A 60,948-nucleotide genomic window follows, 5' to 3' on the forward strand; every position below is an offset into this window, starting at 1 on the left:
TTTAATCCCTGGCAAAGCGTTGTCTCCTGAGCACCACCAGGAGTGACTCTGAGCACTGAGACAGGAGGAGCATCTGAGCACTGCTGGGTGTGACCCAAAAGCCATATACATATACACCTGCCATTGTAATTTTGATAGGTATTGCATTGAATCTTACATTGGCTTGGGTAGTTACATTTTTTTTTTCTTTTTGGGTGACACCTGGCGATGCACAGGAGTTACTCCTGGCTCTGCACTCAGGAATTACTCCTGGTGGTGCTCAGGGGACCATATGGGATGCTGGGAATTGAACCCAGGTCAGCCGCATACAAGGCAAACGCCCTACCCAAAAACGCTGTTATTGCTCCAGCCCCGGGTAGTTAAATTTTAACAGTGTCAATTCTTCAGATCTGTGAGGATGAATTGTCTGCTCATTTATCTGTGTCTTCTTTCATTTCCCTCACCAAAGTTTTAATGAACTGGTCTTCACCTCCCTGAATAAATGAATTAATGGGTATTTTGTCCCTTTTGAGGCCATTGCGGATGAGCTTATTTTATTGTGGGCAGCTTCCCCAGGTGTGCGGGGGGCCACAGGGTTACACCCAGAGGTGCTTGGGAGCCTTCGACTGCTGGGAACATCCCCGGGGCCCGGTGCATGCCAGACACCCTCCAGGCCTCCCAGCTCTCTCCCCAGCCCCGCGAGATTAGGTAAAACTTTCCTTCTGGGACTGGAGCCCCAGCAGTGGGACCCTGGCCTTGCGTATGCCTGACCCAGATTCAGTTCCCAGCATCCGGTATGGTTCCCCTAGCACTGTTAAGAGTTGGAGTGATATAGTACAGCAGGTAGGGTGTTTGCCTTGCACGCAGCCAACCCAGGTTAGAATCCCAGCATCCCATATGTTCCCCTGAGCACCGCCAGGGGTAACTCCTGAGTGCAGAGACAGGAGTGACCCCTGTGCATCGCCGGTGTGCCCAAAAAGGAAAAAAACAAAAGAGTAATTCCTGAGCGCAGAGCCTGGAATAAGCCCACACCATGGGTGTGGTCCAAAAAAATTTTTTTCCCTGATCATTACTTCATAGCTAATGTATAGAAATGCACTGATTTTAGGGTTGGAGAGATAGTGCAGCAGGTAAGTTGCTTGCCTGGTCAATCCACATGTGATCCCCAAGTCCTGCAGGTGTGAGACAAGCACCCTAGGTGTCCCTCCACCCCCCAGAAAAAAAAGCTCCTGATTTTATTGATTTATGGGTGGATGGGCCACACTCAGTGGTGTTTGGGGGCCACCTCTGTGGTCTCTGTGGTTAGGCGCTGCTCCCAGCTGTGCTGGGGGGGGTGGCCACATGGTACGGGGGTTATCCGAGTGGCAAGGCAAACGCCTTAGCCCTGTGGTCCCCTTCAGCCCCTGCATACCAACTCTCTGCCCTGCCATTTGACTGGATTCATGTGTTCTAGCAGATTCTTCTAGTGGAGTCTTTAGAATCTTGTCTCTTTATAATGCATGCCATCTGCTACTAACGTAAGCTTTGACAATTCCTGCCCTAATTGAAAGACTTTTATTTCTCTTGCCTAATTGCTTTGGCTAGAATGTCCAGTCTACGTTAAATAAAAGTAGTGAGAACAGGCATCCTTATCTTGGTTTCTAATCTTAGAGGAGAAGCTTTTAGCTTTTTTCATCAGGCATGATGTTACTGTGAGCTTGTATGGTATTTTCCCTCTATGACATGTTTTCCTTGAGGATTTTATCATAAAAAGTGTTCAATGGGGGGGGCTGGAGTGAGCACAGTGGGTAGGGTGTTTGTGTTACACATGGCCAACCCGGGTTCCATTCCCAGCATCCCATATGGTCCCCTGAGCACAGCCAGGGGTAATTCCTGAGTGCAGAGCCAGGAGTGACCCATGAGCATCACTGGGTGTGACCCAAAAAGCAAAACAAAAAAAAAAACAAAAAAAAAGTGTTCAATGGGGGCTGGAGCGATAGCACAACAGGTTGGACATTTGCCTTGCACGTGGCCAACCCAGGTTTGATTCCCAGCATCCCATATGTTGCCCTGAGCACTGCCAGGAGTGATTTCTGAGTGCAGAGCCAGGAGTAACCCCTGAGCATCTCTGGGTGTAACCCCCAAAAGAAAAAAAAAGTGTTCAATGTTGTGAAAATCATTTTTTTTTTCTGTTTAAGTCATCTATTGAGGGCTAGAGTGATAGATCATAGAGCAGGTAGGGCACTTGCCTTACACGTAGCTAAACCAGGTTCAATCCCTGGCACCACATAATGGTCCCTTGAGCCCACTAGGAGTGATCCCCGAGCACAGAGCCAGGAGTAAGCTCTGAGCAACAACAGGTGTGGTAAAAAAATAAAACACATAAAGTTGCCTACTGAGATGATTCAGTAATTGGAGCTGAGAGTAGCTGGTAGTGTGTGGAGCTACTCCTGGCTCAGTGCTCAGGAGTCATTCCCAGCTGTGCTTAAGGGACCATGCAGTGGTACCAAGGACAGAACTTGGCTGTCCCCCATGCAAAGCAAGTGTCATCCCACTGAGCTACCTTTCAGCCCTATCAACTTGGTTCGGATGTTAAAAACACCAGTTCTAGGGGTCAGAGAGAGAGTCGGGGGTAAGGCACTTGCCTAGCAAGTGACCAACCCTAGTTCATTCCCTGGCACTGCAATGGTTCTCCAGGCCCAGGAGTGAGCCCAGAGCAAAGCCAGGTGTGACCTAATACCCACCTTAAAAAAAAAAAAATCCAACTCTTACTTCCATTGACCTTTTTATTATCTATTTCCATTTCATTGTGGTTGGAAAAGACTCTTGATTTGATGCCAATCTTCTTAAATGTATTAATGCTTCCTTTTGTGGCTTAACACATGATCTCTCCTGGAGAACTTTCCGTGTGCTCTTAAGAAGAGTGTGGTTGCGCTGCTTCCTGCCCCCTCCTTCCTCTTACCGCCTTGCGATACTCGGCCTCGTGTGGTCGTGGAGCTCACCAGGGGCCCCGCTCCGGGCTGTAGGGAGCACCTGCCATTGCCAGGGAGGGCTGACTTTCTTGGACCACAGGAATTGCTGGCTTCCCTGTGCTCTCACTCAGTGCTCGCCAGGGTCCAACGCCAGGCCCTGCGGCTCGAGGATCTTTCAGTGGTGTGTCCCCCGGTACACACACACACTGGGTGTGCACCGAGACGACGCACGCTGGTGGGGCTGGAGGCCCCAAGCCAAAGAGCTCTGGCGGTGACCACGTTGGGGAAATGTGGCTGGCACCAAAAGTCAGATTCGTGGCCCCAGGCCTGCAAGGCGGGCCCCCTGTGCCACGGAGCCGTCCCCCCGGGCCCTCTAATGTGTTCGGATGGAATGCTCTGTAGGTGTCTGTTAAAAGCAAGGTTTCTGTATTGATTTCCTGTCGGAATGATGTATTCCTTAATGAAAGTGGAGCATCCAAGTCCTGTCCGGTTATTGTATTTTGTCTATTCCTTGCTCTACTGATCTGCCATCTGGGGCCAAAGAAGACCCCAGGGCCAGCGCTGGGGCGGCGGCAGGGAGGGAGGGTTGGCACCCGGAAGTCCGACGGGTTACAGGCACAGGGCAGCTCCCACACGGACCACATTACTCTTCCTGGGACATCCGATGCCTCTTTTCTCCTGTTCTCTGCACAGCGCAAGCGGCCACCTGACATGCCGCCTCCTGGTCTCTCCTGGGCAGGAAACATCAGTGGCACTGGCCGCCAGCAGCAGCAGCAGAAAGCTCAGAGCTCTGCGGTTTCCAGACGCCCGGTTCTCCCTAAAGCTTTTGCTTAAAGCAACAGAAAGGTCTAGGGGCCCGTGAAGTCATCAGCGAGTAGGGCGCTGGCCTTGCACACGGCAGGCCTGGGTTCAATCTCTGGCACCCAGGGTGGTCCCCCAAGTTCTGCCAGGAGAAACCACCTGAGCCCAGAGCCAGGTGAAAGCCCTGAGCACAGCACAGTGTGGCCCCCAAACAAACAAACAAACAAACAAACAAAGCAATTAGGTCCACAACACAAGAACATTCTCAGGTTTCTGGCTGATATTTATTTTGTTCCGGTAGAAAGGGGAGACACTGAGCCAATTTATGGAATTAAAAATATAATGTTCTAAATAAATGTGAATGTGAGATGGTGATAAGCATTGGGGAGGAAAAATATAGCCATATAGCCGAGCAAGAGGGAATGGTGGTGCTGGGTGTGCTACTGTCTCGAGGGTTGTGCAGGAAGTCTTGGGAAGGGAGGATCCATATAGCACAGCAGGTAGGGAGTTTGCCTTGCACGCGGCCGGATCAGGGTTCAATTCCTCCATCCCTCTCGGAGAGCCCGACAAGCTACCGAGAGTATCCTGCCCACACGGCAGAGCCTGGCAAGCTACCCATGGCATATTCAATATGCCAAAAACAGTAATAATAAATCTCACAATGGAGATGTTACTGGTGCCTGCTTGAGCAAATCGATGAGCAACAGGATGACAGTGATACAGTGATACACTGATATATATGGCTCAAAGTATGTTGTCCAGGGCTGGAGCACAGTGGGTAGAGCATTTGCCTTGCATGTGGCTCACCTGGGTTCGATCCCCAGCATCCTATATGGTCCCCCCAGCACTGCCAGGAGTGATTCCTGAGTGCAGAGCCAGGAGAAATCCCTGCGCATTGCTGGGTGTGACCCCCCCAAAAAAACAGTCGAAAAACAAAACAAAACAAAACAATCCATTGCAGTAATGTTGTAGTAGCGAAAGACTGGATGCAGTATATAGATAGACATCTGTAGACCTTTGCAAGGCACTTAGAAGGTATCAGGCACAGTTCAGTACTCCGCGAATATTAACTCTCTGAACCCTCAACCACAGACTGATAAAGTGGCAAATGGCAGGAACTGGGGTCAGCTCTGTGGGAGCACGGCTACCTGCAGACTTGAGACCACCAGTTCCATCCCTGCACCACCCCAGGAGCCGGTGTGGACCAGGCTACATTGCTGCTGGTTAGAATTCTCCAGAAGCCACAAAGCATGCAATCTCCAGTGGGTGAAACTCCGTCACCACAACAAAGGGAAGTGGGAATTAAAACTAAAGGGACTATTGTTACTATACCTCCCTTTTCAGCAGAGCAAACCAAGGCGCAGAAGTGAAGCCATTTGACCAAGTCAACAGAATGCGGAAGAGGAAGTTGGAGTGGAACCCAGACTGCCTGGGTCAGCGCTCCCAGCTCTTGACCTGCATAAAATGTTGCCTCCCTCTCTAAAAGAAATACAATTGTGATTTTAACCCCTCTGGGAAATTCTGTCATTGTTAAAGAGAATGGGGGTGAGCTGATGGATGTTGATATAGAAGTATAAGAAGTTAGAGAGATAATACAGCAAATTGGGCGCTTGCCTTGCATGTGGCCAGCTTAAGTTCAATCCCTGGCATCCCATATGGTCCCCTGAGGACCACCAGGAGTAGATCCTGGGTGCAGATCCAGGAGTAACTCCTGGATCCACACATCACCAGGTGTGGCCCAATGTCCCCAACAAAGGAAGAAAAATTGGAACACATCACAAAATCACGAATCACGAAATCCCGTTGATCGTCGAATTTCTCCAGCGGTCTCAGTAACCTCTCCATTCATCCTATCCCTGAGATTTTAGAAGCTTCTTTCTACTCAGTCCTCCCAACAATGCCGCATTGGAGGCTTTTTCAGGGTCAGGGAAAGACATCCAGCTTGTTACTGGCTTTAGCATATGAATACACCATGGGAAGCTTGCGAGGCTGTCCCATGTGGGCAGGAAACTCTCAGTAGCTTGCTAGTTTTTCCCAGAGGGAGAAGTAGGTTATGATATCGCTTCTGGGAGCTTGCTTTTAAGTATCTGGATGTTGGCCGTTGATGGGATTACATACACCTGGGTTCCTCTGCCGGTACCTTCATGCTTGAGGCTTGTCCAAACGTGTGGAGAGGGGCCTTGAGCATGGCTGTGGCTAGGTTCCGGAGGTCTTAGCCCGCCAGGAGCTCTGCTCGGGGCGGGGAGGGAAGCTGGAGCCCATCCCCTCCGAGGGGCCCCGGGGAAGACAGCCAGGCATGCGGGCAAGAGACTCTCTGCATTGCTCTCTTTTGGGAGTTTGCTCTTAAGTCTCTGGATGTTGGCCGTTGATGGGATTATACACACCTGGGTACATATATATATATATATATATATATATATATATATATACACACCCACACACCTATACATATACATATATATACACCTGTATACATATATATGCACATATATGTACACAAATACATATATGTATTTAATAGGCAAAGGGCATTTCTGGAACTCTATGGGAACTGCAACAGACTAACCTTTGGGGAGAGAACAAAGAAACTTTTCAGGAACTGTCTCTGGCATTGCTCTCACTGTTTACTGTACGTGGGATGAGTGTTTTACTAAACATAACTTTTGGGAGTTTTTTGCTTTGCTTTTTTTTTTTTTTAACTTTTTGACCACACTCAGTGGTGCTCAGGGCTAACTCCTGGTTCTGAGCTCAGGGATCACTCCTAGTGGGCTCAGAGACCATACGGGGGTGTCAAGGCTAGAACCCAAATTTGCCATATTCAAGGCATGAGCTTTACCTACTGCATTATCTCTCTAGCCCCTAAACATAACTTTAAAACTGTATCACTGGGGCTGGAGAGATAGCACAGCGGGTAGGGCGTTTGCCTTACACTTGGCTGACCCGGGTTCAAATCCCAGCATCCCATATGGTCCCCTGAGCATGGCCAGGGGTAATTCCTGAGTGCAGAGCCAGGAGTAACCCCTGTGCATTGCCAGGTGTGACCCAAAAAGCAAAAAAAAAACAAAAACAAAAACAAAAAAACTGTATCACTGTATCACTGTCATCCTGTTGCTCATTGATTTGCTCGAGCAGGCACCAGTAACGTCTCCATTGTGAGACTTGTTGTTACTGTTTTTGGCATATCGAATATGCCACAGGGAGCTTGCCAGGCTTAGCCATGTGGTACTCTCGGTAGCTTGTCAGGCTCTCTGTGAGGGGTGGAGGAATCAAACCTGGGTTGGCTAAGTGCAAGGCAAACTCCCTACCCGCTGTTCTATCATTCCAGCCCAACTTTAAATCATTAAACTTTAAAACAACTTTAAACTTTAAAACATAGAAAGGAAATAAAATTTCTTGTTTTTTTTTTTCTTTTTGAATCACACCTGGTGATGCTCAGGGGCTACTCCTGGCTGTGCACTCAGGAATTATCCCTGGCAGTGCTCAGGGGACCATACCGGATGCTGGGAATTGAACCCGGGTCGGCCGCATGCAAGGCAAACGCCCTACCCGCTGTGCTATCACTCCAGCCCCGGAAATATAATTTCTAACAAGAGCAATGAATAATGTCATCTTCTGAAGTGTCCAGAACTTATTTGGCAATTCAGGCAGAAGAGAGGAGAAAGCATCCGTATCTCTCATCTGGCTTGAAATTGTTATTATTATTTTGGCCTTTTGGGTCACACCCGGTGATGCTCAAGGATTACTCCTGGCTCTGCGCTCAGTAATTGTTCCTGACATTGCCGGGGGTCAAACCTTGGTCGGTGCGTGCAAGGCAAATACCCTATCCACTGTACTATCTCTCTGACCCTTGGCTTGAAATTATTTTGTGTAACTTATTGGGCTAATTTTTCAGATTTCTAAAATCATTGAAGAATTAAGTTACTTTGTGAGTTGGATTTCCTATTTTCCCCTTTTTTTAGGCCCCACCCAGTGGTGCTTAGGGCTGCTCCCCACTCTGTGCTCAGTAAGTCTATATAGTGGCAGGAATTGAACCCAGGACTCCCACACGGGAAACACACTCCAGCCCTTTCCGCCATCCCTGGGTCCCTTGTTTCCTGACTTGCTGTGCTAATCTAGGAGAGAGAAAAGGCACGGAGCCGCAGGACAGGCAGTACAGGTGATACACCAATAGTACAGGTGGGAGGGCACTCGCCTGGCATGGGGCAGACCCAGGTTGGATCCCCAATATCCCATATGGTCCCCCCACACGAACACAACCAGGAATAACCCCTGAGCACCGTCTGGCATGGCCCGAAAACACACAAACAAAAATAAAACAGAGGGGCCGGAGCGAGAGTACGGCAGGTAGGGCGTTTGCTTTGCACGCAGCCGACCCGGGTTCAATCCCCGGCATCCCATATGGTCCCCCAAGCACTGCCAGGAGCAATTCCTGAGTGCAAAGCCAGGAGTAACCCCTGAGCATCGCTGGGTGTGACCCAAAAAGAAAAAAATAAAAATTAAATAAAATAAAACAGAAAAGAAAGGAGGCGTCTACTTCCAACAGCCTTGTGGAATCATTTGTGAAGTCACAATCTCTGCCTGCTCTGCTAATTGTAATAAAAACTTTTGTGGCTTTGAGGTCAGGCGCTTGCCTCCCAGTCTCTGCCATGCTGGTTCAAACAGGGGTCATACTGCGTGTGCTCCCCTGAGCACCACCAGGGGTCACTCCTGAACGCAGAGCCAAGAGTTACTCCTCGGCACAATTTGTTTGGTTCCCCCGCCCCCCTCGCCCTCCCCCCTCGCCCCCCCACACCAGTTTTTTTTTGATGGCCTGGAGCTGCAGAGTAGGGACCTTGGGGTAGAGGTGGAGGGAACCCGGCATCCTGGTGGAGGGACGGTAGCTGCACTGCGAATGCAGAGCTATATTACTGGCGCGGCTGTAAAAAAAAAATACATATACATAACCTATTTTAATGCCCCTTAAAAAAAAAACAAACATGAATTGCATTCATTCCAAAATTTTATTTCTTCCTATTTTACATGAATACTCTGTTAGATAAACTCAAGGAAATATGTTCCTACAAAGGAGAGTGAAATCATATTTTTTCCAACTTTCCCAACATACTAAATGCAAGTGATTGAAGTAGATTCTTTCTTAAAAAAAAAAAAAGTCTGCTCTTCTCGAAGACGGGCAGACAGTGCCGGAAAGAATCAGATCTAGGGCAAGTATGTTCTCATCATTAGAACGCCTATGTAAGATTTGGGAGGATAAAAATACCACTGAAGCAAATACTAGAAACTGCTTGTAATTCCTCACTCTGCAGAGAAAAAAAATAACTCAAGCTAATTCTGTTCATTAAGATAAGAAAATGCTCAATTAAGAGGACCAGAATAGTTCTAATAGAAGATATAAATTTCTTTACTAGGTTAAAATATAAGAATTTCTCATATATAAAAACATATATTATATAACATATATTACACATTATATATGTGTGTGATGTATATATGCACTGTAGCACTGTTGTCCTGTTGCTCATCGATTTGCTCGAGTGGGCACCAGAAACGTCTCCATTGTGAGACTTGTCGTTACTGTTTTTGGCATATCGAATACGCCACGAGTAGCTTGCCAGGCTCTACCGTGTGGGCGGGATACTTGAGGTAGCTTGCCGGGCTCTCTGAGAGGGATAGAAGAATCAAACCTGGGTTGACCTTGTGCAAGGCAAACGCCCTACCCGCACTGCTATCTATCACTCCAGTCCAAGTGAACAGCGTAATATATTCAGAATGTGACATATATATGTGATATATATGCATATATATATATATATCAGAGGGTGAAACCAAAGTACTTTTGGTGCCAGGAACCAAACCCACAGGAGACATGACTGAGCTTCCTCCCCAGCCAAGTAAAATGAACTTTTTTTTCTGCTTTCATTTTTAATTTTTTTACTTTAGGCATGTGACTTACAAATGTATCCATCATTGAGTTTCAGGCATACAATGTTCCAACACCAATTTCTCCACAGTGTCACCTTCCCTCCCTCCACAGTGTCCCCCAGGCTCCCTCCTACCCTCCAGCCTGCCTTGCCTGACTGGCACAGTTTTCAGTTTGGCTGTTGTGGTCTGGACCCCACAGCGTCAGTTTGGCTGGTTCTGTGGTTGAGATCTATGCTTACACGTCCCCTCTTCAGCACCAGCAGCCTCTGCCCGTTACCTCCATCTACCCCTGGCCTCCCCACCCTCGGTTTCTTTCCTTTGGACACCTTATTTTCCCTTGCCCTGTTATTCTCTAGACCATAAATAAGTGAGTCCAGCTGATATTTATCTTTTTTCCTTCTTTTTTTTTTTTTTTAGGCGGGGGGTAGGGGGCACGCCTGCTGGTGCTCTGGACTTACTCCTAGGGCCTTACTCAGAGTGCACTCCTGGAGATGCTCAGGAGACCATATGGGATACTGCAGATTAAACCTGGATTGATGGGGCTGGAGCAATAGCACAGCGTGTAGGGCATTTGCCTTGCACGTGGCCAACCCGGGTTCGATTCCCAGCATCCCATATGGTCCCCTGAGCACCATCAGGAGTAATTCCTGAGCGCATGAGCCAGGAGTAACCCCTGTGCATCGCACAAAAGGAAAAAAAAAAACAAACCTGGATTGACCACAGGCTAGTGCATGCCCTGCCCATCGTACTAGTGCTCCTCTTTCTTCCTCTGACTTACTGCACTCAACATAATATCCTGCAGCTGCATGCCAGCTGCAGCCAGCAGGGCAGTATTCCCGGCACTTCCATTGCTCCCGTTATCCTACTGTAAGGTGCTACAGCAAAGAGTGTCGGGCATATGTCCTTCTGGATGAACTTACTCAAGGAAGAGACAAAAGTGAACTCAAGCCTTGAAATTCTCAAGGCTCATTATCAACAGAAGCAGTAAGCCGACCCTGAGGGACGCAGAGGCTGCCATGGGATGGGAAGAACCAGTTCCCTTAGAAAGGAAACGCAGGGACCAGTGCAATAGAGCAGCGGGGAGGGTGTTTGCCTTGCAGGGAGCCAACTCGAGTTAGATCTCTGGCCCTTATGGTCCCCGTATTCCCACCAGGGGGGAGTGACAACACAGTGGGTAGGGCGTCTGCCTGGCACGCGGCCGACCTGGGTTCGATTCCTCAGCCCCTCTCAGAGAGCACGGTAAGCTACCTAGAGTATTGCACGGCAGAGCCTGGCAAGCTACCCGTGGCATATTGGATATGCCAAAAACAGTAACAACAAGTCTCACAATGGAGACGTTACTGGTGCCTGCTCGAGCAAATCGATGAGCAGCGAGATGACAGTGATACAGTGATTCAGTGATCCCCACCAGGAGCGATCCTTGAGCACAGAGAGCCAGGAGTTACTCCTGGGCACCACTGAATGTGCCCCCACCCAGACAAAAAAAATTTTTTTTTAAAGAGGAAAGGAAACCTCGGACAGAGAGAGCTCGAGGGGCTGAATGCGAGTCTGCGAGCGGGAGGCTGGGCTCCATCCCTGGCACCACTGGGTCACCCCTGAACTGCCTCCTGCTTTCTCCTGCCAATCACTGGTCCTTCAGCAGGTCCCCCGTCAGTTGTTTCCTTGTCGCGCCGCACCTCAGCTACTCCTTCTCTTCCTTCTCCTTCACACCATTCTCCGAAGGTCAGTTTCTCCTCACCAGACTCTCCCCTCCCCCCTCCACCCCAGCCCCTCTCCAATAAACAGGGCTTCAGACCTGATCGCTCCCGGGAAATGGGGACACGAAAGTCACTACAACCCAGGGACGTTTTTTCCATCTCTCTTGTGACTGGATCTAAACCGCATTCCAGGCGCGGCCCCTCCTCCTCCTGGGGCACAGGGCAGGCCCTGCCCTTCCCGGACTTTGCACGCCTCAGGGTTTCACATTCATCTTCCAGTCAGGCCACTAAACACAAGGCTTCACTGAGCCCTCCGCTTCTCAATAAAATCAAGACCTGCTTTTTATTTTTATTTTTTTTGCTTTTTGGGTCACACCTGGCGATGCACAGGGGTTACTCCTGGTTCATGCACTCAGGAATCACTCCTGGCGGTGCTCGGGGGACCCTATGGGACGCTGGGAATCGAACCCGGGTCAGCCGCATGCAAGGCAAACGCCCTACCCGCTGTGCTATTGCTCCAGCCCCAAGACCTGCTTTAAGTATGTGTGTGTGTATATATATGTATATACATATATATACACACACACACATATATATATATTTATAAATTTGTTCACAGTAATTTGTTGAGCTGGAGCAATAGCACAACAGGTAGGGCGTTTGCCTTGCATGCAGCCGACCCGGGTTCGATTCCTCCGCCCCTCTCAGAGAGCCTGGCAAGCTACCCGTGGCATATCCGATATGCCACAGTCACAAGTCTCACAATGGAGACATTACTGGTGTCCGCTCGAGCAAATCAATGAGCAACAGGATGACAGTGATACAGTGACACAGAACTTGTTACATTTAATATTCCAACACCAATCCCACCACCATTACACCTAGCCACCACCATATTTCAAATGTTTCCACCCGACCCCCAAGCCCTGCCCCAGAAGCAGGATCTAAATAATTTATTTTGTATCCACTAAAAATGATCCATAAAAAATTAATTAATTAAAATGATCCATAAAAGTCTCCTTAGAGGAAAGTGTGTGAAGATGGTTGTATCTCACCCTAGAGCCAGTATGGCCTTGTATAAGAGATTTCTAGAGTATGAAAGGGTGCAATCATGGCTGCGTGCTCCAGGAGTCTAAAATTTTAAATATGATTATACTGAGGAGGTTAATTTCATTATTTTTAACTGGATGGTGACTTTGGGGTCCAGAAGCATCTCTGTAGCGTATTGTTCCGTGTTGCTTTCTTCCGAGAGCTTTATTTGTGAGTCTCCGGATCATGGAAGTTAATGAAGAGCTGCTGTTTTCAAAGGCTAACCAGACCCTCAGTGGGGTGCACGGAGAGAAAGAATAGGCAGCAGGGAGGGGGGAGAGAGAGACAGACAGACACAGAGACAGACAGATGTCTCAGAGGACTGGGCACATGCCTGGTACACGGGAGGCCCAGGCTCAGCTCCCTGGCATTCCAAATCCTCTGAGCACTGTAAAGAGTGACCCTCAGCAGAACTTGAGCCCCCCTAAGATGTGCTCCGAGGAGAAAGAAAAAGAGAAGAAAGAAAAAAGAGAAGAGGGGCTGGAGCAGGTAGGGCGTTTGCCTTGCACTCGGCCGACCTGGGTTCGATTCTCAGCATCCCATATGGTCCCCTGAGCACCGCCAGGAGTAATTCCCGAGCACAGAGCCAGGAGTAAACCCTGTCCATTGCCGGGTGTGACCCCCCCAAAAAAAAAAACCGGAAAAAAAAAAAAAGAAAAGAGAAAAGAAAGCCAGAGAGATAGGACAGTGAATAAGGTACTTGCCTTGCATGCGACTGGCACAGATTAGAATCCCTGGCACCTCAGGATTCACTTGAGTCCTGAGCAATCCCAGGAGTGAGCCCTAAACACAGCCAGGAGTAAGCTCTGAGCATTGATGGGTGTGGCCGATTGCTCCCCATTCCCCCCTCCCCCCTCCCCCACTGCCCTGACAAAACCTTACAAATAGGATCTAAATGCAAGAGGAAACATTACAACAGAAACCAAAGTTGAACGAAGATTATAAAAAGAATATTAAAAACAACTTTATGCCTTTAAGTTGAATAATCTAGAAGAAATGGACAAATACTTAAAATCTTACAACTTAAAATCAGATGTAGCTCAATGGGCTGGACTTGGGATCAGAGTGATAGCAGAGCAGGTAGGGCATTTGCCTTGCAGGTGGCTGACCCGGTTCAATCCCCGGCATCCCATATGGTTTCTTAAGCACCACCAGGAGTAATAGTAACCCCTGAGCACTGCTGTGTGTGACCAAAAAAGAAAAAAATAAAGGGGGGGCTGGACTCATGCTTTGTGCATAAAGGTGCTCAGAGGACCATATGGAATGCTGGAAATCGAACCCGGGTTGGCCATGTGCAAGGCAAACGCCCTACCCGCTGTGCTATTGCTCCAGCCCCTGCTTTTTTTTTTCTTTTTTTTTTTTAAGATCAGGTAGAAGGATGTCCTTTCTCACCACTGTTATTTAACACTGTGCTGGTCAGAGCAGTTGGAAGGAAAAGGAAATAAAAGGAGTCCAAATTAGAAAACAAGAAATCACTATCTATGATACCACGTTATACACAGAAAATCCAAAATACTCCACTAAGAAACTATGAGAGGAGAAAAACTACTAGTCAGAGAGAGAGAGAGTATAGCAGGTAGAGTGCTTTGCCTTGCACCCAGATTCAATCCTCGGCACCACATGCACCCCAGCCACTGCCAGGACTGATCCCTGAGCATCACCGGGTGTGGCTCCAAAACAGAAGGAAAAAAATACTATTAAAAATAGACTAATATAGGGGCTAGAGTGATAGCAAGTGGGTAGGGTGTTTGCCTTGCACGCAGACAACGCAGGTTTGATTTTCAGCATCCCATATGGTCCCCTGAGCACCGCCAGGAGTAATTCCTGAGTGCATGAGCCAGGAGTGACCCCTGTGCATTGCCAGGTGTGACCCAAAAAGCAAAAAAAAAAAAAAAAAGACCAAAAACAAAAAGGCAAACAAAAAAACTAATACAGTGAAGCATTAAATAAGTCGCATATCTATATGCAGGCAGTGAACTAGATGAGAAAAAGCTTTAATCCTCTTTACAATCGTATCAAAAATAATTAAGTACCTAGGAACAAACAACAAAGTCAGTAAAACACTTTGTACATCAAAATCCATGAGTCACTGTTAAAAAAAAGAAAGTAGGAAACAGAGGATTTTTTTTTTTTTAATTCTGAGCCAGACATTAAAGAACTGGCACACAAACCTGGCATTCACAGAGCCCTGGGTCAGACACCCAGGTTCTCATGACCCTGAGCACTGATGGGTGGAGCCTGAGTAGCAGCCAGCATGATGGGATTGGCCCCAAACCAAACCAAAACACAACAGAACAAAACGCAAACATTTGGGGGCCAGGGAGATGGTTCAATAGACTGGAGCACATGTGGGAGCCCTAAATTCACCTGCAGCAACTCCTGGTCCCCTGAGCACTGCCAGGAGTGACCCCAACTCAAACCAGGAGTTTGACCCAGGCGGTGCACTCAAACCCCTCCCCTCAAAGACAAAACAAAAAACCCAACTTTGTAACTATGTATTCTCATGGTGATTCCATTTAAAAAAATGAGAGAAGAGAGAGAGAGAGAGAGAGAGAGAGAGAGAGAGAGAGAGAGAGAGAGAGAGAGAGAGAATGAAAAAATACGTACATATAAAAGAAAATGTGAGGCCGACTCGCCTGTGGAGAGCCAGGTCCTGGCACCAGCAGGCGGCTAGTGAGGCGGCGAGGTGGGTGGTCCCAGGCAGCCCCCAGTTGCTGTAGCTTTTTGCCCCCCCCCACCCTGCCCGACAACCTGTATGACCTCTGACTCACCACAACCAAGTGTTTAAGCAGAGTCAACAAAGAAGGTGGGGCTGGAGCGATAGCACAGTGGGTAGGGCATTTTCCTTGCATGCGGCCGACCCGGGTTCAATTCCCAGCATTCCATATGGTCCCCTGAGCACCGCCAGGAGTAATTCCTGAGTGCAGAGACAGGAGTAAGCCCTGTGCCTCGCCGGATGTGACCCAAAAAGCAAGAAAAAAAAAGAAAGAAGGTGGGGGTGTGGTGGGGGGACGCATTACTTTACTCGTTTTGCGGCCACACTGGCAGTGCTCTGGGCACCATATGTGGTGCCCGGACAGAGCCCATTTGGCCGCCTGCACGGCAAGAGCCCTGCGGACTATCTCCCCACCCAGCTCCCCAAGAAGCAGCCCCGAGTTCCTGGCACTTCGAGGGGTGGTTGATCATTTTTAGTGGATTATTCATAGCAAGTAATACAAATTATTTAGGGCCTGCTATTGGGGCAGGCTTGGGTGGTGTCTGGGAAACTTTGAAATAATGGTGGTGGACAGGTGTAATGGTGGTGGGATTGGTGTTGGATTATTGAATGTGATAAATTATTATTATTATTATTATTATTTTTTTTGCTTTTTGGGTCACACCTGGCGATGCACAAGGGTCACTCCTGGCTCTGCACTCAGGAATTACCCCTGGCGGTGCTCAGGGGACCATATGGGATGCTGGGAATCGAACCCGGGTCGGCCACGTGCAAGGCAAACGCCCTACCCGCTGTGCTATCACTCCAGCCCTGAATGTGATAAATTATTGTGATAAAACGAGAGGGGGGGGGCTGCAGTGATAGTACAGCGGGTAGGGCGTTTGCCTTGTACATGGCCGACCCCGGTTCGATTCCCAGCATCCCATATGGTCCCCTGAGCACCACCAGGAGTGACTCCTGAGCGCATGAGCCAGGATATATCTCCTGTGCATTGCCGGGTGTGAGCCCCCCCCCAAAAAAAAAAATCAAACTTGAGAGAGAGAGACGGAGAGGGAGAGGAAGAGAGAGAGAGAGAGAGAGAGAGAGAGAGAGAGAGAGAGAGAGAGAGAGAGAGAGAGAGAGAGAGAGAGAGACTCTTCCAGAAATGCTGCTGGAACCCGGAGAGCTGGGGATAGACCCCAGCTGGGCTCAGGCATTTTAATGACCCCATGTTTCCATCCCACTGTGCCCCTCCCCTCCCCTGACTCCCTCCCCTTTTTGCGGCAGTTGTGGGGTCTCACGCTTGGCTTCTGGGCCTGTGCTTTATTTGTACAGGGCACCCCTGGTGGCAAATGGGTGACATCCCTGGAGGTGACGGGGGCGGGGAGTCCTGTGGGAACTCTGGCCAGGCACTCAGGAACCGCAAAGGGCCGTGCATAAGGCCAGGCCTTCCCCTCCCCCCTCCTCTCTCCCACCCAGCAGAGCTGTACTTTTGGTTTGGGTGACGTTCATCACCACTTAAGGAGATATAAGTCTTCCATCATTTGTATTTTAAAAACACATTAATAAAAGAAGCAACTCGAAAATACGCTCATTCGCCTCCCCTCCCCCATCTGCTCCTCCTTTAGGGTTTCCGGTTGTTGGGGACGGTAACACTTTCCAACTGGTTACGTAAACCAAAATCTCTCTGAGCCGACTCAGGTTCGACCCTGTGCCCAGCGGGATCTAATCTGTTCCTACCTGCTGTTGAGTCCTGTTTCACCCACCTCTCACAGACCAGCCCCGCCTCCTCCATCTCCCGAACTACCCTTACCTGGTCTGCCTGCCTACCTTCCAATCGATCATGTATTGAAATGTCTGACGCAGAACCTGTTTTCTCTCTCTCTTTTTTTTTTTGCTTTTTGGGTCACACCCAGCGATGCACAGGGATCACTCCTGGCTCTGAACTCAGCAATTACCCCTGGAGGTGCTCAGGGGGATCATATGGGATGATGGGAATCGAACCCGGGTCAGCCGTGTGCAAGGCAAACGCCCTACCCGCTGTGCTATCACTCCAGTCCCAGAACTTGTTTTCTTAGCATTTTGAAAACGATTATCCTAAGTTTAAATTCTGATATAAAATTCAAACTTAAAAAGTTAAAAGAGGACCTGGAGTGATAGCTCAGCGGGTAGGGCGTTTGACTTGCACACCAGCCGACCCGAGTTCGATTCCCAGCATCCCATATAGTCCCCTGAGCACTGCCAGGAGTAATTCCTGAGGGCAAAGCCAGGAGTAATCCCTGTGCACTGATGGGAGTGACCCAAAAAGCAAGCAAACAAACAAACAAAAAAGTTAAAAGAATAGTTCACTGAAGTCCTATGCATCCTTTACCCAATTCACTTTCTTTTTGGTTTTGGGAGCATACCTGATTGTGTTCAGGGCTTATTCCTGCCTCTGCACTCAAGGCCTGGGGGAACCATATGGAATGAAAGCTGAACCTGGGTGGTAGCATGCAAGGCAAGAGCTGACCTGCTGCCCTATGGCTCATCTTTTCTTTTAGGTTGTGGGTCACACACAGTGGTGCTCAAGGCTTACTCCTGGCTCTGTGCTCAGGCATCACTCCTGGCGGGGGGGTCTCAGGAAACCCTTTGGAGTGCCGGGGATGTGAGCCGGATTGTCCAAGTACAAGGCAAGCACTCTTCCCATTGTGCAATCTCTCCAAACTTTCACTTTCTAAGTTTACTTTGCATGTTTTACAATTCATCTTTCCTACATAAATATGTAAAAAAAAAAAAATTCCTCAAATAACTTGAGAATCAGAGATGATGGCCCTAAACATTTTACTGTGCAATTCCTAACTAAGAATAGGGACATTCATTTCATAATCACCAAAAGGGATGCCGGGGAACAAACCCAGGTTGGCTGCGTGCAAGGCAACTGCCCTACCTCCTGTGCTACCTGACCACCTACACACTACTCTGACATAATACATCAGTACATTACTGCTAAAGTAAAAAGTCACGTGATAGAACATCCTTTCCAAATTAGAAACAATGTATTCACATGTAGAAGGAGGAATCCTAAATCTAGATGTACATTATATCAATCAGATTTTCCAACTCTAGGGGGCAGAAACTGATGGAAGAGATAAAAACTTTCTTTGGTAACAATCTATTGTGGCACCATAGCTTACTTCAAACAGACTAAATTCTAAGCATTACAATACTTTCGACGGGTATGGAATTTATTTATTTATTTATTTATTTATTTATTTATTTATTTTTTTTGCTTTTTGGGTCACACCTGGCGATGCACAGGGGTTACTCCTGGCTCTGCACTCAGGAATCACCCCTGGCCGTGCTCAGGGGACCATATGGGATGCTGGGATTTGAACCCGGGTCGGCCGCGTGCAAGGCAAACGCCCTACCCGCTGTGCTATCTCTCCAGCCCCGGGTATGGAATTTATAAGTACAAACTTAAATTCACATGGAGGTGAACGGAGCTAATCATCTGGAATTACACAAAACTATAAATCAATGATAAATTGATCAAGTTTTTTCAAACTTTCTTTTTTCTATAGGTATATGAATTAAAAAAGTAAAATTATGAACAATTCCGCGCCAATACACTTTAAGATTTACATGAAATAGGTAGCACTGTAGCATTGTTGTCCCATTGTTCATCGATTTGCTCGAGCGGGCACCAGTAACGTCTCCGTTGTGAGACTCGCTGTTACTGTTTTTGGCATATCAAATACGCCACAGGTAGCTTGCCAGGCTCTGCTGTGCGGGCGAGATACTCTGGGTAGCTTGCCGGGCTCTTCGAGAGGGACAGAGGAATCAAACCGGTTGGCCGAGTGCAAGGCAAACGCCCTACCTGCTGTGCTATCACTCTAGGTAAATCCTACAAATGTAAAGTTTAGTCAAAGTAAAAAGAGTTAAGGAAAATGTTGTGTGTGTGTGTGTGTCCACAACCGTGGCACTCAGGGATTATTCCTGGCTCTGTGCTCAGGGATGGCTCTTGGCAGGCTTGGGGACCATATGTGGTACTGGGAACTGAACCCGGGTCAGCCACATGCAAGTCATGTGCCCTACCCGTGATGTTCCTGCCTGTTACAAAAATTTTAAGGGCAGAATCTGAATAGGCCTACAGAAGTAAAAACGTGTTTTATTCTAAGAAAGAGAATATTGGCCTTATATTAGAAAATATGCTATAATGTGTAAGTGTACATATGGAAAAGGACTGAAATAGAAACCTGTATGGATATTAAAAAAAAAAAACCCACCTGGTCAGATGTGTAATCTTCAACAAAATTAAAATGTTAACTCATGTATGCAACCCCTTAGCAGGAGAAGAGTAAACAAACCTTTTTAAGTCTAGGACGTGGCTCTGCTGGAGTGAGATGCCGGCAACTCCAAATGCAAACAAGACAAAGAAAAGAAGCAAACACCCAAGAACAGGGTTATGTTGGCATTTCGGAAGAAGATTCTGTACGGCACCAAAGTTTTAATTAAAAGCTATTTATTAAAAAATATTTTATCCCAATTCTGATTCCGTATCATGGAGTGATATTCAGAACAATAACTGACCAGCTCAATAGCTGACTTCATGATCTATCTCATTAGCACACGCTGCCAGGTAAGAAAACAGATCCGACTCCTTTCAGTTCTCCACAAAACGCAAACATAATTGGCATATTTCATATGAAAGTATTTTATAAATTTATAAAAGTTTCTCTTCCTAGATAAGTTAAGATTCAGTTGTTACCATTAGGTGATACTGACTTAAAACACCATCAAAGCAATGCTTTGAATTTTCATTGGCAGAATTCAAGGGAAACATGATTTTTGTTTGCTTGCTTTGAAACGATCTGGGGGGGGAGGGCGTGGTGCTGGGTCACACCTGGCAGTGCCTCAGTACCAGGGATGATGGAACTGGGGTCAGGGGCACACGAGGCAAGCACCCCACGCCCCAGATCTCACCAGCCCAGGAAAACAAGACTGCTTCTGAGTTTCTTCAGCGTTCACAAAGAACCACCTAAGAAGCCCCAAGTTTCTGTTCCTGGTGCTTCTGGCTTAATAAAACACGCCAGGAACAGGATTTAAAAAGGACCGGAAGCGCAACTGATTTCAGAGATTAAAGGGGAAGTTCTCACAGACATTGAGAATTTCAATTTAAAGCAGGAACACAGATATTCTAAACTGACACTTAGACACGTGCAGCCAGCCTTGAGGAATCCCTTTCGAGCTCTTTGGCACTGGGCGCGGCGGGTGGGACACGGGCGGTCTCTCCTCCAAAGGCTTAACACTTGAGTCTTTTTTCAACAGTTTCTTGATAAGCAACGAACCTCCTCAAGTTCATCTTCACATTGTCAAGAACACACAATTGCTCTGGGCTGTATTTTTCTCTCCCTTCTTTTCGTATCTGTTCCCCCCGACCAAAAAAAAAAAAAATCACATAGTTACTTGATATACATCATGAATTTCTTTAAATTAAGGGAGCATTTAATCTGGGGCATATTTAACCTTATGGAATGTACATTTGTCTTTGCTTTTTAAAATGCCATCCAATTTGGACACCTATGAGGCAGGGAACAGGTGGATGTAAATTTTTTTTGCTGCTTAAAAAACAACAACAACAAAAGAACAAAAATCTACAGACTTGAACACAGCAAAATTGAGAGTAAATGGTTAAAATCCTCCCTTGCAAGCCCTACCCCCTCAACTATATATCTAATGGTAAATTTTAACTAATAAAGTGCCAGCCTCTGTTACTACTTTTTTGTTGTTTTTTGGGCCACACCTGGCAATGCTCAGGGGTTACTCCTGACTCTGCATTCGGGAATCACTCCTGGTGGTGCTCGGGGGACCACATGGCAGGCAGGGGCTTGAACTTGAGTCAGCAGCATGCAAGGCAGGCACCTTACCAGCTGTACTAGCGCTCTGGCCCTGTATTACTACATTTTAAAATTCAACATTCCAAAACATAACTATGTTAAAAATAAACCAATACTGTAATCTGAGAGATGCACACAACCCACCCATGTCTGATCCCCGGCATCCCATCGGGTCCCCCAAACACCACCAGGAGTGATTCCAGAGAGCAGAACAGAAGTAACCTTGAGCACTGCCAGGTGTGGGCCCAAAAACAAACAAAAAAGTTGTATTTAAATAAACCAGTACTGCGTTCATGTTCCTAATCCAAAGCTGGCTTCAAATGCAGTAAGACTGTGGCAGGTACTCAGGGCTACTGTCCTTGTCCTCTAGAAAACCATCTTATACCATACAAAATTTTTCAAAATACCTAAATTTCTAGATAAAGTGATACTTCACATAAAACTTTTTCAGACAGGCTGGAGCACCAGCAGAGTGGTAAGGGTGCTTGCCTGGCACACGTCTGACCCAAGTTTGATCCCCAGCACCCCACAGGGTCCCCTGAGCCACCGAGGACTGATCCCTGAGTGCAGAGCCAGGAGTAAGCCCTGAGGACTCCAGGTGTGCCGCCGCCCCCGGCACCCTCCCAAAACAGGACAAAAGACTGGTTCAAAGGGCTGGAGCAAATGCTTTGCACGCAGGAGCACTGGGTTAAATGCCAGGCACTGAATGATACCCCACACCTCAAGAAGCACCCCTTCCAGGGCTCTGTGTGTGTGTGTGTGTGTGTGTGTGTGTGTGTGTTTGTGACAACAGAAGTAAACTTATTTTTTTCATCAAAACTTCTATTCTCTTGACAGAGATTTTAAAGCAAATATCTAAAAGCAAATACATATACTTAGGATTATCTTCAATAAGACGCTGGGAATCAGACCCAGGTCAGCCCCATGCGAGGCGAGTACCTGCGGCACTAGTGCTCTAGGGGCAGACAATTATCTTTATTCCTCAAAATAGCAGCTGAAAAATCGAGTTTTAAACAACAGGGTAATATTAAACTTGTAGACTTGTGGTTTAAGACTTTAAGACTCTTTTAAAATTTCTGGTTGTTCTTCCCTGTGCCAGGAAAACATATACTTTTTTTGGGGGGGGGGGTGCCCCAAATCTCAGGGTGCTCAGGGCTCACTCCTGGCGGTGCCGAGGATCACACCAGGGCTGGCTGAGTTCAAGCCTTAATTCAAATTATATGTCCGTCGGGCCCCAAAACAGCTTTGGAAATATCTACCTGTTTTCCGTTTCTGGGTCAGATCTGACCGTGCTCGGGGGACCCCTGCCAGCTTCGTACTTGAAGACATGTCCCAGAAGGACCCGGGGGACCATGTGCTGGTGGGGGCTGAACCCAGGGCTCCTGCAGACAAAAGCCTACAGCGTTCTCCCTCTCCCTGACAATCATCCGACTCAAAAGTTAGCTAGCTCGGGGGTTTCTGAAGCAACAGTCAGCACACGGTGACTGGAGGCAGGCACATTCCCTGCTCTCTGGAGACCGCCCTCAGAACAGTGGAACCAACCTACCAGTGAAGGGTTCTTTTTTTTTTTTTTTTTTTTTAAATTTTCGGTCACACCCAGCAATGCTCAGGGTTACTCCTGGCTCATGCACTCAGAAATGACTCTTGGCGGTGCTCTGGGGACCATATGGGATGCTGAAAATTGAACCCAGGTCGGCCTTGTGCAAGGCAAATGCCCTCCCCGCTGTGCTCTCACTCCAGCCCCACCAGTGAAGTTTCAATGCCTGTGACTGTGCTTTGGCCTCACGGGCTGCCACAGGAAGAGGAACCTCCCCACAGCACTCGGGCCCAGTGATTCAACAGCAGGGGCCACGGGGTCTGACTCAGCCTGTGTGCCACGGGAATCAGGGAGGCCGCCTGCGGGAGCTGCGCACGCACCCCTCCCTCCCGCCGCGGAGACTCGGGCATTACTGAGTACCCTGGCTCTACCTTCGCTTTGAAGACGGGCTGGAATTCTTTCAGTGCAGATAACAACTTAATTTGAACCGAGGCCCTTTCGGCTTCTTTCCCATCCGCAAAAACATCGAAGAGAGCGTCCAAAGCTTCTCCTGCAACCACCAAGGAAGGGTCTTTTGTGGCCACCTCAAGCAGGAAGCATCCGATGGTCTGGAGATGACAAGACAGTGTTCTACCTCAATACCATTCTCGTAGGGGTGCCGGCGGGCACTGGGGCCGCACCCAGCAGTGCTCAGGGCTGACTCCTGCCTCTGTGCTCAGGGACCACTCTAGGTAGGTTCAAGGGGCTAGAGCTGGGGCCGGGGATCCAACCTGGGCTCAGCTGTGGGTTTTTTTTTTTTTTTTTTTTTTTTTTGCTTTTTGGGTCACACCCAGCGATGCTCAGGGGTTACTCCTGGCTTTGCACTCAGGAATTACTCCTGGCAGTGCTCAGGGACCATATGGGATGCCGGGGATCGAACCCGGGTCGGCCACGTGCAAGGCAAACGCCCTACCCGCTGTGCTATCGCTCCGGCCCCCTCAGCTGTGGTTTTTTTTTTTTTTTTGCTTTTTAGGTCACACCCGGCAATGCACAGGGGTCACTCCTGGCTCTGCACTCAGGAATTACCCCTGGCGGTGCTCAGGGGACCATATGGGATGCTGGGAATCAAACCTGGGTTAGCCGCGTGCAAGGCAAACGCCCTACCCGCTGTGCTATCACTCCAGCCCCTCGGCTGTGTTTTGAGTGAGCAAGAGTATAAATGCCTGATCCAATGCACTGTTTTGGTTACTACCTTTCTCTCCAACCCCCAGAAATTTATTTTCTATTTTTTTTCCTTTGGGTTTTTGAGTCACACACAGCAGTGATCAGGGCTGACTCCTAGCTCTGAGCTCAGGGATCACTCCTGGCAGGGCCCATGGTGCTGGGGATTAAATTGGGGTTGGCAGCATACAAGGCAAGCCATCTTATTCCCTATGCTATCTCTCCAGACCCCCGAAATTTATTTCTGACTACATATAACCAGTGAGACTTGTTGTTACTGTTTTTGGCATATCAAATATGCCATGAACAGCTTGCCAGGTTCTGCCTTGTGTTTGGGTTGGATACTCTCGGTAGCTTGCCGGGCTTTCTGAGAGGGATGGAGGAATCAAACCTGGGTTGGCCTCGTGCAAGGCAAATGCCCTATCCGCTGTGCTATCACTCAGGCTGCATGTAAATGTATGCAAGGCTGCATGAATTTACCCCTGCACTCTGGCTCAACACCCCCCAACCCCCGCCTCAGCATATGGTTTTACCTTAAGCGTTTCAAGTGTGCCATCTTCTTTGGCAAGGACACTGCCAGTGATCCCTAAAATGCTGACAACGTTCACCCGAACCCCAACGTTACTACTGTAAATGCCGGCTTTGCATAACGTCATCAGCTGATCAGGAGTCATGCACTGTCGAAAGAGAAGAGAGGAGAGTGCTGAACGCCACCAGTTCCAACAGCAAAGCTAACAGGGTGCTTCCCACGCCTCACAGTTCTAAGGGACAGACACGCTGGGCAGCCAAGTCTTACTAACCACTCCCAAATACAGCAGGTCGCTCCGAACTACAGTGAGACCTGCGCGTGTCATTCTGATCACTCAGCCTACCGCAGCCACACGCCGTTAAAAGGGGCTTCATATTCCGCTCTTAGGCATTTTACGTGAAGATTTTTTTCAGATAAATACACACTAAAGAGCGGCAACTATTTTTAAACGCTGATCATAAAAACCGTTTCTTTGGGTGCTGTTCCTGACAGTGTGGGGGAGACCAGGGAATGAACCTCACTTTCTTCTTTCCCCGTTTTTATTGATTTACCGTGAGGCATGGTAACAGAGCTTTCATGTTTTAGCTTCAATCATACAATCATCTAACACACATCCCTTCACCAGTGCATGTTTTCCAGCACCAAAGTCCCCAGTATCCCCTCTCCTTACTCCCCCCATTCCACACCTACCCCTGCCTGTGTGGCAGACAATTTGCACAATACTCTCTTTCTGTACTCTGATTACCTTCAATATTTGAGTTCAGTCCCGCCAACACTTACACCTGCCGAAAATGCAACGCTAGACAATGTGCTTTGTATAGCTTGTTATGAATACAACATAATGTCGTGCGGTCGCACTCTAGGAATTCTAAAATTTTATTAGGGTCTGAAGAGATCGCTGCAGCAAGTTGCTCGGGTCCGAGATCCGTCTGTGTGTCTCTGGATGATGGCCATGGAACCTCACTTCTTACGTGCTGGCAAACACTGAGCCATTCAGCTATCTCTCGAGACATTTTCTTTTTTTAAATGTACATAAGATCACGTTAACTTTTTTTTTTGGGGGGGGTGGGTCACACCTGACGATGCACAGGGGTTACTCCTGGCTCTGCACTCAGGAATTACCCCTGGTGGTGCTCAGGGTACCATATGGGATGCTGGGAATTGAACCTGGGTTGGCTGCGTGCAAGGCAAACGCCCTACCCGCTGTGCTATCGCTCCAGCCCCAAGATCATGTAACTTTAATAAAAAACAAAGGGGCTTGGAGGGATCATCCAGAGGTTAAGGCACTTGGCTTCCATGGGGCTGACCCTTGTTCAATCTCTGGCACTGCAGGCACAGAGCCCCGAGGTGGAACCAGATCCCAGCCAACTGTGGCTCCAAATCTCAAAGGAACCAACCAACCTTGCTGAAGCTTGGCACGGTCAGAACTTCCTCTGCAGTACTGTGTTCGAGCTAACTACAGAAGACTGTAAAGACTGTGCCAATCAATAAACAGCACTTCAGTGACACTCTCCTTTAAAGCCAGTGGAGCACACATTGGGGACACGTATCAGAAACAGCAGTGGGGTGAGGAAGGACTTGGGATTCGGAGTCGGATGTTTTGGGTCCAGATCTTTCCTCCACAAGCTACTCAAACTCACTCCATCTCCCCGCCAGCAACACAGGAACAACACCCACAACCATCAACTTGGAATAAACAATGCATATAAAGGGCTCTCCAGGTGTTAGCTTTTTCAATACTGCTGGAGAGAGGACAGCACGTAACACGTGGCCAAACTGGGTTCGATCCCTGGCATCATGTATGGTCCCTCAGGGCCATCCAGGAATGGTTCCTGAGCTCAGGGCCAGGAGTCAGCCCTGAGTACCACTGGGGGTAACCTCAAAGTCAAAACAAAACGAAGAGAAAGCAGTCAAGCAGCAACGACTTAGCACAGCGGGTCATCGGGTGCCTGCCAGCCCCCAGCACCCAATACGCTCTCCCGAGCCACGCTAGGGCTGACTCTGGAGGGCATGGCGGGGAGTTAGCTGAAAAGTAATCCCTGAGAGCTGCTGGGTATGGCCCCCAAACAAACCAGCAAACAAAAGTACTGAACAGCTCCTGGGATATTCCTAAGAATGCTGGGTCATGGACTCCTGTTTAACTTTTTTTTTTTGGGGGGGGTGGTCACACCCGGCTATGCACAGGGGTCACTCCTGGCGGTGCTCTGGGGACCATATGGGATGCTGGGAATTGAACCCGGGTTGGCCGCGTACAAGGCAAATGCCCTCTCCGATGAGCTAGCGCTCCAGCCCCTCCTGTTTAAATCCTGAAGAACTGTCAGATCCTCTCCCAAAGTTCTTGCATGTTCACACTTTACATCCACAAGTGCTGTAGGAGGGCCCCAGTTTCTACACATCCTCACCAACACTGATTATTCTCTTTGGGATCAGAGTTACCCTCATGCGTATGAAGTTGATAGTTCACTGTGGTTTTGATGTGCTTTTTATTAAAAAAAAATACAATTAACAACGTTGGTGCATCTTTTCATATGCTTTTTGGCTATTGCCTGTCTTTGAAGAAATGCTTCGTCCTCTGCCCATCTAAAACAGGACTTTAGGGGGGCTGGAGCGATAGTACAGTGGGTAGGGTGTTTGCCCTGCACGCGGCCAACCCGGGTTCGAATCCCAGCATCCCATATGGTCCCCTGAGCACCGCCAGAAGTAATTCCTGAGTGTAGAACCAGGAGTAACCCCTGTGCATCGCCGGGTGTGACCCAAAAAAGCAATAAATAAATAAATAAATAAATAAAACAGGACTTTATCATACTGAATTGTTAAAAAAAATCTACATATTCTAGGTCTAAGTTGCTTATCAGGTTTTACTTGTAAAAACCGTTTTCAGATTTCTGAGATCCTTCAAGAGATACATGTTTTTAATTAAAAAAAAATTTTATTTTTTTGCTTTTGGGCTACACCTGGCAATACTCAGGAATTACTCCTCGCTCTGCACTCAAGATCTAATCTTGGTAATGCTAGGGGGCCATCTGGGATGCCAGGGATTGAACCCAGGCCAGCTTCCTGCAAGGCAAGCACCCTACCTGCTGTACTATTTCTCTAGTCCCTAATTAAAATTTTTGCTTTCTTTTTTGGGTCATACCTGACAATGCTCAGGGGTTACTCCTGGCTCTGCACTCGAGAATTATTCCTGGCAGTGCTCACAAGACCATATGGGATGCTGGGGATCGAACCCAGGTTGGCCACGTGCAAGGCAAACACCCCACCTGCTGTTCTATTGCTCCAGTCCTGATTTAATTTTTTTTTTCAAAAACGTTTCTAAACAGTGTTGAGTCATCAAACTCGTTTCTGAGTCATCTGCCTTGCATCTGACAAATCTGAAGCCGACAGCCCCAATGCCTGTGTGTCTCGAAAAATACTCTAATGACAAAAATCTTACATAAACGTCCCATTAACGACGGAGGCTTCACAGCTTGCTGAGGCTGCTGTGAGTGATTAAGAAGACAGGCTGCATCACTGCCCAGGCTCACAAAGGAAAGGTGTGTAACGTGCACAAACCTAAGTCGGTAACCAGATAGGGAAGCAGACACCGAGAGCGTGGAGTACAGTGCTGTCACCCCACAGACCTCCGGGAGGGCTCAGAGGGCAAAAGCAAAGCATGCGGGAGCCCTGGGTTGGAGCCCTGGCACTCCAGCATCAGTCAAGTAAAGCACCAGTGGGAATGACCCGAGCACCGAGTCAGGAGTAGACTCTGAGCACTGTGCAATATTTGAGCCCCCCCAACTCCCAAAAAGAGATGCTGAATATAATTAAGTTTCTGGACCCTGGGGCCTAGAACCCGGATGGCTCAGTGTTTTAAGTGCCTGCTGGGCAAGTGCAAGTCATGTGGGTCTGATTTCCGGTGCTTCTCGCAGTGCTGGGGGAGCCTCCTGGCCACCCCACGGTTTGATGTCTGCGGTCAAGAAGGCTTTAGACCGCGCACCCCAGCTCAGAGACAGACATGTAAACCGGCCAACTCCGAGAGAGGAGGAAACTCTATAGGACAAATGACAGCTTCTCCAAGAAACAGCACGGAAGAGAGGGCAGGTCATGGAAGTGCGGGTTAGGAGGCCATCTGTGAGCTGCGAAGGTGGTCCAATGGGTCGGAGTGCGCGCTGCAGATGTGGGAGCCCTGGATTCCACACCCCGGGCCTTACGATTTGAGCACCACCAGGAACGGCCCGAAACAAAAACTAAAGAGGGTGCTGACAACCTGCTCAGAGGTGCGCATGCGGGTTCTCTGCTTTTTAAATTCCTTGAGAAAACGTGAAAAAGCCGAAGTCTCAGGACACTAATCCCAGAGGGGCAGCTGGATGACCGTGGGAGGTAGGGATGGTAGGATGTTGTTTCTGGGCTTTGGTTTTTGAGGCACTCGGCGATGCTCAGGAATCACTTCTGGCTCGGCACTCAGGACCACTCCTGGCAGTGCTCAGAGGACCATGTGGGGTGCCGGGGATGGAACCCTGACAGGCTGCATGCAAGGCAAGTGCCCAACTGGCTGTACTATAGTCTCAGACCCTGTTTTTGTTTGTTTTGTTTGCTTTTCATCTAAAAGAGCCACAGAGAATATTTACAAAGCACAGTCAAGTAAGAAAACTCTATCAGTTAAGAACTCAGTAGCTGGATATGGATTAATGCAAAGACAGATCTTTTTTTTGTTTGGCCTTTTTTTGGGGGGGTCACACCTGGTGCTCAGGGGTTACTCCTGGCTCTGCACTCAGGAATCACTCCTGGCGGTGCTGGGGGACCATATGGGATGCTGGGAATTGAACCCGGATTGGCCGCGTGCAAGGCAAACGCCCCACCCACTGTGCTATCACTCCAGCCCCAGATCGTACTTCTTCCTTTAAGTACTTGTATATTTTCTTCCCACAGGATTATGTATAACTCTTATAACAGAAATACTTCAAAATTTGCCTCTATAATACAGATCTTTCTTCGTTTCAGAAACATTAAAAAAAAAATCTTACCTGAGAAATGTTTTTGGAGGCCATTGTTTGCAAAAGGGCCCTCAAGGCACTGCTTATGGCTTCCAGGAAGTCAACGTTCTTAGCAAAATCTGAAACATCAAAGTGAAACAGGAGTTCGTCTTTCTCTAAGACATTACTTTGCGTAGAATGAATCAGCACAATGCACGTCCAATGTTAAAGCATGCTATGATGAGATTGCCATTTCAGTAAAATTTCTACTGCTAAACTATATGCCGTCCCCCTCACCCCCCACCATTGCCAGAGCAAAATTTTGAGTCAACAGCTGCCTGGAAACTGTGTGCCTGAAAGACGACCACGACGGATGACAGGGAGCATTCTATAGACAGTCTGCACTTCTGGACATGGGGTCTTCACCTCACGCCCACGTGAGAACAGGACGATTGACCAAGCTTCTCTGCAGGCGGGACTCGGCTTCTCCCTGAGCGCCGGCACAGCCCCGAGCCGACTGCAGCAGCGCCAGATCCCCGGTGAGCTGTTGCTTCCCACCCAAATGCAGTCTTCCCAGGAACTGCAAACCGCTGCAAGACCAGGGCACCAGGGCGAGTGGTGCTTAGGGACTCTCCGCCTTCCCCTCCCCTCCCGCTCATTTACGACCCTACTTCCTACACAGGACTCAATGGGTAATGACCACCAGCCAGGACGTACAGCCACGCAGAGAGGGCTGCCCAGGGAAGAGGGACTGGACGTCAGGGAAACGGGCACTGGGCTTCGTGCAGAGGTCCCTGTGAGTGTGTGGGAAACAGCTTGACCGCACCAGCTGATCAGCTGGGTCTGGGTAGGGTGTATGGAGGGGGGTCGACAATGCGGGGTAGGATGCTCTGGATACCAGGATGACAAAGAGTGCCCCCGAATCGCCCAATCCCCCCAGGAAGGGGGAAATCCAGCCCTTGCTGAGCCCTGGCACTGCATCGTCCCCTGAGCGTCACCAGGACTGACCCTAAGCACAGAGCCAGGAACCCGAGAGCTACCAGGTGAGGGACAAGCTACAGAAAGCGGAGATACTTAGCCACCTCCTCCCCACCACCCTTCCCAGTAACAGTTCACATTATCCACTCAGCATCCAGAGAGAGGGCCATGGGCTTTTTTTTTTTTTTTCTGCTTTTTGGATCACACCCGGTGATGCACAGGGGTTACTCCTAGCTCTGCACTCAGGAACCAACCCTGGCGTCCACTGGCAGTGCTCAGTGGACCATACAGGATGTTGGGAATTGAACCCGGGTCGGCCGAGTGCAAGGCAAACGCCCTTCCCACTGTGCTATGCTCCAGCCCCAAGGGTCATATTCTTTCTGAAATGCTAAATGTTTGGAATTTTATTAAAACACCATCTCTTAAGTAGACATAATTACCATAATTTTCATCCTGAGGCAGCTCAAAGAGCTGGAGCCTGTGTTTTGCTTGGGGAGCGGGGGAAGCCAGGCCTGGTTGGACCCTGGCACTGTGCAGCCCCTGAGCAGCTGCTCTGAGCTCAGGGAGGGGACCCCGTGCGTGCGATGCTCAGGGGACCGTGTGCGGGGCTGGGAGCCAAGTCGGAGTTAGCCGGACGCCGAGTCCTTACCTGGCTGGGAGAAAAGCAGCTGGGACAGGTGCTGGGCGAGGGTCTGGAGGGCCGGAGCCCCTCCCAGGTGGTCCACGTCCAGGAGGGAGACCAGGCTCTGGAGACACGTGAGAGCCCGGCACTGGACGGTGTTCATCCTGCAAGGGAGCATCGACACGCTGTACGCCTTACGGAGACAGGGCAGCCTGGGGTTAGCGCGCCTGTCAGCCTTGAATGCGGCCGACCTGGGTTGGATCCCAGCGCACATCTGGTCCCCTCAGCCCTGCCAGGAGGGAACCCTGAGCACAGGAGCGAGCCCTGAGCAATGCTGGGTGTGGCCCTCAAACCGAAAACTAATAAATTAAAATACTGCAGCGTGAACTTTCGAGCCCAGCCCCAGGTTCTGCCTGACTGGGAAAATGTGTAAGTAGGAGGAAGTCAATGGCAGTTAGCAAAATCATCTTTTTTTTTTTTTTTTTTGGCCACCCCCGGCAGCACTCAGGGTTTAGTCCCAGCTCTGTGCCTAGGGGTCACTTGTGGCAGACTCGGGGGACCATATGGGGTGCCGGGGATGGAACCCAGGTTGGATGGGTGCAAGGCAAGCACCCTGCCCGCTGTCCTATCGCTCGGGCCCTTACGGTGGACACTTCATCTCTATCGAACCAGACTGCCTGGGCACTCAAGGCCTCAGAGGCACGACTCATCAATGAGTCACAAGGTTTTTTTACTCACAGTGGCATCTGTAAAAATCATTTCAAAATGTGAAATATGACATATGATCTAAGTGTTCAACACACAAACAGAACTTGGGAAATAAGTGAAAAAGCGAACACCCATGCACCAGACCAGATCCAAACAGTAGCTGAGGGGAAGTCCCCCTCCCCCGGCCCTCCAGGTGGTCAGCGCCACCCACACTTTCACATGGACGTTTCCTGGCCTTTCTTCCTTTTTTTTTTTTGGTCACACCCGGTGATGCACAGGGGTTACTCCTGGCTCATGCACTCAGGAATTACTCCTGGCGGTGCTCAGGCGACCATATGGAATACTGGGAATCAAACCTGGGTCGGCCACGTGCAAGGCAAACGCCCTCCCCGCTGCACTATCGCTCCAGCCCCTCCCTGGCTTTTCTTGCCTGTACCCCCAATGCAGGCACAGACCAACCAGCTCAGCAAGGCGAGTTTTGAGCTTTGTGAAGACGGACCCTCAGGCTGGGGAGAATCTGCAGGCTACTGTTGGAAGTCTTGTCCGTGTCTGCGGCGTGTGAACAGTTTAGAGAACGGCTGCCTGTGCTCCGCTGCTTCTGTCAACATCCACCCATTCTGCCACCGAGGGGCCCGGGGCGAGGGGCAGGCTGGGACACCCGTGCACGGCCCCACGCAGCGTGCCCCTTCCCGCGTCTGCGTGTACACCCCTTTCCCGGGAACCGACACAGGGAGCGAACCCCAACTCGCGGGGCTTGGGAGGGAGCCAGCGTCTCCTCTGTGACAGCCTGTGGTTTCCGTTTGTCACACAACGACAAAATATTTGGAGATAGGAAAGCACTCACTTTCTGATCAAAGGCTTCCAAGTGGGGTGTCGGGAACACACGTCAACCGCAGCGCTGTTCGGAAAGGCGGTCTTCTCAAAGATCTGGATTTGGGCACGGGCAGCAAGAGCAAGGTGAGAGGGAGCACACACCACACCCGGGACCCGCCATCAAAGCCCAGCGCGCCCCCTTTAAGTGAAAGGATTAGGCTTCATGGAGAGGCCTTCAGGGCATTTGCCTTGCACGCCCGGGTTCGATTCTCCCATCCCTCCTGGCAAGCTACCGGGAGTATCCTGCTTGCACAGCAGAGCCTGGCAACATGCCAAAAACAGTACCAACAATATGCCAAAAACAGGGGCTGGAGCGATATCACAGTGGGCAGGGCGTTTGCCTTGTATGCGGCCGACCTGGGTTCGATTCCCAGCATCCCATATGATCCCCTGAGCACTGCCAGGGGTAATTCCTGTTTTTTTTTTTTTTTGCTTTTTGGGTCACACCCGGCGATGCACAGGGGTTACTCCTGGCTCTTCACTCAGGAATTATCCCTGGCGGTGCTCAAGGGACCATATGGGATGCTGGGAATCGAACCCAAGTCAGCCGCATGCAAGGCAAACGTGCTACCCGCTGTGCTATCGCTCCAGCCCCGGGTAATTCCTGAGTGCAGAGACAGGAGTAAACCCTGTGCATCGCCGGGTATGAACCAAAGAGCAAAAAAAAAAAAAAAAAAACAATATGCCAAAAACAGTACCAACAAGTCTCACAGTGGAGACGTTACTGGTGCACGCTTGAGCAAATCGATGAGCAACGGGACGACGACGGTGCTGCAGTGCCACAGTGTTTACCAGATCCTACCACTCACCTACAATGGCAAGTGACAGCTCAATTCTTTAGCATGCAGAATTAATGGGGTTTGTTTGTTTTGTTTTGTTCTCGCTGGTTGGTTGCACAGGACTTATTCCTGGCTCCTCTCTCAGGTATCACTCCCTGCAGGGCTCTGGCAGTGCTGAAAGGGTACCCCCTGCAAGGCAAGCACCCTACCCGCTCTGCCATCTCCCGGGCCCCAATTAACACGTTTTCTTTCTTTTTTTTTTTTTTTTTTGGCCTCATTCGGCTGTGCTCAGGGCTTACTCCTGGCTTGCTGGGGGGGGGGGGGGGAAGGGGCGGGGCACAGGGGATGCCGAGGATCGAACCGGGTCAAGCACGCGCAAGGTAAGCACCCTCCCCGCTGCCCTCTTGTTCCAGCCCCCCTGAGTGGCTTTCTGGACCCCCCCGCCCCCCTGCATGTTTCCCAGAAAGCCTCGGATGAAACCAGATCACCGTCTTGGGGATGAGGTGGTGGGTGAGGGCAGTGTGGACCTCGTGCGAGAGGCAGAGGGGAGAGAGCAGCTGGCCCCCACCGTCACCGACGGAGTTCTCCGTGAAGGCGTCGCTTTCGTCGCTGCTGGAGAGCTCGTCCCACTCGTCATCGGAGGGATCTGGAAGGGGGTGACCCGACACGTAACGGGAATGTTTCAGAAAATCAGAAAACCCCCGTGGACGCCGCCCCCGCAGTCCCGGAGGAGAATGTTGGTGCGTGAGCCGTCACGGACCTTCACTGCAGCACATGTTGACGATGATCTCCAGGGCGGTCTGCTGGGCCGTCAGCAGCGCGACCGCCTCCCTCAGCTCCCGGTCTGTGGGCTGCAAACAAAACACAAACCAGCGCTCAGGGCCGGAGGAGACATCTTCACACGACTTTCCTGAAACAGAGCCTACAAGTTTTTTTTTTTTTTGCACATGGGCTTGGGCACGCGTGGGGTGGAGAAGTTAAGGAGCACGGGAAGGACACCGGAGCAGTGATTCCTCCTGGCACGGTGGAGCACGGCACTGGGAACCGAGAATCCGTCTAGCTGCACTGGTAAGTGCTGCTTAGGGCGGGCAGGAGAAGAGATTCAAATATTCAGAAATTCTGAACTGAGTTCACCCGGAAACTTAATCCAAGGTGTCAAGAAGTAAACTAAGATTAAAATAAAAGTGGCTTTCAAACACCAGGCACTTGCTTTTAGCTATTTAGACATTTTCTTGGAAAAGACTGCATTTGCAACAACTACTAACAAGCCCTTATTTGGTGAAGGAGCACTTAGACGTGTTCCTGGCTCTCTCTGGAAGACTGAAAAAAATAAAGACTTAAAGCTTTGAAGACTGAAGAAAAAAAGGGGGCTTTTTATCTCTGGCAACATATAATGTGAACTTTGGCTTTTTAATTAATGTTCTTTTTCTGGTTTGTTTTTTGCTCAGGGATTACTCTTGGCTCTGTGCTCAGGGATCATTCCAGGCAGGCTCAGGAGACCATATGGGATGCCGGAGATCAAACTCAAGTTGGCTGCATACAAGGCAAGCGCCTGACCTGCTGTACTATCACTCCAGCCCCTTAATTAAGGTTCTTAAAATGGGTAGTATAAATACACATGACACTGACTCTCAAGATGCTGTGAACTATAAAAAATAATGTCTGTTTTGTTGTCTAGAAGATTTCTAATTTTAAGTTTTCTAATTATCTTTTTAATGGTTGTATGACATTTCTATTAAATTATTAAGCACTCTCTTAGTGTGAACTATTTCAGATTAATGTAATATTCAGATTAGGATTACGTTAATCTGAAGTCTTTTATTTCCTCAGATTTACAGGGTCAAAGCTTAAAAGCACATCAATAAATCTTGTGACAAAGTCCGTTCTTTTCCAGAACATTCACACTCATTTATAATCTTCCAGTAATTTCTCTGTGCAACAACTAACTGCAATTTTAAACCATTTTCTTGTTTTGTTTTGGGCTGCACCTCGTGGAGCTCAGGGTTTACTCCTGGCCCTGCTCTCCTGGTGGTGCCCAGGGGACCATATGGGATGCTGGGGATCAATTCATATTGGCCCCACGCAAGGCAAATGGCCTACCCTCTGTACTATTATTGCTCTGGTTTCCTCGGAATGATTTTTCTTAAAAAAATTTTTAAAAAGTAGGGGCTGGAGCAATAGCACAGCGGGTAGGGCATTTGCCTTTCACGCGGCCGACCCGGGTTCGATTCCCAGCATCCCATATGGTCCCCTGAGCACCGCCAGGGGTAATTCCTGAGTGCATGAGCCAGGAGTAACCCCTGTGCATCGCCGGGTGTGACCCAAAAAGCAAAAAAAAAAAAAAAAAAAAAATTAAAAAAAGTAAAAGCAAACTGTTTTTAATAGCTATAGTATTAATAGCCCCTATATTTGTATTCCTCTTACTGCTGTCAAGAATGAGTACAGCCTGGGGACACTGGTGCTGGGATGGGTGCTGGGATGGGAGCTTTCACATGACTGAAAGTTAACCATGAACAGCTTTGTAAGAGTCTATCTCACAGTGATTCAATAATAAAATGTTGAAGAAAAAAAAAAAAGAACAAATACAGGGACCAGAGACATACTATAGCAGGTAAGGAGGGCACCTGCCTTACAGCCAACATGGGTTTTATTCCTGGCATCCCACATGGTCCCCTGAGCACTGCCAGAGGAATGTAGAGCCAGGAGTAAGCCCTGAGCATCGCCAGGTGTGGCACAAAAACACAAAACAAAACAACACAAATGAACAACAAAAATCATTCCTGGTGTGGCTAATGTTCTGGAAGCTTAGGACCCCCCCATGTGGCGCTAAGGATCTGCTGGTCAGATGGTGGCAACTTCAGAACCGGTTCACTCAGAGAGACAGATGGCTGAAAGTTGTGGAAAGAAAAGAAAAAAAGGCCAACCACCATTATTATTTGCAAATTGTCGTAGAAAATCAATGCCACTAGAGTCAGTACAGCCTGTACTAAGGCACTTGCCCTGCACGTGGCTGACCCAAGTTTGATGCCCAGCACCCCATATGGTTCCCTGAGACCATCAGGGTGATCTGTGAGCACTACCTGCTGTGACCCCCCCGCCCCCACCCAAAAAAATCTAATTCACTCTAAGTCCAGGGGCCGGAGAGATAGTACAGTGGGTAGGGGCATTTGACCTGCATGTGGCAGACCCGGGTTCCATCCCTGACACCCCATATAGTTCCACCAAACCCAAACCCACCAGGAGTGATCTCTGAGCGCAGAGCCAGGAGTAAGTCCTGCGCACCACTGGGTACGGCCAAAAAAAAAACCAAAAAACTAGTAAAAGTTCAGTATTCAGACTTGGTAGAAAGCAGATCATATATATTTACCCTCTCTGAGTTGTATTTTTATCTCTTAACCAGCAGTGCTCAGCAGGGCCATGCTGGAAGTCAAAGCGGGGGTGGCCACGTGAAAGGCAAGAACCTTAACTTCCGTACTATCTCAAGTCCTCAGGTTTTTTTTTCTTTCTTGATGTATAAAGACCTGACCAATGGGGCTGGGGTGATAGCACAGTGGGTAGGGCATTTGCCTTGCACACAACCGACCCGGGTTCCATCCCCAGCATCCCATATGGTCCCCTGAGCACCACCAGGGTGATTCCTGAGTGCAGAGCCAGGAGTAGCCCCTGTGCATCGCCAGGTGCAACCCAAAAAGCAAAATAAAATAAAATAAAATAAAATAAAAAGACCCAACCGAGCACACATTTACACATTTCCCAGGCCCGCTCCAGCACACACACACACATCCCCAAAAAATGCACAAGGATCTGGATTACAAGAACTCTGATCTTATGTTCCCATTCTTTACATAACTCCTGCTTAGAACACTTCCCTGCTTCTCATTATCAAGCTGACATAAAAAAAAGAAAGCCACCCTAGATGAAATGTTATGACATCTGAGATTTGCTTCCCGCTACTCCACAGCAAGAGGGGAGTGGGTGGAGGAACGGGATCGAGGAAACGGCCTGTGACTGGATCAGCAACACCACGGGAGCCGGGGAGGGAGTACTCCGCTGCCTACACCGGGGGTGAAAAAACAACGTGGACGATTTCTTTACATCCTGCCACTAGGCCAGACGTGAAGGGATGCAGGAACTTGGATTCTGAGACACGGCTGCACAAAGCCACTGGGTGCCGTGCAGACCCGCGCCGGCCACCCATTCACATTCCTGGCACGAACAGCGTGAGCCTAGCACCCTACTGGCCCTGACCGGCATGTTAACTAACAGTCTCTGAAAAGAAAGCTTCTGTTGTGAGTAAACACTACAGTACCTAAGCACTGAAGCTTTAGTCTAAAAAGTACTTAGAAAAGTAAATTGCCAGAGAACGGTTAAAAATCGATTTTGTTCTCAACAGTGGCACCTTCAATCTGAGCAAGCCTGGTTCCCAACCCCCACTTACTTCTCCTTCCCAATTCCCAGCCAGGGACGTGGGCTAGCGCAGCCCACTTTCATTGTGATGGGATTATGGGACAGTTTTTAAAAACACCTACGTCATCTAACTTGCTCTTCATATGACGACTACAGAGATGCTGTTAGGGAGTTATAGTCAATATCCTTTGAGAGGAAGAGGTTGCACAGACCACGTCTTCATCTATCTCACTTTACTGACTTAAAATTAACCCTAATCTCAGGGCCGGAGCAACAGTACAGCGGGTAGGGCACTTGCCTTGCATGCAGTTGACCCAGGCAGGTTCAATCCCTGACATCCCATATGGTCCCCGCTAGGAGTAATTCCTGAGAGCAGAGGCAGGGGTAAACCTGAGCACTGGGCATTGCGAGGTATGGCCCCAAAACAAAAGCAAACAAACCCGCTGTAGCTGTGCTATCACTGACCCTGACACGACATGCGGTATCCTGAGTATTGCCGTCTCTGAGCACAGAGCCATAAATGCCCCCTGAGCAGTGCAGGGTATGACCCCAAAAAAGGTATGGCCCTTCTCCCCGCCACCACCACCCCCCTGCCCCACCAAAAAAAAAAAAAAAACCAGGGGCCAGAGCAGTGGTACAGAGGGGAGGCCTTTGCCCTGCACAGCAGCCGACCTGGGTTCAATCCTCAGCATCCCAGATGGTCCCCCAAGCACTGCCAGGAGTAATTCTGAGTGCAGAGCCAGGAGTAATCCCTGAGTATCGCTGGGTGTGACCCAAAAAGCCAAAAGTGAAAAAGAAAAAAAAAATCCCTGTAAAACAGAGTCAGAGGGATAGTTTGGGTTTAAGACATTCTTACACGATGACCCAGACGCAGCTGATCCCCAATTCAATCCCAGTTGGCAAAACTCAGCAGGAAGAGTCTGTGGCCCCCGCACACCTTCTCCCCAGGGCCCAGGACACTGACTTAAGAAACTCTCTCTTGTCCCGGAGAGGCTACGTTTGACAGCAGAGCATTGGAGGACATCAACGAGACTCTGGTTTGCTCTTTCCTCTAAAGAACTCAGAGGCCCCTGGATGGAGCCACACTCCTGCCTCCACCATCTGTTTCTCCCCTCCACCCCTCCAGGCCGCTCAGACCCTCTGGGGGTTGGAGCGACATCTCACAGGGTGAGAGCACGCACCACAGGTGCGGAGTCCCAGGCTGACCAGCACCGCAGGGTCTCCCGAACACGGCCTGAGTAACCCTGGGAGGGGCCCAGAACCAACAGCTCCTGCCACAGCCCAGGCCTGGCCTCCTCTGTGCAGAATGAATGTGGCTGAAGCGACAGTTCAGTCCAACGGGTGCTTGCCTTGCACCAAGGCTGACGCGGGTTCGAGCCCTCGTGCCGCCTGCAGTCTCCCGAGTACCACCAGAAAGTGATGCCGAAGTGCAGAGACAGGAGGAAGGCCTGAGAACGAGGGGGTGACGCCCCAAAACACCAACAGTGACAAAAAAACAAGTCAAAAAGAAAAACGAGTGGGCCAAGTGTACAGACCCTGGAGAAGTCTGTGCACGCTCCACCACTTCCCAACAGCAGGCGTGAGGGTAAATTAGCATTCCCACGGTGGGAGGAACTGCGGCTCAACCATCGTCCTTCTCTCATCAGCACCCCGGGCTGGTGCCCGGCACACCCGACGGAATACGGCCCGCTGTGAAGACTCCGCCCCCTTTCCCGGGAAGAAATGTCCTTCCGGTGTCCGCCTCCACCTCCCCGTGTGCTGACTGGTCCAGCTCAAAGTTCCCAGCACCCAAGGCTGCGCCTTCCCCCCACAAGACGGCCCAGACCACCAGCACCCGGGTGGCCAAACCACCGCTCGTCTTCACACCACCTCCTGCGGCTGAGCAGCGGCCCTGGGCAAACGGAACTTGATGACAATGGTTTGGGGGTAAGATTGGGACCAGCCCAAGAAGTGACTTTACTGTCTTATTCTATTGCCAGCTGTTAGGAATCACTTTTCCTTAAAAAAAAAAAAAAAAAAAAAAAAATTGGAGAAGGGGGACAGGAATGGGGTGGGGGGGTGGGAGAGATACTGGGAATATTGGTGGTGGAGAATGGGCACTGGTGGAGGAATGGGTACTCGATCACCGTATGACTGAAACGCAATAGCACAGCGGGTAGGGTGTTTGCCTTGCACGCAGCAGACCCGGGTTCGAATCCCAGCATCCCATAGGGTCCCCTGAGCACCGCCGGGGTAATTCCTGAGTGAAGAGCCAGGAGTATCCCCTGTGCATCATCGGGTGTGACCCAAAACCAAAAAATAATAATAATAATAATAATGAGAGTCAAAGGGAAAACCAATATATAAAAATTATATATATATAAACATACACTAATATATTCGCAAGAATTCAGTTTATAATTCATCTTGCTGACATTTTTCTACAAAGTTTCAGATAGTTATGGGGGGGAAAAAGCCCTCTCAAACCCTGTTTGAAAGCATCAGTTGACTTACTGGAAGCAAATCTGAAACGAACGTTTTCCTTCTGACTTTTCTCTTTGGAGAGACCCCTTCCATTTCATCATCCTCCACCACACCCGCAGCACCATGAGCACTTTCCAGGAGCTCCTCCGTCTCGGCGGCAGTTTTGAGCCTCTGGGCCTCGGCCTCTTTCATCTGCAGAACCACGTCCCCCGAGTCCACCTCCAAGGCTGCCGACAAGATCCTGAGTATGGCATTGATGGTTTCCGCCTGGCTTTTGGAGGGAATGACATCCTTCACGTTCCAAACCGTGCCTGGGGGAGGGGTGAGCAGAGAGACAGAGACAGCGCCCGTGAGAGCTGTCGCCCAGTACGGTTTTCGAGAGACTGGCGCTGGGGAGCTCGCTGGCGTCCATTTCCAAACGCGACCCCCCACGGCTGCCGTCCAAGTTCGGTGAAGATCTGCGCGCGGGCAGTTCCCTGCACGCCACCCCGTCCAAACCCTCTCTCCCGAGGACAGTGCTCTTCTCTGGCAGATCGAACACACCGCAGCAGAGAGCGTGCCCATCGGGTTTCCTGTCAAGGGGCAAAGCCCAGCGGCTTCGCTCTCCTGCATCTCGACCTGAGCCGCTCTCTGCGGCCGCATCTGATATTCCATGGGGGGAATGGAATGTACTAGAATCTCAACATCTCATGTACAAACTAGAAAGAAGGTGCTTGGTCTCTTGCTTATCAAAAGAAAACGGAAACGACCACTGTGACTAATTTTTGTAAGGGACTATAAAAATACTTCCGATGGGGCTGGAGAGATAGCACAGCGGGTAGGGCGTTTGCACGCGCCTTGCACGCGGCCGACCCGGGTTCAAATCCCAGCATCCCATATGGTCCCCTGAGCATCGCCAGGGGTGATTCCTGAGTGCAGAGCCAGGAGTAACCCCTGTGCATCGCCGGGTGTGACCCAAAAACAAACAAACAAACAAAAAAAAATACTTCTGAAATGGTATATACTTAAAAAGAAAAGAAAAAAAAACCGAAAACAGGGATTCACCTGGTATTTTTATACCCATATCCACAGCCGTATTATACATAGCCAAAATGTGGAAGCAAACGGTACCGTCTGTCCTGTAATGAACAGATCGAAAGTAGCACGTACCGTCAGGTGTCACTTCTGACAACGAGGGGAGTTTCATATACAACAGTAGCCACCAGGGGTGCTGTCAGACTCACCGGGTCTGCACAGTAATTCTCTGTGACATCCACGCAGTCAGGGAATCAGCCAACAAGGCATTCCTTAGAACACATCCCCGCTGGAGGGCCAGAGCGAGAGGAGAGCGGGTAGGGTTCTTGCCTCGCCCGAGGCCAACCCGGGCTCCAGCGCCAGGAGAAAGCCCTGGGCACTGCCCCAGAACAAAAGGAAACTGTCAGGTATTATTCAGCCTTAGAGAGGCAGGAAGTCATTATTTATTTATTTATTTATTCGTTTTTGGTTTCTGGCCATACCCAGTGATGCTCAGGGGTTACTCCTGGCTCTGCGCTCAGGGATCACTCCTGGCGGTGCTGGAGGGGGGAGGGGAGAGTGTATGTAGCCTATGAGATGCTGGGGACTGAACCCGTGTCGGGCCGAGCGCAAGACAAGTGTCCTACCCGCTGCATCCTCTCTCCAGCCCCAAGAGAAGTAGGAAACTCTTGAGACGTGCTACCACAGGGGTGGATCCTGAGGACAGACGCTCAGCGCAAGGAGCCAAGCACGTGTAGAAAAACACTCTGTGACTCCACTCAGGCCGTACCTGCCACCAAGGTCCTTAAGAGCAGGTGCTCCATGGATGCTCCGGGACAGAGCATGGCCGCCTCCAGCACCTGCAGTGCGGGGGCACGGAAGGACCTCAGCAGCTCCGGGTTCTCCTCGGTCACGGTCTGCAGACAGTAGGCTACCAAGACAAAAGCACAATGAAATAAAAATTTAAACATTTAGGAACAAACCACTCATAACAACTAAACCCGTAAAAACACATCTGCATCTCGACAACTTCTTCAGACACACATAACATTATTGGTTTTGGTTTTTTGTTTTGTTTTTTTTTTTTGGGGGGGGAGGTGTCAGGGGCATCCCAAGAGGTGCTCAAGGAGCCCCGAGAGGCAGGGCACTGGCCGCCCAGCGGGCCGATGCTCGGGCCTGAGGCCAGGGGCAGCTTGGCGCTGCTGGGGAGCTGGGGGGCTTCCAGGACCACCCCTGGTGATGCCTGGAAGGCGCAGGGGTCAAACCCAGGTGGGGCTCACACAAGGCTGGCACATCAGCCCCTGTACTAGCTCTCCAGCTCCCAGCCTGCGTTCTTAGAAAATACAGTTAGAGGGGCTCTTACATACTGCGGCCAAGTGGAGTGATTATACACATCTGTAAACACTGAGAATCAGTCACAAACAACCTTGCAACTGAACACCAGTCCCCGAAACAAAATTCATCAATTTTACTGTTCATGTGCATCTAAGTTTGGGGGCACTCTAGCTTCCTTCCAGCTCAGCAGGGACTCTGGGCCAGAGAGAGGAGATGGGTTAAGCAAGTGCCTTCACAGGGCCAGCCCTGGTCCAATCCCCAGCACCATACATGATCTCCTAAGCCCCACCAGGTGTGATCCCTGAGCACCATTGGGTGTGGACACCCCCCCAAAAAAAATAAAAAATTTCAGCATGTCGTAAAGAATCAGAATATTTCTGGTGAAGCAATAGTTTTCCAAGAAGGGACTGAGTGACAGCACAGCAGGTAGAGCGCATATCTTGCATGTGGCTGACCCGGGTTCGATCTCCAGCATCCTATATGGCCCCCCAGCTCACCAGGAATGATCCTTGAGTGAGAAGCCAGGAGTAACCCAAGCATCGCTGGGTGTGTGGCCCCCAAAAAGAAAAAAAAAAAAAAAGATGTGTCAAGAGTTAGATATCAAGGGGCTGGAGCGATAGCACAGCGGGTAGGGCGTTTGCCTTGCACGCGGCTGACCCAGGTTCAAATCCCAGCATCCCATATGGTCCCCTGAGCACGGCCAGGGGTGATTCCTGAGTGCACGAGCCAGGAGTGACCCCTGTGCATCGCCGGGTGTGACCCAAAAAGCAAAAAAAAAAAAAAAAAAAAAGAGTTAGATATCAAGACCAATCAATTATTTAATACTTAACACCCTTGCATTAAGACAATACTATCTGTATATTAGAAATAGCCAAATATAAAAACAATTGGGATTTCATAATCAACAAAAGATGCTGCTTCTTTTTTTTTTTTTCTTTCTTTCCTTTTTTATTTTTTTCAGGGACCCTCCTGACAGTGCTCAGGGGCTACTCCTGCCCTACCCTCTATACTATCACTCCAACCTAAAAGAGGATTCTAAACATGTGAAAGAGAAACTTAAGTCCAAATTGTTTCTTTAAAATAGTCTACTGAGGGCTGGAAAACATCTCAAGGGGTTGAGCATATACTCTGTATGTAGGAAGCCCAAGTTCAATCCTCGGTCCCTCTTGGTCCCCAAGCACCTCCAGGAGCAACTCGGAACAGAGTTGGAAGGCCCTAAGCACTGCCAGGTGTGGCCCCAAAACAAAAATGAGGGGCTGGAAAGACAGTATAGGAGCTAAAGCACTTGCCTTGCATGCAACCAACCCTGGTTCAATTCCTGACACCACATGGTTTCCGTGCACCACAGGAGTGAACCCCAAGAACAGAGCCAGGAGCATTCCTCTGAGCACCGCCAAGTTGTAGCCAAAACAAACAAACAAACAAACAAAAAAACCCCAAAACCAAAACCAAACAAACAAATCCTATTAAAAATCTACTTTTACCCCAGGTTTAATATTTTGAAATAAATAGTGCTCATCCAAATTAGTCTGAACACAAACTACTGCTGTGATCTAGTTTGGTTTACAACACATACACACACACACACACACACACACACACACAACACACACATTCAAGAAATTTAATTTTTCTGAGATTAAATTCCTTTTTTTGGGGGGGGGTCACATCTGGTAATGCAAAGGGGTTACTCCTGGCTCTGCACTCAGGAATTACCTACCCCTGGTGGTGCTCAGGGGACCATATGGGATGCTGGGAATCGAACCCGGGTCGGCCGCGTGCAAAGCAAATGCCCTACCTGCTGCTACCTGCTGTGCTATTGCTCTAGCCCCTGAGATTAAATTCTTATAGCAAAAGTCCAACTAGTGATTGCTATCATAAAGGCTATGTAGGTATGGGAGCTGGAGCAATCTGGTCCCCCAAGCCCCACCAGGAGTAACCCCTGATGTCTGCCTTGAGTAAGAAGTCTTTCAGGAGTAAGCCCTGCGCACTGCTGGGCGTGACCCGAAAATCAAAGAAAAACAAGACTTTACATCAAGTTTGCAGCTCAGTGGTCAAGCCCACGTTTCAACATGTGTAAGGCTTTGGGTTCAATCTCCAGCACCACACCCCAAAAAGGACATAACCTCAAAGAAGACATACTAACACATAAGGTGGGATCTCAGGAGTTCACTTTACTATATGGAAGTCTTGCTTAATTTCTGAAACAAAGCTAATTATGGTATTTGTTTTACAAATCATGGGCTGGAGAGACAGCACAGTGAGTGGGTAGGGTGCTGGCCTTACACACGGTCAGCCAGTTCACTCCCCGGCATTCCATATGGTACCCCTGAGCCCGCCAGGAGTAACTCCTGAGTACAGAGCCGGGAATAAGCCCTGAGCACCCGCAGGTGTGCCCACCCTGCCGCCCCCCCGCAAAAAAAAAAAAATTATGAATGGGGACACTGGTGGAGGGTTTCTTACACTACATGTATGAAATCCGATCATTAATAGTATTGTAAGTCATTATGCTTAAAATTTTTAATTATCTAGTTTTTGAAAACTAGGGCGCAGGGGCTGGAGCGACAGCACAGCGGGTAGGGCATTTGCCTTGCATGTGGCCGACCCAGGTTCGATTCCCAGCATCCCATATGGTCCCCTGAGCACCGCCAGGAGTAATTCCTGAGTGCAGAGCCAGGAGTGATGCCTGTGCATTGCCAGGTGTGACCCAAAAAAGAAAAAAAAAAAGAAAGAAAACTAGGGCCCAGAGGAACAGCAGAGACGTGGGACGCCTGCCTGGGAAGCATATGGTACAGGTTCAAACCCAGAGTCCCACAAAGACCGAGCAGGACCCCGGGAACTCTGCTGTCCTCAACCCCTGGGGCCACAAGCCTCACGCAGGATGTGAACCTTTCCACCTAAAGAAGCCTAAGGGGCCGGGAGCCCAGGGAGCACTGCAAACACCGTGACCCAGGAGCCGGGAGCGTGTGCCTGAACAAAGAATGATACCCTGGCAGGCAGGCGTGCGAGCACAACTAAAGGAGAACAAACCTCAGTGAGCATCACAGGAGGGAAAAAAAGGCAAGCATGGCAGCCAGGCACGGGTAGAAAAGGCAGAGGCGGGGGGCTGGAGCGATGGCACAGCGGGTAGGGCGTTTGCCTTGCACTCGGCCGACCTGGGTTCGAATCCTAGCATCCCATATGGTCCCCTGAGCACCGCCAGGAGTAATTCCTGAATATAGAACCAGGAGTGACCCCTGTGCATCACTGGGTGTGACGCAAAAAGCAAAAAAAAAAAAAAAAAAAAAGAAAAGAAAAGGCAGAGGCAAACGGGCTGGAGCAGGGCTCTGGCGGGGAAGGTGTTTGCTATACTGCATGCAGCCGACCTGGGTGAAATCCCAGACACCATTCACAGGCCCCTAAGCTCTGTAAGGAGTGATTCCCGAGCATAGAGCTGGGAGGAAGCCCTGGGCACCACAGCCTTAGGAAGCCCCAATCCAAAAATAAGAACAAAGATTTTAAAAACTCAGTGCAAGTTACTTTCCTACAATTCAGTCTTAGAAGTTCATGGATGTTGGGGCCGGAGTGATAGTATAGAGGGGAGTGGGTTTGCCTTGCACACGGCCAACCCAGGCTTGGTCCCTGCATCCCACATGGTCCCCTGAGCACCACCAGGAGTGATTCCTGAGTGTACAGCAAGGACTAACCCCTGAACACTGCTGGGTGCGGCCCAAAACCAAATACAAGGGGCTGGAACGATAGTTCAGCGGGTAGGGCATTTGCCTTGCACACGGCCGACCTGGGTTCGATTCCCAGCATCCCGTATGGTCCCCCGAGCACTGCCAGGAGTAATTCCTGAGTGCAAAGCCAGGAGTAACCCTTGTGCATCGCCAGGTGACTCAAAAAGACAAAGAAAAAAAATTAAAATTAAAATAATTTTTTTAAAGTTCATTAAAAAAAAAAACCACTAAAAAATTAAGGCTACAATAAAACCAAGGGCACAAAAACAAGGGAAATTCTTCTTTTTAGCGTTATGGACCAAGGGGTTGGAGAGATTGCCCACTAGGCAATATATTTGCTTTGCCTGACCAAGGTTCAATCCCCTGCACCCCCTGTGTTTCCCCTAGCCCTGCCAGGAGTGATGCCTGAGTGCAGTGCAGGGAGGAAGCCCTGACACAGCTGGATGTGGCCTCCAAAACCAAAAAAAAAAATTGCTGTGGAGGGGCTGGAGAGATAGCACAGTGGGAAGGGCGTTTGCCTTGCATGCAGTCAACCTGGGTTCAATTCCCAGCATCCCATATGGTCCCCTAAGAACCACCAGGGGTGAACCCTGAGTGCAGAGCCAGGAGTAACCCCTGAGCATCGCTGGGTGTGACCCAAAAAGAAAAAAAAAATGCGGTGGAACAGGGGCTGGAGAGACAGCACAGCGGTGAGGCACTGGCCCTGGGGTTTGCCTTGCTGGCGCAGGTTTCATCCCTGGCATCAGCTGCACGTGGTCTCCGAGTACCACCACGGTCATCCCTGAGCACAGAACTAGGAGCAGTCCCTGAGCACTTCTAGGGGTGTCCCTCCAACATACACAGGAAAAAAAAGTGTCCCTTGGGGAACCAGAGAGATGGTTCAACAGGCTTGCTCCATCCTTGGCACTGCACCGTTAGAAGCAAACCCCTGAACACCAGAGCTGAACACCAGAGTTGAGAGAAGCCCCTGATGACCACCAAGTGTGGCCAAAACCGGCCCCCCAAAATAGTACTCATAGGGTAACATTGTTGCAACTATGTTACCCAAAATACAGGGATTAAAAGAGAAACAAAAGTATCTATTAGGGTGCCAGAGCAATTCTATAGCTCCAAGTCATTTGCCTTGCCCACCTGGATTTGATTTGATCCCTGGCACATCCCACATGGTCCCCTGGGCACCTGCAGGAGTCAGGAACGATCCCCTTGTGCAGAGCCAGGAACAAGGCCCGCCCCACCAAAAAAAAAAAAAAAAAGCAGTAACTGAAAGAACAGCTGGATGTCTGCCTTAATAATGGAAATAAGAGAAATATTCTTGGGATGGAGAGAAGTCCAAGGGCTTAGGTGCATGCACCAGCTGCCAGTCTCAGCACTGAGCTGGGCCCAAGCATCCCCCGACAGCAATGCTAAGGGGGAGGGGGAGGGGGAGAGACCAACCGACAGACATACAGTAGACAGACAGACAGACAGACAGACACCACAGCTAGGCACCAGGCCTTACTTCCCCCGTCCCATGGCAGAGAAACAAGGAAGGTCTAGGTGAAATTTGTGCAATTTCAAACACTTAACGACTCTTAAAAAGGGTGTTTGAACATTGTTTAACTGAGACTTAAACCTGAAAGCTTTGTAACTTTCCACATGGTGATTCAATAAAAGAATAAATTAAAAAAAAGAAAGAAAGAAAGAAAAGGCACTGGTGGACCAGAGAGATAATACAGCGGGTAGGGTGCTTGCCTGGACCGCAGCCGACCCAGGGTTCGATCCCCAACACCCACATCGTCACCCGAGCCCACCAGAAGTGATCCCCAAGCAGAGCCAAGAGTAAGCCTTGAGCACCACCAGGTGTGGCCTCCAAAACAAAGCAACAACAAGAAAAGCACAGGTTATAGGAACAAGAAGACAAAGGTTCAGTTGGGCAGAGGGTGGGACAGGTGCTTTTTGGTTTGTCGAGGTCACACCTGCGGTGCTCGGGGGCTACTTCCGGCAGTGCTCTGGGGGTTCTGTAGTACTAGGGATTGAGTCTGGGGCTCCTATGTGCAAAGTCTGTGCTGTCCCCACGCCCAGGGGTGTCAGGTTTGTGTTCATGCGTGGGCTAATAAGGATCTTTAAATAAGTCTAGATTCTACTTAAGTTTGGCTCACGGGCTTGACGGTTATGGGGTACTGTTCTCAGCAAGTGGCAGGTGAAAGCTTCAAGAATTAATCAAGGATCTAAGAACATAATATGCTACAAACTACAGAAGCTCACACAATCCTACTCTCCTTTGCAGTGAGGAACAGGAAAACCAAACAAGCATGGAAAGTATTAACTACAGACTTTACAAGATCCAAACCACACAGAACGCCTCAGATATACATTAAAATATAATTAAAGAGTTCTAGGAAATAAGCATCTATGTCTGAATAAAATATTTTTAATAAGGCCACACATACTTCAAAAATCATCACCTTTCTTCACTTACCTACTGAAATAGCCAGGTCAACATTGGTGGAAAACCTACTTAAACACTTTAATACAATCTCCAAACACCCTTCTTTGTTGAACATAGACACTGCTCTACTACTGCATTCACTAAATTGAAGGGGGGAAAAAAAAGTTTTACTATTCACATTTTAACATTGAGAAATCAACCACAGTAATTAATAAAAATTTACATGCGACTTTATAGAAGAACCAAAGGCTTGCAGCCAAATACCCACCCCCTTTATAGATAAACCAATGCCCACTCAAATTCACTGGACCTTTTTTCCCCAAAAATTTCCCTTCTGTAATTTTTTTTCTTTCTTTCTTTTTTTTTTTTTTAAAAATCACAGTAGCACCTTTAAGCCAATCTCTACCATTTTGTTACCTGCCAATTTCCACTGATTAGCACTGGGACACATCTCAGACATCATTTATTTCAATTTTCCCTTCTACAGATGAAGTGACTGAGATCCCAGAGCCAAAGAGCACATATTTTGTCAGCCCAAGAATCAGGCTCAGTTCCTAAACTGCTTGGGTCCAGTTCACTGTCCTAACATGCCACAGCAATTAATTAAAAGATAAAAGACCAACAGGTTATTGCATTAAAAAGCAAAAATTTTACAGAAAGTAAAATGAAATCTTATTCATTCTTAGACTACTATAATTTCAAAAGCAGAATTCATACTCTGCAACAAAAAAATTCCTAAAATAATTTTTAAATGTACACTTTTAATTTAAAAATCTGTATCTTTAATTAAAAAACAGAACAACGTATCAATATCAATGTTATCAATAAGCATACATGCTAAGAAAGTTAATTATAATTTTATCCACGTTTCCAGAGAAAAATAGTCTTCCGTCTACACCACAAACTCAGACACATTAACAGCTAATGGTGCTGATTAAAGCATTAATTGCATCCTTGTTAGCTAAAACTATTTTTGACCTCCCTACTTACTGTAATTCTACTACAAGTACATCCTAAAAAAGCACACAGTATATTCAGGAAAATGAATTACACATGTGTTCAAATGAAACACCGATACACATATGTATTTTTAAAATTACTGGAGACAGACCACACCTTGCATGCAAGAGTTTCAGGGGTGATCCCTGGCACTGCTGGGAACAACTTCCAACCACTGAGCTGGGAGTAGTCCCGGAGCACTGCCGGGTATGGGCCAAAAACAAACAAGACACATTTGAAATAAAAGATGTAATGTCTAACAATCTAAAATATAAACTATGTAACAAATGTTAGGAGGCACAATATCAGGCAATGACAGGGCTCAGAGCAATTAGAAAGGGAAGATCATTTCTTAAGTATATTCAGGTTACTACCAATTAAAATAATAAATTGGGGGAGGAGCTGGAGTGAGAGGACAGTGGGCAGGGCACTGGCCTTGCACTCGGCCAACCAGGGTTCAATCCCCGGCATCCCACAGGATCCCCCGAGCACCACCAGGAATGATCCCAGTGTGCTGAGCCAGGAGTAAGCCCTGAGCATCACCTCAGGAGTGGTCCAAGAGCCAAACAGAAAAGAAAAATTTTTTTGAGGTGAGGGTGAAACCCAGGACCTCATATATATGCTCTACCACTAAGCTACACCCTAGGCCCTAGCAAAAAAAAAAAAAAAATTAATTCCAAAGTCCAATATTTTATGTAAGTTAAACTTATCTATTGCAGAGAAAAAAACAACATCTACCAGCTTGCTCAAATGTCATTTTCTCAAATCTGTCCTCTCCAATTTCCCAGTGGAATGCTTCCACGGGTACGAAACGGAGTCACAAGCAGGTGGGGAGTCTGGGCTGGCAGCTTCCAGCACCCAAATTAACCTTGAATTCTAATACATGTCTGTGCTTTCCGGTTGGAGGTTATTATTTATTCACTGCAACTAAAAATAAGACATGATAGCATAACATAATCTTGCTAGAAATGTGGGTATTTTGACAGGATAAAAAACATATAATGGGGCTGGAGCAATAGTACAGCGGGAAAGGCATTTGTTGAACCCGGGTTCAATCTGACATCCCATATGGTCCCCTGAGCATCACCAGGAATGATTCCTGAGCATCGCCGGGTGTGACCCAAAAAGCAAAAATAAATACATAAATATATATGCATATATTTATTCACATATATATATACACACATATATATTCCAGTCACGGAATGGACCATGACCTCCTTCCTACTAAGTGAGACAGGAGGACAAACACAGGATGATCTGACTTATCTGTGGTAAATACAACAGCTGGAGGGGGAAATGGAAAGCAGTAAGTGGGGGATGCCTAGATCACCCTTGACCCAAGAGTACAGGGAGGAGGACAGAGAAGGAAAAAAAGCGAGGGAGGAAGATGAGAAAGGGAAGGGAAGGGGACACAGGGGCCGGGCCTTCAGTCAGACCAACAGCGTGGGGAGTCACAGGAGCTAAGGGGCCTCTGGAGGTTTCCGGTCCCTTGTCAAAGGGAACCGGCCAGGCAGGAAAGAAGAGCAGGACCCTGCAGTCCTGCTCCTTCCCGGCGCACCAAAGCAGCCATGGCGAGAGCCTGGCTGGGTTTACAACCGCTGCAGGGCCTGCAGGTTCTACACCACGCAGAACAGAGGGTATAGAGGGCTCTCCTGGCATGCGGCCGACACGGGTTCAATCCCCGGCATCCCACAGGGTCTCAAAAGCCTCTCCGGGAGTGATCCCTGAACTCCCTGAACGCAGGGCCAGGAGTAAGCCTTGAGCACTGCCACGTGGACCACCGCTACTGGGAACAGAGAGAGATAGGACAGCGGATAGGCCTCTTGCCTTGCACGCAGCCGGCCAGGATCTGACCCCTCGTGATACCTGTGATCCTTCAAACTCTGCCAGGGGCGATCCCTTAGCACAGAGCCAGGAGGAAGCCCTGAGCACTGCTGGGTGTGGATCAAAAAAAAAAAAAAAAAGAAAGAAGAAAAAAGAGGGGCTGAAGCAATAGCACAGCGGGTAGGGCATTTGCTTTGCACATGGTCGACCCTGGTTCGATTCCCAGCATTCCATATGGTCCCCTGAGCACCTCCAGGAGTAATTCCTAACTGCAGAGCCAGGACTAACCCCTGAGCATCGCTGGGTGTGACCCAAAAAAGCAAAAAAGAAAAAGAAAAAAAAAAAGAACCACAAACAAAGGGGACACAGAGCACAGGGGTGCAGAGGGCACTAGTGACCAGCAAGTCTCTTATACTTGGTCAGCAACAATTAACTGAGGAGACGCAAAGTAAAGCAAAAAAGATGAAGGGAGGCTGTGAGAAAAAAGGCGGAGGAAGACAGGTTGATTTGGGGTCACTTCTCCCACCACGCAGTAACCCCAAGGGGCCACATCCACCCAGAGCAGACCTGTCCGCAGCTGGAGGGAAACAGCAGCGGGCAGCAGGTCTGGCGGGCACCTCACCATATATTCCACAGCACGTTCACCGCCTCGTTGGCTATGGCCTCAACAGAATTTCTGTTCTGATCTTTTTTTTCCGGTGGAGAGATCTCATTTGCATCCAGTCCGGCACTACACTGTAATCAAATATCTTGATTAGTACCCTGGTGTCATTAAACAAAAAAAGAAAAACTAAACATCAGGACTAAACATCAGGACTAAAACTAAACATCAGGGAGTCGTTAAACAAAAAAAAAAATACCTAAACATCAGGAACAATCTGATCATGGAGGACAAGTCAATCAAATTCACAAAAGCAGTTTAATCCCAACAATCCCAGTCTGTTTTGGTAATAAAGGCAAGAAAGTTACATAAAGCCAACTTACAAGCTGAATAGAAAGCATTACATATTTCAAATGAAAAGCATAAAGTCAGCGCAAAGTATTTTATCCAATGTGGTATAGATGGGAAAGACCAACAGGGGGGAAAGAAAAAGGTGACATACAATGAGCTGTGTCTACACCCTTCAAAGCTGTGGTCAAGGAACTGACTATTCCAAGCTTTTTACATCCATCACTGAATCCTCACGACAATCTGCCAAACAGCTGAAATCTTATTCCCGATCTCTCCCTACAAACAGAAGACTGAAGTGTAGGAAAATGCTAAAAGAATAGTCTACTAGTAGATATACCATGTCTTCATACTCCATTCATCTAGTAGTATACGGCATCTTCATAATCCATCGTTGGACACCTAGTAACTCGAATATGAAATTACCCGTACCTGAGTTACTGTGCTAAATGCAGCAGTGAATAGTGGTGTGCACGCATGTACTTATAAAAGAATGTTTTCATATTCTGGGAGTAGACATTAAAAGAGTAGAACTGCTGGGTCCTATGGCAGGAGAGAACACTCCACACTGTTTTCCACAGGGGTTAATGCAAACATTCCCACACATAATGGAATACCACGCAGCTGGAAGGAACGGTAACATCAGGCAATTTGCTGCAACCTGGTTGGGACTGGAAGACATCATGATGAGTGAAGTAAGGCAGGACAATCGCAGGATGATCTCACTGTGGACGAGGATATGCAGTGTAATAAAGGGGGAGGGTTGGGGGGAGTGCCGAGGAGATCACCCTTGATCCAGGAGTACAGGGAGGAAAAGGGCAGAGAAGGAAAGAAATCAAGGGAGGAAGATGAGAAAAGGAAGTAATGGGGAAACAGAGGCGGGGGCTTTCAGTTGGACCAGTGGTGTGGAGAGGGGCACAACGCGTTTCCAAAGCACAGACCCAACAACACTGCAAACACGCAATCCACACTACAACCACCAGCCTTTTTTTTTTTTAATTTTTAAGATTTTGAAGAACTGTGACCAATAGCTGAATTTTAGGCATACAGTATTTCAACACCAATCCCAGCACCAGTGTCAGCTTCCCTCCACCAGTAGAATGTTCTCCCCCCACCCCTCCACCCCACACCCGCCCCCCCCCCCCCCCATGTCACCTTGACAGGTACATTACAAAGTTCAACCACTGAACTTGGAAATGTGCCCATCAAGGAGGCAGGTGGGGAGGGAGGGGAGGGAGGGGAGGGAGCCTGGGGGAACACACTGGTGGAAGCAAGTTGACACTGGTGGTGGGGTTGATGCTGAAACACTGTATATTTAAAACTCAACCATCAGTAACTTTGTAATTCATGGTTCTAGTCTAGCAGACTCCGATATGGGGGCGGGAGGGATAGGGGGGCGAGTTCTGGTCCAGACCCTCTGGCTGCAGGCAGAACTCGTGCTGTGGTCTCTAGGACAGGACTTCTCCATCTTGGCACGATGGGCGCCCCGGGCCAAATGATGCATTGTTGCGGGGGCGGTCACGTCCTCTGTAGAATGTATAGCACATTCTTGTCCGCTGCCCACCACATGCCGATAATAACTGTGACAGTCAGAAACGGCTCCAGACACCGCCTGAACACCCTCAGTGGGGCAGATCACCCCCAGCTGAGAAGCGCGGCTCGGAATAGAAGCCCGACGCCTCTCACTAAAACGGGAAATTCTTTAAGAGTGGAAACCACCCAGCAGAGAGAAGAGGAGGGCCACCGAGACAGCTCCAAGGGCTGGAGCACTGGCTGCGGACGCAGAAGTCGGATCCCCTGCACCAGATGGTCTCCCGGTGCCCGGAGCACCCGGCCCCTCCAGGAGCCACACCCTGAGCACAGAGCCAGGAGCATCCGAGGCACTGCCAGATGCGGAACAAGAGCAAAATCCAAACGGAATAGCTGATCATAGGCATGCCAGAGAGAGAACGCCTAACCCCTAAAGCACATCTGTCAAAAAGATCGGCAAGGTAGAAAATTTGACAACTGGGACCAGAGAGACAGTCCAGGGGTTGAGGCACTTGCCCAGCTGACCTCAGTTGATTCCCGGCACCTCATATGGTCCCCTGAGCACTGTCCGAGTGAACCTGAGCCTTGCCAGGTGTGGACCAGAAACAAACACAAACAAACAAACAAACAAACAAGTAAGGCAGGCTGGAGAGATAGCACAGCAGGTAAGGCGTTTGTTTGCCTTGCAGATAGCCAACTAGGGTTTGATCCCCCAGCACACATATAGTCCCCTGGGCCTGCCAGTAATAATCCCTGAGCACAGCCAGGTGGGACCCCAAAAGCAAATTTAAAAAAAAAAAAAGAGAGAGAGAGAGAGAGAGAGAGAGAGAACTTCATTTAATTTTCATGGCTAATTCCTCTTGTCTGGTCTCAGCTTCCTCATCTGTAAAATGGGGATAATACCTGCTGAATGAAAGGGCTGTAAGTAGTCAGTGAAATAACTCATAAACACAAAGTGTATCTGTAGGCACACAAATAAGCAACCAACGGTAGCACTAATTTTATCACGTAAAGCATAAATGTGAAGAAGCCAGCCGAGGGCCAGAGAGAGACCTCATCAGACTGGCGCTCACACTCTGGCACACGGAGGCCCTGGTTCCATCCCGGGTACTGCAGGGTCCCCTGCGCACTGCCAGGAGCGACTGCCTAGCACAGAGCCAGAAGCGACCTGGCACACCATCAATGTGGCCCCCGACGAAGAGTTGGTCTAGAGTTTAACAAAGATCCGAAGATCCGTTAAAGCAACCAACCAACAGGTGTTCGTTTTTGGGCCACCGCAGGGGTCAAACCAGCATCTTCCACAGGCTGAGCTCTCCCTGCAGACCCTCCAGTGACCATTTAATTAAAGGTAGGAGGGACGAACCAATAGAGGCTGTCCTCAATGATGAGAGACCAGCGCTGCTAAGAAAAGAAGGAAAATAGAGAATGTTCTGAGGAAAGGCCAGTAAGCCCAAGCACCCAAACCCAAAAGAACCAACTTCAGCTTTTTGACAGAAAACTTGAAAGCCGGCATACCTCTCTCAGCAGCGCGACCAGAGGAGTCATGATGTCCTTGGTGACCATGTCATCACAGACGTCAAAGCCTCCACACGCGCTGAGATTTCTACACAGACGAGCACAGCGTGTCACTTTCCGCTCACAAGCCACCAGGCACAGTCAGCTCCCAAATCTCTTTAGTTGGGGGGTCGCAGAGGTCGGGTTGGTGCAGGCGATCAAACTTCCCCAGGACGCTTCACACATGAGCATCCTAAGCTCTAACCACTGAGCTCACTCCAGGTCCCCCAGACGTGTTCCTTCCCCCCACCACCCCGGGGTTTGGGCCACACCTGGCAACGCTCAAGGATCACTCCTGGCAGCGCTCAGGGAACCCTGTGGGATGGCAGGGAGCAAACCCAGGTTGGCTGGTGCAAGGCAAGCATCCTACCCTCTGTGCTGTGGCTCCAGCCCTTTCCTATTTTTGTTTTGTTTGGGGGCCACACCCGCCAGTGCTCAGGGATGACTCCTGGCTCTGCACTCAACGATCATTCCTGGCAGAGCTCGGGGACCATGGGGAATGCTGGGGATCAAACCCAGTCGGCGGTGTGCAAGGCAAGTGCCCTACCCACTGCACTATCTCTCTGGCCCCCTCAGTCCCTTTCTATCCATTTTTAAACCCTATCAGATGAAATTGCTGGGATAGCCTCGTTTTTTTGAAGGCCAGTTGGTTGATTTCCAGATGTGCTGATCCTTGTTTTACACGCTGTAAGCAATGAATCTCTGCCATGCAGAAACTTAGTTGTGGAAGTCAGAGGGAGGAGGGCAAACATCACACACTCTCTGTGGGGTACAGAGAACCCAGAGAAAGGGCCAGCGTCAGGGGACTACAATCTCTTGACCCTGGATTACAGACTGAGAGTACCCGTGGGGGGGCGAGGAGCGCATGAGAGGCGGGATGATGAGGTGGGCCGGGAGGACGAGGGGGCCACAGGTCGAGGTCGTGGCGAGGTGAAGGGGAGTAAACATCGAAGCCATAAATACTATGCAAACTACACATTCAAAAAAAAAAAAAGCACTTAGTTCTGGAACTGGATAGTCCAACAGAGAGGGTGCCGGCCTTGCACGCAGTCTGCCTGGGTTCAATCCCCGGCACCCTGAGCCAACCCTGAGCACCACTGGGGGTGGCTCCAAAACCCAAAACCAGCAAGACAAAAAGAACTTGGTTCAGAAAGGGAGGCAGGCGTGTGGCTGTCTACATAAGGGACAGGAGAGTTCTACTCAGGAGAAGAAACCACGGCTTGAGCTCGAGTGACGAGGCCTGCGGGGCCCAGGGCACCTCACAGACACGACTCCACCCAGGGGCCAGCACAGCCCCGAGGGCCACCCGGAGGCAACCCTGGGCACATGACGTCTACTGGGAAGACTCTGCCCACCTTCTGAGAGCACCGCACTGAGGGGCTGAGAGAAATGAGAAGCCGGCGCTGGCCCTTCCCGCAGCCGTGGGGTGAGGTAAAGACTCGGCTGTGGCCTCCTGAGGCAAGCATTCCGCCCGCTCATCTCACACCTGAACTGCCGCCCCCTGGCCCATCTCCACAGGCTCAGGACGGGCCTCCTCCCTGAGAATGAATGTGCTGAAAAACTCGGACGTGTGGGTCGTGTGACTGAAATCTCCTGGCTCTCACAGAGCAGAGAAGGGCGACCTCCCCCATCTCCCTGTCCTCCAGGGAGCCTGGCGGTCACGCCCACGAACTGCCTCTGGCATCAGGTCAGCTCATGAACTGGACAGGATCCAGAGACTCACAGATAAAATCCGGGAAGAGAAAGAGAGCAACATGACGCAGAGATGCCTCAGCACCCCAAAGTCACCATCGTGTTAAAAATTTAACGCCAGCTCTAGCACCCTATTTAAAATTTTAGGATTCCTGGAGCAACAGCCCATGCTCTACCCCATGATGTGCCAAGAGTGGCACAACACATTGGATGGAGTGTAAAGTAGAACGCAACCTATTTCTATCTAAAAAAAAAAAAAAATTATATAGGGGCTGGAGTGATAGCACAGCAGGTAGGACGTTTGCCTTGCACACGGCCAACCCAGGTTTGACTCCCAGCATCCCATAGGGTCCCCTGAGCACCACGAGGAGTAATTCCTGAATGCATGAGCCAGGAGTAACCCCTGAGCATTGCCAGATGTGACCCAAAAAGCAATATATATATATATATACACACATATATATATATATACACATGTAAAATTTTATATATTATCTATATATTAGCACACAAGAGTAACTTGTAACAATGTTAGTAATCACTTATACAAGGGTGTAATGGCAACACTCTTCACACACTTTCCTCTGAGGAAACATTTTTGTATCATTTCCAGTAGATTCATAACAAACAATACAAAGTAACTTATTTAGTACCTGCTTTGGGGGCGGGTTTGGCTGACAGTGGGAAAATTAGAAACAATGGTGATGGGATGGTGTCATGGTATTGGAACTGGTGTTGGAATATTGTAATGTAGCAAATTATTGTGAACAACTTAAATTAATTTAAATTAAAAAGTAACAAACTGTCTCCCATTAGGATCTTCTCTAAACCCCGGTGACACTGTCCCAGAGCTTCCTTTGTCATGACCGTTGCTGATAACTATACGCACGTGTAACTATCTGCCTGCCACCTGCCTGCCTCAGCCAGCCTGCAAGACCTATAATGAAACTTCACCTGCCTCGCTCTGGGCTGCCTGGTGGTGACGGCCTATACTTGTTAAATCAATGACTCCGGCAGCACGAACTTAGCTTCTACTTTTGCTCCCTCTACTGTCCACTCTTTGAACTGCAGCCACAGTAGCCTCTGCAAAGGGGCACGATGGCTTGGCGGGGCTTGGAAGCACCCCTGGACCAGAACCCCCACCTCCCCCCAGGCCCATCTCCAGCTTCAGCTACAACTCCTGTCTACGCCACCCACCCTCTCTGCCTTGAGCTAAGCCGAGCCCTCAACTGTCCCAAATACTTTTCCATGACCTCACTTTCATTGTCTCAGTTCACAAATGTTAGAGAGCTCAGCCCAATTCACAGGCGCTTCCCTTTCAACGTTAGAATGTGTGAAGAGTGCACACGCCAGCTGCTTCTATTTGCGGGGCAGAAGGGCATCTGGCAGGGCAGAGGGGTAGGTGGTCCGGTGGGTAAGGCGCTTGTTTTGCCAAGTGGCTCCATCTCAAGCGCCACAAACGGTCCACTGCTGGAAGGAGTCATCCCTGAGCACAGAGCCAGGAGTAAACCCTGAGTGCTGCCACGTGTGGGTCCCCACCCCCCAAAAGTATCTAGACCGTTTAGTTCAAAACCCCAGAAATGAGTCTAGAAACAGACCATTTCAATGCGATTAAAAATATCTATATAAAAACTGAACTCCTCGCTAGCCGGTTCCTGCGATTTGCCTGTGACGGTCTCCTCTTACCTGCTCAGGGGCAGTTTCCTGTCTGGCCCTCATCAGCGTGGGCTGGGGGGTGGGGGGGGCGGGAGCAAGAATCTTGCTGGTTTGCTCCATCTCCTGCCCCAGAACACCTGGCACCTGCACTGGGGTGAATGCACTGAACCCCAGGACTGGGAGGAATGGGGTGAGCTGGGAGTTTGCTAGCCAGGCGGGCAAAAGAATGCCTGTGACTTGAGTCCCCTGGGGTCTGGGTTCAAATCCCCCTTTCTGCAAACAGCAGGTCGGGCCTGGGCCGAGGAGGGGGTAGGAGGTTTACCAGTTCAAATGCCCTGCAGACGGCAGCCCCAACGTGGGCACACAGGAGGGAGGGTTCCAGGACCCCCCTGCAGATGGCAGCCACACCATGGGTAGACCTGGGGGTTCCGGGTTCAAACCCCCTGCTGATGGCAGCCCCACCCTGGGTAGACCTGGGGATTCCGGGTTCAAACTCCCTGCAGATGGCAGCCCTACCATGGGTAGACCCAGGGGCCCGGGTTCAAATCTCCTGCAGATGGAAACCCCACCATGGGTAGACCCAGGGGTCCCGGTCCAAATGCCCTGCAGAAGGCACCCCCTCCCCCGGGCGGACCCGCGCTCCGGGCCCAGAGCCCCGCAGGCGGCAGCCCGCCCCCCGCTCACCTGAGCGCGCCGGCCGCCGTCTCCCTCACGGCCAGGCTGGGGTCCAGCAGCAGCGGCCCGAGGCGCCGCACCGCGTCCCTCCGCGCGAGCCCGGCCAGCGCGGGCCGCTGCTGCACCAGGCGGGCCAGGCCGGCGCAGGCGCACTCGCGGGCCTCGGCGCTCGGGTGCTGGAGCTGCGGGGCACACAGGGCGGGTGAGTGCGGGTGGGGTGGGCGCGGGCCGGGGGGCGCGGGGGTCGCGGGGTGCGGGGAGGCCCGGCCGCGCCCGCCTCACCTTCTCCAGCAGCTCGGCCGCGGGCCCGTCCTCCTCGTCCTCCTCCTCCGCCTCCGGCCCGCAGCCCGCCGCCGCCTGACAGTCGCCCGTCGGGGAGAACTGCGGGCGCCGGAAGCGCTTCGTCCGGCTCTTGCCCATGGCCGCCGAGACAGGAGGCCAGCGGGAGCGCCGGCCGCGGCTCAGCTGGACCTGCTGAGCGCCCCGGCCCGCATGGAGCTGCACTGCGCAGGCGCGCGGCCGGGAGGAGGGGCGGGGCCCGGGAGCGCGCAGGCGTACAAGGGGCGGGGGGGCGGGGCCGGGCCGCGGGGCGAGGGTATTACCTCATCGGGCCGTGCAGCTGCCAACCGGGGTTCGATCCTGGGCGGCATCCGAGGCACCCCCACCCCCCACCCCCACCCCGTTAAAACTGGTTCCTAAGTGCAGAGCCAGGAGTAACCTTAGGGCATTGTCGGGGTGGGTCCCAAAAACATGAAAAATAAATTAACAAAAATATTTCTATATTAATTCAGTTGGGATTAGTGATACCCAACTTGCAAGGTTATCATGAGTGAAGTAAAACACCTATTGCTAAAACCTAATACCAAGTCTGATGTATAATAGGTGCTCGAAAAATGTTAATGAGGATGAGTGCACTAGTATAGTAAAGACATAGTAAAGGTTTTTGCCTTGCACCCAGCCCACAGGGTTCTGTCTCCCATCCCAAGTATTGTCTCCCCGGGCACAGAATGAGGAGCAAGCCCTGAGATATATATGTGTATATATGTATTATGTGTGTGTGTGTGTGCATGCGGGCAGAGCCTGGCAAGTTACCCGTGGCGTATTTGATATGCCAAAAACAGTAACAATATGCATATTATATATATGAATCATATATATACATGTATATATATGAGTTCATTTTGTGTCTTCAATGCCTGGCACAGCTATCATAGACAAAGCCCCGTCTGCTGATGTCTGAGGCCAGGGAGAGTATAGCAAGTTAGGTGCTTGCCATGCAAGTGGCTGACTGTGGTTCAATTCCATCATCCCATATTGCCAGAAATGATTCCTGAGTGCAGAGCCAGGAGTAAGCCCTGAGCACAGTCGAGCGTGGACAAAATATTTCACTTAATCTGGGTCCAAAGAGATAGCGCAATGGGTAAGGTGATTGCCTGGCCTGGGTTCAATTCCCGGCACTGTAGATGGTCTCCTGAGCACTTCCAAGAGTGACCCCTGAGCACAGTGCCAGGAGGAAGCCCTGAGCACAACCACAAA

At 49.6% G+C, this 60,948-nt stretch overlaps 1 protein-coding gene across 1 annotated transcript; it reads right to left on the reverse strand.

The window, feature by feature from the left end:
• Nucleotides 1-19,615: 19,615 nt before the first annotated feature.
• Nucleotides 19,616-59,920, reverse strand: HEATR3 (HEAT repeat containing 3). Its single transcript, XM_004600967.2, has 15 exons — nucleotides 59,695-59,920; nucleotides 59,422-59,594; nucleotides 55,351-55,438; nucleotides 51,979-52,091; nucleotides 48,561-48,670; nucleotides 41,839-41,979; nucleotides 40,086-40,366; nucleotides 33,946-34,036; nucleotides 33,674-33,831; nucleotides 32,378-32,460; nucleotides 30,853-30,989; nucleotides 29,277-29,365; nucleotides 24,278-24,421; nucleotides 22,976-23,152; nucleotides 19,616-20,535 (listed from the first exon to the last, which is right to left on the reverse strand). The coding sequence occupies exons 1-15, from the start codon at nucleotides 59,830-59,832 to the stop codon at nucleotides 20,413-20,415; spliced, it is 2,046 nt and encodes a 681-aa protein (XP_004601024.2). The 5' UTR covers nucleotides 59,833-59,920; the 3' UTR covers nucleotides 19,616-20,412.
• Nucleotides 59,921-60,948: the final 1,028 nt, after the last annotated feature.

The sequence above is a fragment of the Sorex araneus genome, chromosome 8, assembly GCF_027595985.1.
Source record: "Sorex araneus isolate mSorAra2 chromosome 8, mSorAra2.pri, whole genome shotgun sequence".
Taxonomy (NCBI): Eukaryota; Metazoa; Chordata; class Mammalia; order Eulipotyphla; family Soricidae; genus Sorex; species Sorex araneus.

Excerpts from the sequence above, each read along its gene's own strand:
- HEATR3 (XM_004600967.2), bottom strand. The coding sequence starts at position 59,832 with ATGGGCAAGAGCCGGACGAAGCGCTTCCGGCGCCCGCAGTTCTCCCCG. Across the intron at positions 52,092-55,350 it reads TGGTCGCGCTGCTGAGAGAG|TGTAGTGCCGGACTGGATGC; the intron begins GTATGCCGGCTT and ends ATTTGATTACAG. Across the intron at positions 24,422-29,276 it reads CCTCCAAAAACATTTCTCAG|TGCATGACTCCTGATCAGCT; the intron begins GTAAGATTTTTT and ends CTCTTTCGACAG.